We start from the raw sequence: 72,089 nt of genomic DNA, 5'->3' as shown, positions 1-72,089 counted from the left end.
GATCTTTAGTAGCAGTATCTGAATATACCCTACACTACTCTACTGTACACCATTCACTGTTTTTACCGGGATGCCTGCATATTGGCCTTGTTGGGCACCTTCCTTGCCATGGTTTAGGGAAGGGGTACTCAACTCTGACCCTACGAGGTCTGGAGCCTGCAGGTTTTCTGCTATACCTGAAAAGTAATTGCACACACCTGGTGTCCCAGGTCTAAATCAATCCCTGATTAGAAGGGAACAATCGAAAAAATGCAGTGGAACTGGCTTTGAGGTCCAGAGTCGAGTTGGAGGGGTTTAGGGCCTTAATGACAAATATACACTCAGTGGCCAGGTTATTAGGTACACCCAGCTAGTACCAGGTCGGACCCCCCTTTGGATCCAGAACAACCTGAATTCTTGGGGAATGGATTCTACAAGGTGTGGCATTCAAACATTGCTAAGTTGGTATCAAGGGACCTAACATTGTGCCGGGAAAAGATTGCCCACATCCTTACACCACCGACATATGCCTGTACAGTTGACAACTGGCAGGATGAGACCATGGACTCATACTGCTTATGCCAAATCCTGACTCTGCCATCAGCATGACGCAACAGCAACCGGGATTTGTCAGTTTGTGGTCCACCTGTTAGCTCGCATGATTCTTGCCATTCTTCTTCAAGCTCTCTCATCAACGAGCTGTTTTCGCCCACAGGACTGCCACTGACTGGATGTTTTTTGCTTGTCGCAACATTCTTGGTAATCCTTAGACACCGTTGTGCCTGAAATGCCCAGGTGGCCGGCTGTTTCTGAGATAGTGGAACTGGAGCGCCTGGCACTGCCCATCATACCACGCTCAAAGTCACTTAGGTCACTCATGTTGCCCATTCTAACGTTCAATCGAACAGTAACTGAATGCCTCGATGACTGTCTGCCTGCTTTATATAGTAAGCCACAGCGACGTGACTCACTTTCTGTAGGAGTGAACAATGTTTTTGAATGGGGTCGGTGCACCTAATAAACTATGTTAAGGATATAAGACATGGTTCACAAGCATAGTGAGTGGTCCGTCCATTAGCCCCTTAGTGGTCTTGTCAACAACATGCAGATTTTGCAAAGGATGTAGCACCTAAGCGAAGGGCATAGCATCAGGTACGCCCTTTGTATCATTAGTTATAGATACATAATTGTACCCTTGCAGTTTGTACTTTAAAAGAGCCAAAAGATACACATTTGCCTTTTTAGGGTAGTACCACAGTGGAAAAGCTGTCTGATCCTTTTAAGTTGCAAAAATGTACCTATTGTGATGATGTCTCATCAAATTGGACATATAGGTAGGATGAAAACATGCCAACAGGATGTGTATGCGGTCAAAATGACCATCTGCTTCTGTAGTTATTGACAAAGTTGATGGAATTACTGTTAGTCCACATATACTGTCAACTATTGATCTAACATAATACAATCCCAAATTATGAGACACCATCATGGCAAGTAGTAACTAGGCAGGCAAGTTGAGCCATGACTGAAATAATACATATTTAAGTACATCGTTTAAGACAGAAGGCAACTTAGGCTACCTCCTCAGAAAAATACAAAAAGCAATAAAAACTATTCTGTATCATGCATATCCCTCATTTGAAAGATCTTTATCTAAAATGTTTGTCAAATATGGACCATTACAGATAGAAACCTACATAATTAGATAGTGAATATCATAAAGCAGATCAAGTGAGACTGAAAATATTACTTCATCGAGTAAATCATTAAAAAAGAAATCGATATTGCATACAGAAAAATAGAGTTGAGCCGGTCTAGAGTATTAGAACAAATCCTCCCACAAAAAAAACTGAAAGTCGACCAGGACACATTCTCAACAATAGACCTACTAGTATACTGCAATCTATCGAATTTCTATATAATAGGCCTACAAGCACCTGACCTGCCTTTTGCAGACCTTCATTTAGGCCTACAAGCACCTGACCTGCCTTTTTGTAGACCTACATATAGGCCTACGCATGTACATTTTCAAGGACGATGAAGGAACCGGACACAAAAATGAATAGCGGCCCATGGAATGTTATTAATTGTCATCTATAACATAACGGCCAAATAAATTAAAACAATCAATATTTCTCCCTGTGCTGTTATATTCCAGGACTCGAAGGACTCTCCAGGACTCTAAGGACTATATTTCTCTAAACATGAACTACAACTTGGGTGGCTGTTTTAATTGAGGATAGGCTGGATAACATGATATTTAGGAAATCAATAATGACTGAGGTGCACGTTTCAATGGTTCAGTTTCCCATGACTAATAGACTCACCATCGACACAACCCAAGGTTCAGCTTGAACTGTAAAAGTTCAGAATAATCAACTCAATTTTGTTTTGATTAACGGACAGAAATATATCTGTATAATGACCACTACCATTACGACCGAGCAACAAGAGACACTGGCGGCCGTGTCGGATACTTATGACTGTGGTTTAGATTTCAGTCCTGATCATTAACTTAAAGGAATAAAATAGTTTATGGCGGAGGAATTCCACGCAGTTCCAGGCAGTGCTTTGAGTTCTGTTTCAGCTTGAGCACAGTAAATACCCGGGCTCGAATCATTACACACTTTCATCTTCGTTTTATAATGGCAGTCTGTGCAGTCGTTCAACCAACCTGAGTTACTGGATGCGGAGACGAGAGCCAAGGCAAGTAACAAGAGCCTTACCTGAAAACGGTATCGGCCTACATGAGAGCCATTACGCACAGTTTTATGCACCAGCCATTCTGTCGACTCTGAGCTCCAGACATTTATCGTAGACGTAGCCTACATGTTCTCGTTATCAGTTGTATGACTCAAATTCACTTGCTAGAACATCTTGACAATGCGTTACGAAAAGTGCCTAAAACAAAAACTTTACTATAACCAAATATCTATGGTCATGACACAGAAAATACGTTTTGGGTTTGGCAGAATAATAACGGTGTTCTGACGCAACATCTTGGAGAGGGAAAAGCAATTGTTTTCCTATTAATGAAGATAATTCATTTCCAAGTAGACCTACTTTTTATCGTTTTGTGAACTTCAAGAATGTCCATCAATGAAAACGAATACTGCACATAAATTTTCCAGTCGTCATGTTTTCATAATAATTATGTATACTCTACTTTTAATAATACAATAGTATGCTTCTGTTTGCCAAACAGCAGTGGGGCTATATTTATTTGATAGCGCTGGGTTGTTTTGACAATGACTTGGTGGTAGGCAATAACAAAAATAACCAAACATTCAAATCCGAAGCGGTAGTCAAAATGTATGCCAATGTACAGTATATATATATATATATATAACAGGAAACATTTCGGGAACAATGTATTCGATAAATTAAAAACGAGGTGAACGTTTAAGATGACAAGTACACTATTCTTAAGAAACCTCAGTGGTAGCCTAGTGGTTAGAGCATTGCAAGTTCAAACCCCCGAGCTGACAAGATACAAATCTGTCGTTCTGCCCCTGAACAGGCAGTTAACCCACTGTTCCTAGGCCGTCATTGAAAATAAGAATTTGTTCTTAACTGACTTGCCTAGTTAAATAAAGGTAAAAAGGCAACACGCACGGTTATTTTGTCCCTCACAAGAAACAAATGTTTGGGTCAAATTATAGGCCTAAGCTTACTAATAATTTTGAAATGACTATCATTAGTCATGTATTGTAATAACCTGCACACGTGATTGCGTTAATAGAGGCTGTGTGCACTCCTTGTGATGTGTGTGCATCACGCATGTTTTCACCACGATTAGCCTATCCGCACAATATAGGACTCTATAGGACTCACCTGCACTGTAGGTAAGCGTCAAACACAAGGGGGGGGACACCTGTTATTGAATATTTTGACAAGTACACACTCAATCAATTCAAGTTCACTATATTACATAAGGCAGAGGGAAGTAAACCTTTGCGCAAATGCATTAACCTCGATAAAAGATTGAAATATGTACAAATTGAGAATTGCAGTATAGGCTACCTTATCTATACGTTTTTCATGTTTTTCATAGCTGAATAAATACGCACGACCCTTGCAGGAGGAATACAGTGTGACATTCAAAATAATAAGGACTGGAACTGGAAAGTAGTACAAACAGAGTAATGTAAGCAGGTCATTATAGTGCATCTAACTTCAGGCCTAAAAATGTCAATGTTTACATGTTTGTCCCTATGAGCAGCACCTTCATTAGTAACAGTGAAATTGGGTTGACATATCGACTCTTGATGACTGAATAAATACGCACGACCCTTGTATACGCTAAAACGACCTGTCAGAGATGAAGCAAAAATAAAGAAATAAAAATAACAGATGCCAAAGTGTCAGACAAACGGAACCACCGAAGCCTATATTTTAAAATGTTTAACATTTATTTAACTAGGAAAGTCAGTTAAGAACAAATTCTTATTTCAAATTACGGCCTACCCCGGTCAAACCCGGACGACTCTGGGCCAATCGTGGGCCGCCCTATAGGACTCCCAATCACGGCCGGATGTGATGCAGCCTGGATTCAAACCAGGTACTGCAGTGACGCCTTTTGCACTGAGATGCAGTGTCTTAGACCACTGCGGCACGCGGAAACTCTATAACCTATATTGTGTGCGCGTCAAGCTTATATTTGTTTCCCCAACATAAACAGTGACAGTGTTTTTTAAATGTATTTCTTATTTAACCTTTATTTAACTAGGCAAGTCAGTTGAGAATAAATTCTTATTTACAATGACGGTCTACCAAAATACAATAGGCTTCCTGCGGGGACGGGGGCTGGGATTAAAAATGAAATAATTTGGACAAAACACACATCACGACAAGAGAGACAACACAACACTACATTAAAGAGAGTCCTAAGACAACAACATAACATGGCAGCAACACATGACAACACAGCATGGTAGCAACACAACATGGTAGCAGCGCAAAACATGGTGCAAACATTATTGGGCACAGACAACAGCACAAATGGTAAGAAGGTAGAGAAAAGTGTAGGTCCCTCTTGTACTGTACACAGACAACATCTGCTTCGGGCTTGACAAAGAGGCCATGGGCCTTTGCCAAACGTCGTTAAATTAACAAACTCCTGTTTCAGTCAAGGGAGAAGGATTGGCATCGACTCCCACCGATCTCTACAGGGGTGGTTGGTTTATTTCGGTCTCAACAATGAATAAGCGTCGCGTTGAGTCATAATGAAACGCACAGAACAGCTTCAAATGGCATAATGTATCGTTCTCTGGTCCAATATGGCAAACCGAATGTTAACGACACTGCAATATGTAAGAAACATGACATCATCAATACATACCATCATGGGGTTGCTCAACATACACGGACGTTTATTTAATTTTGTTATTCTTGGGTGGTGACGTGCTGGTTGATCCATCACCACTTTAAATTAGACTTGAAAAACATAGGCTGACTTAAATGTTCTAAAACGTTAAATGAACACAACAGGCCTAGCACTTGTGCTAATAGCCATTTTTTTCCAAGACATAAAATTAGCAAATTCATAACTCTAGCATAACTCAATTGATTAGTGAACTGAAAGAATATATGTTGAATCATAACCGCTTGTTCCATAATATCACATTTCGTGAAATAGGCCTACGTACAATATTTAGGCCTACGTTGAGGACAGCAAGGGATGCGGCTACAAATAATTCAATCAAATTATTTTGTAAATTGGCCTAATTATGAAACTAATGCTATTGGAATAAGTTTGGTAGGGGACATGTATAATCTAAATCTTCCATTAAATGGTGCAAAAACAAATCAGCTAAATGACGAATTCCATACAACTTGACAGACAGTCATGCATCTTTGTCACTGATATATATTAACTTCTGCAACAAATGCCGATTATTTCCAAATGTAGGATATGTTTTGATTGTTAAAACTAACGAAAACTGTGGCATAAGCCATTGTGGTTGGAAAACATTCGGAGAAGGAGAACTAGAATGAAAAAAAATCGGAACAAATGAAAACTAGATATTTAATATAGCCATATCTGGCATTGGCAGCAATTCATCTGTGCCTTTGATCCTCTGACCTGAAACTAACATTGACCACAAAGGTCTGCGTTTTATTAATTGAATGATAATTCCTTCAACGAATATCGGCCAGGACCTAATTTCCCAGTGGGTTTGTACCTTAAGCATTATGACGATCGTACCAGATGCATCTTTATTTTTGGTTCAACTTTTTAAGTTTCTCAAACAAGCACGTCGAGAGAACGTTCGATGAGTGCGTCGTTAGACCGTGTAGTTAAATGGAAAGAAAAGCAGCACTGCTCTCGGATCAGCTTTCTCCATTCAAATGATTCCACAATACTGACGACGGATCAGATCTCAGAGAGATATTACTACCTATTGCTGCATTAGGCTAGTGAAGCTTACCAAATAATAATGCACTAAATCACAGATTGGGCACATCATTGCCCGCACGTTGTCTGCCACACACCATGAAACACTTGGCAAAAAATGACAGACAGTAGCCTAGTCGCAAAATAGAACTTAATTGATTGAACATGAACTTGATTTCAATATGATTGAAATAGGCTATAAGCCCCTCGTATCATAATGCTGACAACTTGTGGTTTTTCATTTTTAGAAACATTTTATCCTTCACTTGTTTGTAACAATTCCAAATACTATGGCAACTTTTGTATTTGTAGTCAACTTCGTTCTGAAATGATCTGCAGTCACATACTTTTTCTTTATGGCGCGGAAGAGCACTGTGTGTGCACTTTGGCTGATACCAGTGGTCTGGATCACTCGTAGATGTAAGAAGATTTTTTAAGAGCCACGTACTAACGAAGGCTTTGAGAAACACATCGGCTCCTAAAGATATACACGAGGGTCAACTATCACTGTTTTAACTGGGAACGGAACATTAATATTTCAAGCAAGCTTATCAGTCCTCCCTATTAATTAGCTTATTGCCCCATCCTCTATAGATTTCTATCTATATACTCCTCCATCTAAATGTTCCTCTTCAACTCGGTGACGCAAACACAAGTGGTACTCTGCACCCTCGTTCAATGACAGCCTTCCGAAAGTGGGCAGTTAGTGATCTGATCATAAGGGGGCGCTCAGTGCCTAAACCCACAAACCCTTTCTGCCCCCAAAACATGGGAGGGTATACGCTATGGGTAGCTCAGAGGGTAGGCCTATATTTAGTCAATATACCTTAATAGCAGAATGCATTCATGTGACCTACTGAATTGGATTTAGAGATAGGTCATTGGATTCAGAGATAGGTCATTTCAGCGTAAACTGTTTAATTAATTAATTTGTTAGTCTTTGTATAATACTCGATAGACGTGTGTGGTTAACGTCTACATTGGGGTAGAGAAGAGGGTCCAGATGTCCAGAACATCGATGTTTCCCACATCGAATCACATCCAAGTTCTACATGCATTTGGAAAGTATTTTGTAGACCAATTTTGATTGAATAGCGGCCAAATATGACTCTGGTTATTAGATCAGTCTGAATGTCCAGGATGATTGTCAGTTAATTATATACAATACCAATCCAAAATTTGGACACACCTACTCATTGAAGGACTTCTCTTTCTTTTTTTTCTCTTAAAAAAACAACCATTTTCTACATTGTCGAATAATATTGAAGACATCAAAACTATGAAATAACACATATGGAATCATGTATTCACCAAAATACTGACAAACAAATAAAAATATATTTTATTTTTGAGATTCTTCAAAGGAGCCACCCTTTGCCTTGATGACAGCTTTGTACACTCTTGGCATTTGCTCAACCAGTTTCACCTGTAATGCTTTTCCAACAGTCTTGAAGGAGTTCCCACATATGCTGAGGACTGGTTGGTGTTTTTTTCCTTCACTCTGTGGTCCACCTCATCTCAAACCATCTCAGTTGGGTTGAGGTCAGGTGATTGTGGAGGCCAGGTCATCTGATGCAGCACTCCATCACTCCACTTCTTGGTCAAACAGCCCTTACACAGCATGGAGGTGTGCTGGGTCACTGTCCTGTTGAAAAACAAATGAAAATCCCACTAAGTGCAAACCAGATGGATGGTGTATCGCTGCAGAATTCTGTGGTAGCCATGCTGGTTAAGTGTGCCTTGAATTCTAAATAAATCACAGACAGTGTCACAAGCAAGCACGCTCACACCATCACACCTCCTCCATGCTTCATGGTGGAAACCACACATGCGGACATCATCTGTTCACCTACTCTGCGTCTCACAAAGGCACGGTGGTTGGAACCAAAAATCTCCAATTTGAACTCATCAGACCAAAGGACACATTTTCACCGGTCTAATATCCATTGCTCGTGTTTCTTGGCCCAAGCAAGTATCTTCTTATTATTGGTGTCCTTTAGTAGTGGTTTCTTTGCAGCAATTCGACCATGGCCTGATTCATGCAGTCTCCTCTGAACAGTTGATGTTGAGAAGGTCTGTTCCTTGAACTCGGTGAAGCATTTATTTGGGCTGCAATTTCTGAGGCTGGTAACTCTAATGAATTTATCAAAACAAAATCAAATCATATTTTATGAGTCACATGCACCGAATATAGTGAATTGCTTACTTATGAGCCCCTAACCAACAATGCAGTTTAAAAAAAATACAGATAAGAATAAGAGATAGGAGGGCACCGCAAATAGTATAGGTAGCCATTTGACTAGATGTTCAGGAGTCTTATGGCTTGGGGGTAGAAGTTGTTTAGAAGGCTCTTGGACCTAGACTTGGTGCTCCAGTACCGCTTGCCGTGCGGTAGCAGAGAGAACAGTCTATGACTAGGGTGGCTGGTGTCGTTGAAAATTTTTAGGTCCTTTCTCTGACACTGCCTGATATACATGTCCTGGATGGCAGGAATCTTGGCACCAGTGATGTACTGGACCGTTCACACTACCCTCTGTAGTGCCTTGTGGTCGGAGGCCGAGAAGTTGCCATACCAGGCAGTGATGCTCTCGATGGTGCAGCTGTAGAACCTTTTCAGGATCTGAGGACCCATGCCAAATCTTTTCAGTCTCCTGAGGGGGAATAGGTTTTGTCGTGCCCTCTTCACAACTGTCTTGGTGTGCTTGGACCATGATAGTTTGAAGTTGATGTGGACATCAAGGAACTTGAAGCTCTCAACCTGTACCACTGCAGCCCCGTTGAGGAGAATGGGGGCGTGCTCGGGTCCTCTTTTGCCAGTAGTCCACAATCATCTCCTTTGTCTTGATGACATTGAGGGAGAGGTTGTTGTCCTGGTACCACGCAGCGAAGTCTCTGACCTCCCTATAGGCTGTCTTGTCGTTGTCGGTGAATAGGCCTACCACTGTTGTGTCATCGGCAAATTTAATCATGGTGTTGGAGTCGTGCCAGGCCGTGCAGTCATGAGTGAATAGGGAGTACAGGAGGGGACTGAACATGCAAACCCCTGAGGGGCCCCTGTGTTGAGGATCAGCGTGGCAGATGTGTTGTTACCTACCCTTACCACCTGGGGGCGGCCCGTCAGGAAGTCCAGGATCCAGTTGCAGAGGGAGGTGTTTAGTCCCAGGGACCTTAGCTTATTGATGAGTGCTTTGAGGGCACTATGATGTTGAACACTGAGCTGTAGTCAATGAATAGCATTCTCACATACAGTGGGGGGAACAAGTATTTTATACACTGCTGATTGTGCAGGTTTTCCCACTTACAAAGCATGTAGAGGTCTATAATTTTTATCATAGGTACACTTCAACTGTGAGACACTGAATCTAAAACAAAATCCAGAAAATCACATTGTATGATTTTTAAGTAATTCATTTGCAATTTATTGCATGACATACAGTGCCTTGCGAAAGTATTCAGCCCCCTTGAACTTTGCGACCTTTTGCCACATTTCAGGCTTCAAACATAAAGATATAAAACTGTATTTTTTTGTGAAGAATCAACAACAAGTGGGACACAATCATGAATTGGAACGACATTTATTGGATATTTCAAACTTTTTTAACAACTCAAAAACCGAAAAATGGGCGTGCAAAATTATTATTAGACCTGAACCCAATAGAAAATCTTTGGAGGGAGCTGAAAGTCCGTATTGGCCAGCGACAGCCCCGAAACCTGAAGGATCTGGAGAAGGTCTGTATGGAGGAGTGGGCCAAAATCCCTACTGCAGTGTGTGCAAACCTGGTCAAGAACTACAGGAAACGTATGATCTCTTTAATTACAAACAAATGTTTCTGTACCAAATATTAAGTTCTGCTTTTCTGATGTATCAAATACTTATGCCATGCAATAAAATGCAAATGAATTATTTAAAAATCATACAATGTGATTTTCTGGATTTTTGTTTTAGATTCCGTCTCTCACAGTTGAAGTGTACCTATGAGAAAAATTACAGACCTCTACATGCTTGTAAGTAGGAAAACCTGCAAAATTGGCAGTGTATCAAATACTTGTTCTCCCCACTGTAGGTGTTCCTTTTGTCCTGGTGGGAAAGGGCAGTGTGGAGTGCAATGGAGATTTCATCATCTGTGGATCTGTTGGGGCAAATTGGAGTGGGTCTAGGGTTTCTGGGATGATGGTTTTGATGTGAGCCATGACCAGTGTTTCAAAGCACTTCATGGCTACAGACGTGACTGCTACGGGTCGGTAGTCGCTTAGGCAGGTTACCTTAGTGTTCTTGGGCACAGGGACTATGGTGGTCTGCTTAAAACATGCTGGTGTTACAGACTCGGACAGGGAGAGGTTGAAAATATCAGTGAAGACACTTGCCAGTTGGTCAGCACATGTTTCAGTGTTATTTGCCTCGAAGCGAGCATAAAGGTAGTTTAGCTCGTCTGGTAGGCTCGTGTCACTGGGCAGGTCTCGGCTGTACTTCCGTTTGTCTCCTGTAATGGTTTGCAAGCCCTGCCACATCCGACGAGCATCAGAGCCGGTGTAGTTCGACTCGATATTAGTCCGATATTGACGCTTTGCCTGTTTGACGGTTCGTCAGAGGGCATAGCAGGATTTCTTATAAGCTTCCGGGTTAGAGTCCCGCTCCTTGAAAGTGGCAGCTCTAGTCTGTAATCCATGGCTTCTGGTTGGGGTATGTACGTACACTCACTGTGGGGACGACGTCATCAATGCACTTATTGATGAAGCCAATGATTTATGTGGTGTACTCCTCAATGCCTTCAGTGGAATCATGTAACGTATTCCAGTCTGTGCTAGCAAAACAGTCCTATACCTTAACATCTGCTTCCTCGGACCACTTTTTTATTGATCTAGTTACTGATGCTTCCTGCTTTAATTTTTGCTTGTAAGCAGGAATCAGGAGGATAGAATTATGGTCAGATTTTAAAATGGAGGTCGAAGGTGAGCTCTGTATGTGTCTCTGTGTGTGTGGAGTATAGGTGGTCCAGAGTTCTTCTTCCTCTGGTTGCACATTTACCACGCTGATAGAAATTTGGTAAAAATTGATTTAAGTTGCCCTGCATTAAAGTCCCCGGCTACTAGGAGTGCTGCCTCCGGGGGAGTGTTTTCTCGTTTGCATATGGCGGAATACAGCTCATTCAATGCTGTCTTAGTGGTGGTATGTAAACAGCTTCAAAGAATACAGATGAAAACTCTCTCGGTAGGTAGTGTGGTCTACAGCTTATCATGAGATACTCTACCTCAGGTGAGCAATAGCTTGAGACTTCCTTAGATATCGTAAACCAGCTGCTGTTTACAAAAATATATAGACCGCCGCCCCTTGTTTTACCAGATGCCGCTGTTCCATCCTGCCGGTACATCGTCTAACCAGCCAGCTGTGTGTTGATGTTGTTGTCGTTCAGCCACAACACCGTGAGCAATAAGATGATAGAATTTTTAATGTCCCGTTGGTAGTTTAATCTTCTGCTTACCTCTGCGATTTTATTGTCCAAAGATTGCATGTTTGCTAGCAGAATGGAGGCAAGTGGGGGTTTATTCGATCGCCTACAAAATCTCAGAAGGCAGCCCGACCTTCGCCACCTCTTTCTTCGCCTCCTCTTCACGCAGATCAAGGGGATCGAGCCTGTTCCAGAGGAAGCAGTGTATCCTTCGTGTCGAGCTTGTCAGAGTCGTGAAAGGAAAAATAGGATTCTGCTAGTCTATGGTGAGTAATCGCAGTCCTGATGTCTAGAAGTTATTTTCAGTCATAAGAGACGTTAGCGGCAACATTATGTACAAAATAAGTACAAAAATAAGTTACAAACAACGCAAATAAAAAAACACAATCGGCTGGGGACATGTAAAACGTCTGCCATCCGATCCGGCACCATCTTATCCTCCGCAGCAGAGGTTAACTCTGGGTCTTCCTTTCCTGTGACGGTCCTCATGAGAGCCAGTTTCATCATTGATGGATTTTGCTACTGCACTTGAAGAAACTTGAAAAGTTCTTGACATTTTCCGTATTGACTGACCTTCAAGTCTTAACGTAATGATGGACTGTCATTTCTCTTTGCTTATATGTGCTCCCTAGTGGCACAGTGTTCTAAGGCACTGTATCTTAGTGTTAGAGGTGTCACTACAGACACCCTGGTTCAAATCCAGGCTGTATCACAACCGGCTGGGATTGGGAGTCCCATAGGGCAGAGCACAATTGGCCCAGTGTCGTCTGGGATTGGCCAGTGTAGGCCTTCATTGTAAGTAAGAATTTTTTCTTAACTGACTTCTGTAGTTAAATAAAGGTACAATTTTTATAATAATGGAGCTTTTCTTGCCATAATATGGACTTGTTCTTTTACCAAATAGGGCTATTTTCTGTATACCACCCCTACCTTGTCACAACACAACTGATTGATTGCCTCAAATGCATTAAGGAAATAATTTCTTATAACCTCCCTGGTTAGAGTCCCAATCCTTGAAAGCAAATGAGCTTTTAACAAGGCACACCAGTTAATTGAAATACATTCCAGGTGACTACCTCATGAAGCTGGTTGAGAGAATGCCAAGAGTGTGCAAAGCTGTCATCAAGGCACAGGGTGGCTACTTTTAAGACATTTGCTTAACACTTTTTTGGTTACTACATGATTCCATTTGTGTTGTTTCATAGTTTTGATGTCTTCAATATTATTCTACAATGTAGAAAATAGTACAAATAAAGAAAAATACTTGAATGAGTAGGTGTGCGCAAAATTTTGACTGGTACTGTATATTTTTTTAAGTAAAGAGAGAATGTGCAAACTTCACACTTCACAGATGTTTAATGGCTGATATCAATCATTTCTAATAATCTGTCAAGTAACAGACAGGTCCATATAGCAATATATAGGCGTACCAACATGCTAACCTGTATTCCAAGCTCCATTTGACCTGGTTTGACCCGGTTTCCCCCAGACAGAATACAAGCAGTCAGTCAACGTGGAGCCACTCAGCCATATGATCAAAGTGTCTACGTATAACAATACAAACATCAACTTGGGTGATATCAGTAGCCTAAACCATCCTTCAGCCCCATTTCCGCCGATTAAACCACGTGCATACTCTGTCTCTACATATGGAATAGGAGGATAGACAGGTGGACCACTGCGCACCCAGGTTGCCACCCTCTCCCGATGGTCCCCATTTCCATGACCACTCCGCTGGGGCTATGCAACGTTTATCTGGGCAAGGAAAGGTTTATACGTTGGGGAGCGGGACAAAGAGATGCAGAGGCTCTTCCACCAGTCTTATAGCCTACCCGGAGGCCACACGTTGGAATTTTTATTTTTTTATTTTAAATAAGCCTACCCTACTTGCCGAGCGAACCCGTGACAACAAAACACTTCCTATTCCCAAATCAGACAAAAATGACGTTTCAATTTTAGATAGCCTATCTAGAATGAGGGCGACGCATCGATTCAGCCATCTCTGCAATTCACTTTTCACAATGACAAATCGATGAGAATTAGGCGGCTATGCATCAGATTTAGTTTAGGTCTATGATGAACAAATCTACTCGATAGAATGTATTATCGATCCCCTCAGTGGAGTTAACACTCTTTCATCATCGATGGGATCAGGACTGGATTAAGCATTGTAACATTGTTCTGATGGAACATAATCCAATGATCACATTGACCAGTCAAGTCAGCACCCCATTTACAAGTGCGCACTAGGCGCGACTGTATTGACACATTAGTAAGCACATCAAGTAGAACATTTCCTCTGATTTTAAAGGTACCAACTCGTATTTCAACGGGGGACTCTGATACATTTTGGAACCATATTTCATTTCAAATGTGTTAAATGCGTGTAGCTACGTTAATATTTCTGTTTGACTCTGTAGCCGATCAATAATATGTTTTTGAGCATGTCTCTGTTTCAATAATCATGAACGTCATCATCGCCAAATGTGTTTACATAGGCCTAATTATATCAGTGTATGAGTTGGTGTTTTAAATACTATTTATGCCAAACTATACGTCTAAACTGTATTAAATCGGTCTACAGTGTAGACTCTACACTATCTGAGAAAATTTTAAATGGCCAGTTTTGCACAAATTTACGAACATTAAGGTTCTAATGATTGACTTCCAAAAATACAAACATCAAACGCCACAGAACAATGAGGGTTGGTCTATTTCGACATGGAAGCTTCTGTGACAGTAAGGAAAGGGAGGTCGATCTTAATTCTCCATAACAAAAGTACAAAGACTGGTCGGAGACCAAAGACAATTGAACACCTCCTTCCCTCCTTGCGCCCAGGCGGCGCCTTGGCGGTTAGACCGTGTCTCTCATTAGCAAAAGATGTCTCGACCAGGGAGATATAAACGCTAGAAAGAAGGAGAAAAGGAGGGGGATTCAAACGGGGCGACAAAACAACTAATCCCATCTATGTAAAAGAACTTGGCTCAAATCTGCAGACAGAGCGTCAACAAGGCATGGAAAGAGACACCAATTTTGGATGATACAGTGGCGCACGCATTGGGAATCATTTTAATTTTAGGCGAACATTTTTAAAGGAGTAAACTTTGTTAATTAAACTTGGACACAAATAAACTACAAGAAACGACATTATGCGTAAGTCGCCCTAAAGTATTCTCAAATATAGTCTGTACGTAGCCTTGGCTTCCACGTGCTGTGGAAGCCAACCGATAATGTGATCTTAAGGCTATTATTTTTTAGGCCCGTGCTACTTTAGTAATGTACGCGTAATTACGCATGGACAATACATTGCCAAATAGTATGCTACGGGTGTTATATCTCGACTAGACTGCAACGACCGTGACAGACTTCTGTTTGGTATTCCTTTCGAATAGTAGGCCTATCCTATTGAGAAGTTTGGATCCAACCAGTTTGCAACAGACATCCACTTTAATTTCTAGAATGAAATCAAAACTGTTCTTTTTCATTTAACTTTACGTTCAATGTTTGTCATTTTCAGTTGCAGAGGGCAGAGAAACGTCGGTCGCCACAGTGGTTGATACAAACAGTGGACATGGAGATGAGCCATGCCCGCGCAGCTCAGTCAATTTTATTGACCACAGTCGGCGACACCGTACTGCCTTTACCCGGGAACAACTGTCCCGCCTGGAGCAAGAGTACCTCAAGGAGAGCTACGTTTCTCGCCCGAGGAGATGCGAACTGGCGACAGCACTGAACCTCCCCGAGACCACAATCAAGGTAGCTTACCCTAATGCACACATGGAAATTCTATTTAATTACCTCTCATTCTTGATCATTTTGAGAGTTAAGACTACACTTGGCCCTGACCAACTTAGTCACTTTAATATGCATATAAACGGCTTTACCTTTATCTAAACTATTTGAGGATATTTTATGAATGACGAGGGAATGCAAGGCATGACTTCATAAATGAGGGAGTTTAGCAACAGCTTCTGGCATTCACTTTTTTATAGGTAGGGAGTGTCAGTTCAGGCTCCCGAACTACCAGTTTAACAGTGATGGTCCAACCTTACCTGAATGTAAACAAAGCACATTTGTGATGTATTATAGTGTGGGTCTACAGTAATTTATCATTGAGAAATGTGAAGCAGCCCAGGTGTAGTGGGCATCTCGGTTGGTCACTCCTTCCTTCCTCTCCCCCCAACCCCAGGTATGGTTCCAAAACAGGCGAATGAAGGACAAGAGGCAGCGTCATTCTCTCAGCTGGCCACACCCCCTGGACCCCAACCTGTGTGCCCTGATGGTGAGCCAGGCTGCAGCAGGCTTACCTTACTCCTTTCTCTCTCCCCTCCCCCTGCACCTCTACTCTCACTACGGAGTGGGGGCAGGTGCCCCCTCTGTTCCCAGCCCCTTCGCTGCTCCCCTCAGGCCACTGGATCCCCTGCGCCTATCTCACTCCCCCTACCCCAGACCGGGTGGTATACCCCCAATGGCCCTCTACCCCCATTCCAATGTGATGCACCATCCCGCTACTTGCCCCTGCCCCCTCTGCCTCCACTGGGGATCAGACCAACTGTTCAAAGCCAGAGGGCTGAGCGCTATCGGCCTGAATCGACCATGCAGTCCCAAAACTATGGCTGCCAGTCTGGACAGGAGGGAAGAGGTGCCTTTGCCCAGATGAAGTTTGCTGCAGTAGCTTCCAGGAAATGATGATATGAAGTCAATGGTGGTGACAGTACATTGAGCACAATCACACCTCACGATCAGATAAATTGCCCTCCCTGGAGGAGTGCAATTTGATCTAGCTTTCCATGTTGTTAGAGCTCTAGATTTACATGTGTCTGTCTGTAATAACACAGCTGGGGATGTTAATACTGTTTTATTTATTTGTGTGAAATGCAACGTTCTTTCCAGATCAATGATCTTGAAACATTCCGGCCTTCACACATAAGGTAGCTAATACTGGGGATGACCTTGAGGCAATAAGAAACGTTCCTTTTGTTGTAATTGCGTGTTATTATGTGCAAGAACGAGAAGTTTCATTCTAACTGGTGATTCACTAAAATGCAGAGGAGTTCCATTAGTAGAATGTCCAATTAGATATTGAAGGTAAAACAATATATTTAAAAAACCTAGACATTTTCCAGTCCATAGAAATTCACATATTTCACTGTTTGCTCTGATAATCAAGTATGAATCTCAACACATGAGAAATGGCTTTGCAGAAACTACTGTTGCTCATGTGTTTGTCTGATGTTTGCACTATTCTATTATCTTGTCTAGAATTTAAGAGAATTGCATACAGTGCCAGAATATGTGAAGGCGCAAAGTGTAGATAAGATGTTCCTTTCCATCTTTCGGAATATGCGATTAAATATTTTAGTTAATACATATTTATGAGAAATCTCCGGTTCAATTTTTTAAAGAACAAATTGTGATTGAGTACACTCGTTTGCATCAACAATGACATATATTACTCTGTCAAGCATACTTTTATGAAGTAAATTAAATAAATAAATAAATGCAACACTTCACAAATCAATCTACATTTTCAATGTACTTTTGAATGGTTCAATTGCACACATAGAACCTATATTATAATCATATGACTGTGTCTTATCTGATAACAGTTCCTTGGTCTAGGGCAGTAATACCTTTTAGTGTAAGGACAGAAGCTGGGAGACAAGAAGCAAGTACAGGGAGTGAACATTTAATAAACAACGGACATGAAACAACACGGGCAGCATCTGGACAGGGGAAACAAAAGGACATTAATGCTGACACAGGGATCAAACTGAGGAAAAGACAGATATAGAGGGGGCAATCAACAAAGTGAAGGAGTCTCGGTGAGTCCACTGAAGCGCTGATGCTCGTAATGATGGTGATTGGTGTGCGTAATGATGGGCAGCCTGGTGCCCTCGAGCGCCAGGGAGGGGGAGCGGGCGTGACAGTACCCCCCCTCCAGGGGCGTTACCCGGTGACCCACCTGGACGAGCCTGACGGGCCGGCCGAGGCATGGAAGCCGGCTGAGGCGTGGGAGCCCGACGAGCTGGCTGAGGCGTGGGAGCCCGACGAGCTGGCTGAGGCATGACTTGGGGTGGGAGCCTGCAGAGCCAACCGAGGCAAGGAAACCTCTTGAGCCAGCTAAGCCAGCCAGCTGAGGCATCCCCCGGGTCCTTCGACAGCAGCACACGGACCTGACGTCACCAACCAAAACAAAAAACAATATGGGTGTCAGCATTCTGTAAAGACAGACGCTGGGAGACGAGAAGCAAGTACAGGCAGTGAACAATTAATAAACAAGGGACGTGAAAGAGAACACGGACAGCATCTGGACAGGAGAAACAAAATGACATTAATGCTGACACGGAGATCAAACTGAGGAACAGACAGATATAGAGGGGGTAATCAACAAATTGAAGGAGTACGGGTGAGTCCAATGAAACGTTGATGCGAGTAACGATGGTGACAGGTGTGCGTATTGATGGGCAGCCTGGCGTCCTCGAGCGCCAGAGAGGGGGAGCGGGAGCAGGCGTGACAGACTTGTTTAGATTACTGTAAGTAGTTCTTTGTCTGATTCAGCAGTAATCCCAGACAGACTGTAGACACAGAGGCTATCAATTACATTATTGCTATTTATTGATGTTCAGGTGCGCTGTTATTATAGATTTTATTACACATAGAGAGACTGCATGTTCTTACCAGGCTAAAAATAGAGAAATTATAGTACAGGCCAAAACATCAACAGATAGGAGATGGGAGGTCAAATATGGACAGATTTTTAAAAAAAGGACAGAGCGATGTACATAATCGTTAAAATGACGAATAGAAGCCCTCACGGATGTATGCCATAATCAAAGTAATATTATACTGTAGGTCTGGGAATAAAACAATATCAACATATCCACCTCTCATTGAAGCTGAAAACAAATGAATAGGCTTCTGCTGGACATGGTTGCAGCTGTGTGCCATTATGTGAAACTGCAAAGCACAACAACCCTCCACATCTTGTAAATTGTTCGTAGAGTGGTCATAAAATGTTCTGGACAGAAATCCGCAAAACAATGTTTGTAATGAAGCTCCGTTAACGTCGTAAAACAGAAACATGGATGGAAGAGTTCGCCCTCCTCCGAGACAGACACAAAACCAACCAATTAGAACACAGCTCTGATAATCAGACTGGAAGTCTGGTTTAACAAGTTGACCATCGGGACAAACACACTCTGCTCCAACTCAAACCTGTGCTGTTATCAAGAAGAACAACAGAACATCACACTGCCTTTCTATACTGTAGTCTCAAACACTGAGTGTCCATACAACCGTTTCTTTGCAAGTCTGTCATCTCTTGAGAAGGCGATAAACCGGGCTACTGGAAAACAGAGGATAATTCTACTTCGCAAGTCTTAAAACTTGTCGAGGTCACCCTTCTCAAATGTAGATCAAACACTACTTTAATGATTTTACCTACAGGAGCGGTCTAGAATATATTACAGTATGTGTAACAATGTTTTACTGCACGTCTTTTTGAAAACAAGAACTTTTACAGTGATATGGATACAGTTCACTGAAAAATCAATATGGCACTTAAAGAACAAAAACAAACCAATAACTGCAGCACTATAAGTGCTTGCTACTGTATGGTACATTTTGGGGTGTATTAAGGGGACCGAATGAAGTTCAACGGAAGTTTTCAACCCTATGTTCGTTTCAAATGAAATCAGTCTCGATTGATTGCTTTTATCTAAGCACTCATAATGACTGGGCAGATGATTTCTAAGTGCCAGCAGTGCCTTAGATTACCCTGTGGTCTCCACACCTGCACAGGTGCTTAACAAAGTATAGGGAGAGATTAGTCTGTCTGAACACAGCTTATGTTGGCGGGACACCAAGGGGAAGAGCAGCCATTTTTGAAGGCTCTTCTGTCTAGGGTTCATCTCTAACAGCTCTATTGTGATCATGCGTTTGCCTGACTAAATATGACTGGCTACCGAGACTGTCGAGGACAGGTTATATAAAACAATAGTATCAGCATTGGGAAATAAAAAAATAAAAAAATGTTGTTGCAACCACAACATTGTATTAGAATGGTAAATCATATGTCGTCATGAGTGGTCATCGTGCCCTTGGATGAAATGACAGAATACATTTGTAAGCAGTTTATTGTTGCATAAATTAGTTAGCAATTTACCTTCAATAAAATTGCTTGTGAGAGGCGCAACCTGCTGGATTGGTGTCAGCTTTTATAGGGACCAAAGGGGATGGAGAATTGCAGTCGTATCCAGGTCGGTCACAGTAGCAATGATGGACAAGGTCTCTCAATCACCAGTCTGTCCTCTGCAACGTAGCTGGCGTAAGATACAAGTAAAAACCTGTTGCCTGGGGCAGCAGGGTAGCCTAGTGGTTAGAGCGTTGGAGAAGTGGTTAGAGTGGTTAGAGCGTTGGAGAAGTGGTTAGAGTGGTTAGAGCGTTGGACAAGTTCAAACCCCCGAGCTGACAAGGTACAAATCTGTAGTTCTGCCCCTGAACAGGCAGTTAACCCACTGTTCCTAGGCTGTCATTGAAAATAAGAATTTGTTCTTAACTGACTTGCCTGGTAAAATAAAAAATAAATAAAATCACAATCCCCTACCACTGTCTTGACCAATGCTACTCCAGACAAGCACAATCCCTCAGGATTCAAAGCACAATCTCCAATTCAAAGAACAATCTCAGAGTTCTGAGCTCAAAGAGCTTTTGTCTTTCATATGAACAGTGACTGCTGAATGAAGGAATGAAGCGATAGGGAATGGCCTCTGTAAATGCCATGGAAACACTAGATGGGAACAGACAGAGGGGAATCTCTTTGCCTCTGGAAGTCTGCATAGGTAATAAGATCAGACAGACACTGGAAAGGAAGGCTCTCTAACTAGAGAACTATGGGCAATCCAAGCAGCGAAAGCAGAGCAGACAGTAAAATCTCTGTTTCCCATCCAGCATTTCTGCCTGTGTCTGGGGAACGCCACTGTGTGATATTTACTTTATCCTGCTGCTGGACATGCTAACAACATGCTAACGACATGATAACGTAGACTCTTTCTCTTAATGGCATCAACAGCCACAATGCTCTACAACCAGACTTCAACACTTTTATTTCCACATGCAGCTCATAGTAAGAAATTGTTTACGTTTTGGATTGGTTCACAGACCTTAAACAAGTTCTTGAAATGGCATCAAGTAAATAAGGTATACTTTGTAACCCCCCCAACGATTAATTAATAAGTACTTTCAAATATACTTAATATTGTAAATATGACATTAATGACTACTATGTGACTTGACAGAGATATATTCACAAGAAGCTGCTGAGGTGCTGGATTGTGTTTAACAACTAACCATAACTACGCTCAATGTAATGTTTCCAAATGGAGGCCTAACTTTTTAACCTTCAGCTACCAGACATCTTGTTTTTTAAATGCTTCCCCTTGTGTCTCCCACTAACCCTCACAGCCAGCCAGCCAGCCAGCCAGTCAGTTCCACAAATGGGATATAAATACTGCGGTGGATAACCATCAGTGCTTCAGACAACAGGACAAGTTACAGCCTGAGCATAAGCACCTGCTAGTTCGAGTTGAAATGATATTACCCACCTGAACATTACAAAACAGCGCTCCATAAATCATGAACGAGAAGTAACAGATATCGATTTAGATGTTTAGACATTTTTGTTAATTTGATGAAAAAGTCACAGAGACTAAATTCCTGTGTCTCTCGGTGGAAGTGGTCAGATTGAGGAGTAATGTCTCTTGATGATGCTTGATAGATGAAACAATGTTCCAACCACATTCCCATCTGGGCAAAATCATATTGGCGGAGTTAAAAAAAAGTGTGAGCATGCAATCCACAAGCATACCTGTAGTTATGTTGACCTGTACAACATACAGTCTCAACGAGTCTCAGATCGGCTGGTTTGGCTTGTTCATGGAAGGGACAGCAGTCTTGCCGGTATCTACATCCATAGCTTCTTCTTTCACCAGGTCCCGGGAGTGATGGTGGTCGATGGCCTAATCACAGCGGTTGACCACGGTCTGGTCTGTAGCCTGGTATATCTCCATCACTCCGTACGATGCCACAAAGTGTCCACCGGAGAGCTGCGGCAGCCAGATGTGGGCTGCCGGAGTGAGAGCCTTGTGCTGCATCCACTTTAGATCATGGGCCGAAGACAAAGACAGCTGCTGTGCTTTCCCCAACAGGTGTAGGAAAATCTTATTTCACCCACCTTGTATTACCTATTTGCCCAAAACCTCATGAGAGGTGATATTTGTTACCACAAACAATCTTATATGTCATTAGCTGATTTCCTACCTGCTGTTCTGTGACAGGGCCATGACAGATATAGAGGGGGCAATCAACAAATTGAAGTATTGGCCGCTTGGTCATAGGGGCTAGCTTAGAGATGGTGTAGAGGCCTGGGGAGCGCTGGGTCCTTCACATACCTGAGGGAGGGGCAGCCTGGGGTGGGGCAGCCTCAGGGTGGTAGGGGGAGATCCCTGCATGTGCGTTTCAGCAAAGCTGCTGTTGTTGTTACCCAGCTTACCCAGAGAGGCACTGAGGATGAGTCGTGGGGGAGGGAGGGGAAAGGTTAGGTGAGGAGTATGTATGACAAACGATAGGGATCTCTATCAATGTGGGGCAAGCAGGCATCACAGAAAAAGGAAGAAGTGGAATAGTTAGTAGTTCACTTACTGGGTAAGAGGAAACATTGTTCACTCCGAATCGGTGCACTTCACACCCAATTTGGGCACATGCCCTGGAGAGGCATGGTGGAGACACTGTGGCCCAGCCCCTGGGGGTGCAAGTCTTGATCCCGCCAGGGCCAATAGGGCTAAGACAGAACAGTCCCGGGAGGGTGACACTCAGACAGTACAGAGGGCTCAATTTGTAAGTCGCTCTGGATAAGAGCGTCTGCTAAATGACTTAAATGTATGACTTAAATGTAGGGCTCCTTATCTTTGGTCGCACTTCAGCGGTCACCCTACGACTCCAGCTACACAGACATCATAGTTTAACATCAGCATGTGGTAGAGCAGGGGGGTCAAACTCAATTCCTGGAGGGCCATGTGTTTGCAGGTTTTGGTTGTGTCCTTTCAATGTGTCAAATGAAGACATGAGGGGAGTTCCTAACTAGTCAATGGCCTTAATTAATTAATCAAGTACAAGGTAGCGAAAACTTGCAGACACTCGGCCCTCTATAAATTGAATTTGACACCCCTGTGGTACAGCTCTCAAGCATCCATTCACTTCTCCAATGGGGGTTGAATAAGAATTGATGGCATTGTTTGTCTAGTGGCTAGACATGTCTTTCTCTATGTGTTGCCCATGTGTGTTGCTGTCTATGTTCCTCTCTAAACTTCTAGATTAGTATATCTGGACTAATGATTTAACATTTCTGGGGGCACTCTAAAAGTTATGATTTCTGAGATTGTAAATATGCACCTCTGGGAATATTAATGTGCGTTGAATTACTTTTAAGTGACCAAACGTATGTGTTAGCATTTATGGGCTATTAAAATAGCATGTGTGTTTGGATTTATGGATAAGCCTATATAAGGCGTGGGTCGACCTTTAATAGAAAACATGGTATTTGCACGTTTACAGTAATGGGATGTTTGAAGGAAATGTTGTTGGGCTTTTTATTAAAGAAACATGTTGTTTTACTGTTGTTAAATTGCAGTCTAAAGAATAAAAAGTACTAACCTTTGAACCTGTATAATCTGACATCTTTCAAATAGCTGCTCAGGTATTTATATATGCCTGTCTGTGTACAGCATATACAGTGGGGCAAAAAAGTATTTAGTCAGCCACCAATTGTGCAAATTCTCCCAATTAAAATATGGGAGAGGCCTGTAATTTTCATCATAGGTACACTTCAACTATGACAGACAAAATGAGATTTTTTTTCTCTCCAGAAAATCACATTGTAGGATTTTTAATGAATTTATTTGCAAATTATGGTGGAAAATAAGTATTTGGTCAATAACAAAAGTTTATCTCAATACTTTGTTATATACCCTTTGTTGGCAATGACAGAGGTCAAACGTTTTCTGTAAGTCTTCACAAGGTTTTCACACACTGTTGCTGGTATTTTGGCCCATTCCTCCATGCAGATCTCCTCTAGAGCAGTGATGTTTTGGGGCTGTTGCTGGGCAACACGGACTTTCAACTCCCTCCAAAGATTTTCTATGGGGTTGAGATCTGGAGACTGGCTAGGCCACTCCAGGACCTTGGAATGCTTCTTACGAAGCCACTCCTTCGTTGCCCGGGTGGTGTGTTTGGGATCATTGTCATGCTGAAAGACCCAGCCACGTTTCATCTTCAATGCCCTTGCTGATGGAAGGAGGTTTTCACTCAAAATCTCACGATACATGGCCCCATTTATTCTTTCCTTTACACGGATCAGTCGTCCTGGTCCCTTTGCAGAAAACAGCCCCAAAGCATGATGTTTCCACCCCATGCTTCACAGTAGGTATGGTGTTCTTTGGATGCAACTCAGCATTCTTTGTCCTCCAAACACGACAAGTTGAGTTTTTACCAAAAATGTATATTTTGGTTTCATCTGACCATATGACATTCTCCCAATCTTCTTCTGGATCATCCAAATGCTCTCTAGCAAACTTCAGACGGGCCTGGACATGTACTGGCTTAAGCGGGGGGACACGTCTGGCACTGCAGGATTTGAGTCCCTGGCGGTGTAGTGTGTTACTGATGGTAGGCTTTGTTACTTTGGTCCCAGCTCTCTGCAGGTCGTTCACTAGGTCCCCCAGTGTGGTTCTGGGATTTTTTGCTCACCGTTCTTGTGATCATTTTGACCCCATGGGGTGAGATCTTGCGTGGAGCCCCAGATCGAGGGAGATTATCAGTGGTCTTGTATGTCTTCCATTTCCTAATAATTGCTCCCACAGTTGATTTCTTCAAACCAAGCTGCTTACCTATTGCAGATTCAGTCTTCCCAGCCTGGTGCACGTCTACAATTTTGTTTCTGGGTGTCCTTTGACAGCTCTTTGGCCTTGGCCATAGTAGAGTTTGGAGTGTGACTGTTTGAGATTGTGGACAGGTGTCTTTTATACTGATAACAAATTCAAACAGGTGCCATTAATACAGGTAACGAGTGGAGGACAGAGGAGCCTCTTAAAGAAGCCCCCCCAGCAAAAACACAGAGAGAAGCTCCTCCAACCCTTAAGTCACAGGGGGGTCAAATACAGACTTATTTTAGTTTTAATTGGAATGCCATCAGAGGATGGACTGTTTAAAGTAAGACCAGAATGGAGCCCAAGCCTCATTAAACAGTTTGGGGTTACCCACGTGAATTGAATTAGATTTTTTCTAGTTTCAGAGAGCACAACACATCTCTCACCCAATATTTATAAGATGGGGGAGCTGCCATCTTCCAGTTCTGCAGTATTAACCGTCTAGGTAAAAGAGTTGTATAAGCAACAGTGTCCGACTGGATTCTTGACAGGGGGGTACCTATGGGCAGAACTCCAAAAAGGGCTGTAAGGGGAGACGGATCTATAACAGTGTCATATATATTAGAGAAACATTTAAATATTAATTCCCAGAAACATGACAGTTTATGACAGCCCCAAAACATATGCAACAGTGTGGCTGGTTCCACTTTACATCTGACACAGGTAGGATCAAAATCAGAGAATATTCTTCCAAGTTTGGCCCCCGACCAGTGGATACGGTGAACCACCTTGAATTGAATGAGGCTGTGTCTAGTGCTAAAAGAGGATGAGTGCACCCTGTGCAGCACAGATTCCCAGGCGTCTTCCCCAAGTTCCTCCCCCAAATCCTTTTCCCATCGAGTCTTTAAAGGCACCAAAGAAGGGTTCTGTAAGTCATGAATGATTGCTTAATGATCTAGGCTTCTGTAAATGTTTTCTACCAATCTGTGGTACCTTCCCATCCCAAATAAAATGCATGAATGTTTGATCCAGTGAAATAAAAAAATAATTTTGGAATAAAAATGTGTAAACATTGAAATAAATATAAAAATTTGGGCAACACATTCATTTTAATGACATGAATCCTTCTGATAACAGAAAGGGGTAGCGAATTCCAAAAATTTAAAGATTGTTTCAAACTGTCTGCTAGAGCAACAAAGTTTTCCTGAAACAAATTTGAATATTGCCTTGTCACTTTAACTCCCAAGTAGGTGAATTGATCCCGGACAATCCTAAACTGAGAACTTGTAGAAGAGCACTTTAAAGCAGCCTTGTTTACCGGACAAAGCTCACTCTTGCCTAGATTCAGCTTGCACCCTGAGATTGATCCAAAATTTTTAAGAACAGATAGGGCACGTGGCAATGAGGTATCAGGGTTGGAGATAAACAAAAGGAGGTCGTCAGCATATAGCGAGACTTTCTGCTCCAAGCCCGCCCTGATTATATCTTGAATGGCATCATAAGAGCGTAGTGCAATGCCAAAGCAAACAACAAGGGGGAGATCTCTCATCTTTTTAAGTGGGAGAACTTGCACAATTGGTGGCTGACTAAATACTCTTTTTGCCCTACTGTATGCATAGTACCGTACACAGTTGACTACTGATAAGTGCACTTCAGATAAGCGTACGTTTGGAAAAGTGCTCACCTTGGCAGCCATGTTGCTTATGTATTGCCGTGAGTCAGTCTTGACAACAAGTGGCACTGTGACGTCTTTATAGAAGGGCATTCCCTTGAGGAGCTGGTACACCTGGTCTATGATGCCCAGGTCTCTGGGCAGGCTGGCTCTCAGCTGCAGCCCCCTGAGACGAGGAGGCAATGCAATGTTATTCATCAGGTAACAGAAACATTGTTTTTTGGGGGGAGGGGATTGAGGTGACCATAGGACACAGCAGCAGGCAGAAGACAGTACTCACATCGAGATGGACGGGGCAGAAGGGCACTTTGTGGATCCAGGAAACATGCACACATTATGTACGGCACTGAGGTTGGTACTGACGTGTGGGTGATGTGTGTGTGTCTACCTGGTGCACCTCTCTCTGGCCTTGGTGGCAGCAGTCTGTTGGAAGAGCTGCTGTGTTTGAGGTACTTGTCTTACTCCTCCCCTCCCGGGCAGGGGAAGATCCTGCGGAAGCCGCCCAGGTAGTTCAGGGCTATGAGGACCAGCTGCTACTGGCTCTGCTCCTTGCTCCTGGAGCACAGAGGACATTGGAATGGGCTTGGTAAAATGAGATTTTCTTTGTGCTCCCTTTTCATTTTATGTTTGGATAATTGCATATGACTCAGCGCAGACTCTATTATGAGTCCGTGCAGATTGGACCATAAAACTCATAACAGCAGACTTGACTAAATCAAGGCAGACTATTATGACTCAAGAGCAGCAGACTCTTATGACTAAGTCAAGGCAGACTATTATGACTCAAGAGCAGCAGATTATGATTCAGAGCAGCAGACTATTATAACTCAAGAGTAGCAGACTATTGACTCAGAGCAGCAGACTTTCATGACTCGAGCAGCAGCCTATTATGACTCAAGAGCAGCTGACTCAATAGCAGCAGACTATTATGACTCAGAGCAGCAGACTCTATTATGACTAAGTCAAGGCAGACTATTATGACTCAGAGCAGCAGACTATCATGACTCAAGAGCTACAGACAATTATGACTAAGTCAAGGTAGACTATTATGACTCAGAGCAGCAGACTATTATGACTCAAGAACAGCAGACTATTATGACTCAGAGCAGCAGACTCTATTATGACTAAGTCAAGGCAGACTATTATGACTCAGAGCAGCAGACTATCATGACTCAAGAGCTACAGACAATTATGACTAAGTCAAGGTAGACTATTATGACTCAGAGCAGCAGACTATTATGACTCAAGAACAGCAGACTATTATGACTCAGTGCAGCAGACTATTATGACTTGAGCAGCAGACTATTATGACTCAGAGCAGAAGACTATTATGACTCAAGAGCAGCAGATTATGATTCAGAGCAGCAGACTATTATAACTCAAGAGTAGCAGACTATTGACTCAGAGCAGCAGACTTTCATGACTCAAGAGCAGCTGACTCAATAGCAGCAGACTATTATGACTCAGAGCAGCAGACTCTATTATGACTAAGTCAAGGCAGACTATTATGACTCAGAGCAGCAGACTATTATGACTCAAGAGCTACAGACAATTATGACTAAGTCAAGGTAGACTATTATGACTCAGAGCAGCAGACTATTATGACTCAAGAGCAGCAGACTATTATGACTCAGTGCAGCAGACTATTATGACTTGAGCAGCAGACTATTATGACTCAGAGCAGAAGACTATTATGACTCAAGAGCAGCAGACTATTATGACTCAAGAGCAGCTGACTCAATAGCAGCAGACTATTATGACTCAGAGCAGCAGACTTTCATGACTCGAGCAGCAGACTATTATGACTCAAGAGCTACAGACAATTATGACTAAGTCAAGGTAGACTATTATGACTCAGAGCAGCAGACTATTATGACTCAAGAGCAGCAGACTATTATGACTGGAGCAGCAGACTATTATGACTCAGAGCTACAGTTTTTTAACTCAAGAGCAGCAGACTATTATGAGTCAGAGCAGCAGACTATTATGACTGGAGCAGCAGACTATTATGACTCAAGAGCAGCAGACACTTATGACTCAGATCTACATTTTTTTTTGACTGAAGAGCAGCAGACTTATGACTCAAGAGCAGCAGACTCTATTATGACTAAGTCAAGGCAGACTATTATGACTCAAGAGCAGCAGACTTATGAATCAGAGCAGCAGACTATTATGACTCGAGCAGCAGACTATTATGACTCAAGAGCAGCTGACTCAATAGCAGCAGACTATTATGAGTCAAGAGCTATAGACAATTATGACTAAGTCAATGTAGACTATTATGACTCAGAGCAGCAGACTATTATGGCTTGAGCAGCAGACTATTATGACTCAGAGCAGCAGACTATTATGACTCAACAGCAGCAGACTATTATGACTCAGAGCAGCAGACTTTCATGACTCGAGCAGCAGACTAGTGTGACTCAAGAGCTACAGACAATTATAACTACGTCAAGGTAGACTATTATGACTCAAGAGCAGCAGACTATTATGACTCAAGAGCAGCAAACTATTATGACTCAGAGCCCCAGATTATTATGACTTGAGCAGCAGACTATTATGACTCAGAGCAGCTGACTCAATAGTAGCAGACTATTATGACTCAGAGCAGCAGACTTTCATGACTCGAGCAGCAGACTATTATGACTCAAGAGCTACAGACAATTATGACTAAGTCAAGGTAGACTATTATGACTCAGAGCAGCAGACTATTATGACTCAGAGCAGCAGACTATTATGACTTGAGCAGCAGACTATTATGACTCAGAGCAGCAGACTATTATGACTCAAGAGCAGCAGACTATTATGACTCAAGAGCAGCAGACTTTCATGACTCGAGCAGCAGACTATTATGACTCAAGAGCTACAGACAATTATGACTAAGTCAAGGTAGACTATTATGACTCAGAGCAGCAGACTATTATGACTCAAGAGCAGCAGACTATTATGACTGGAGCAGCAGACTATTATGACTCAGAGCTACAGTTTTTTAACTCAAGAGCAGCAGACTATTATGAGTCAGAGCAGCAGACTATTATGACTGGAGCAGCAGACTATTATGACTCAAGAGCAGCAGACACTTATGACTCAGATCTACATTTTTTTTTGACTGAAGAGCAGCAGACTTATGACTCAAGAGCAGCAGACTCTATTATGACTAAGTCAAGGCAGACTATTATGACTCAAGAGCAGCAGACTTATGAATCAGAGCAGCAGACTATTATGACTCGAGCAGCAGACTATTATGACTCAAGAGCAGCTGACTCAATAGCAGCAGACTATTATGAGTCAAGAGCTATAGACAATTATGACTAAGTCAATGTAGACTATTATGACTCAGAGCAGCAGACTATTATGGCTTGAGCTCAGAGCTAGCAGACTGCACTCAATAGCAGCAGACTATTATGACTCAGAGCAGCAGACTATTATGACTCAACAGCAGCAGACTATTATGACTCAGAGCAGCAGACTTTCATGACTCGAGCAGCAGACTAGTGTGACTCAAGAGCTACAGACAATTATAACTACGTCAAGGTAGACTATTATGACTCAAGAGCAGCAGACTATTATGACTCAAGAGCAGCAAACTATTATGACTCAGAGCCCCAGATTATTATGACTTGAGCAGCAGACTATTATGACTCAGAGCAGCTGACTCAATAGTAGCAGACTATTATGACTCAAGAGCTACAGACAATTATGACTAAGTCAAGGTAGACTATTATGACTCAGAGCAGCAGACTATTATGACTCAGAGCAGCAGACTATTATGACTTGAGCAGCAGACTATTATGACTCAGAGCAGCAGACTATTATGACTCAAGAGCAGCAGACTATTATGACTCAAGAGCAGCTGACTCAATAGCAGCAGACTATTATGACTCAGAGCAGCAGACTTTCATGACTCGAGCAGCAGACTATTATGACTCAAGAGCTACAGACAATTATGACTAAGTCAAGGTAGACTATTATGACTCAGAGCAGCAGACTATTATGACTGGAGCAGCAGACTATTATGACTCAGAGCTACAGTTTTTAACTCAAGAGCAGCAGACTATTATGAGTCAGAGCAGCAGACTATTATGACTGGAGCAGCAGACTATTATGACTCAAGAGCAGCAGACACTTATGACTCAGATCTACATTTTTTTTGACTGAAGAGCAGCAGACTCTATTATGACTAAGTCAAGGCAGACTATTATGACTCAAGAGCAGCTGACTCAATAGCAGCAGACTATTATGAGTCAAGAGCTATAGACAATTATGACTAAGTCAATGTAGACTATTATGACTCAGAGCAGCAGACTATTATGGCTTGAGCAGCAGACTATTATGACTCAGAGCAGCAGACTATTATGACTCAACAGCAGCAGACTATTATGACTCAGAGCAGCAGACTTTCATGACTCGAGCAGCAGACTAGTGTGACTCAAGAGCTACAGACAATTATAACTACGTTAAGGTAGACTATTATGACTCAGAGCAGCAGACTATTATGACTCAAGAGCAGCAAACTATTATGACTCAGAGCCCCAGATTATTATGACTTGAGCAGCAGACTATTATGACTCAAGAGCAGCAGACTATTATGACTCAGAGCAGCAGACTATTATGACTTGAGCAGCGGACTATTATGACTCAGAGCAGCAGACTATTATGACTCAAGAGCAGCAGACTATTATGACTCAAGAGCAGCTGACTCAATAGCAGCAGACTATTATGACTCAGAGCAGCAGACTATTATGACTCAAGAGCTACAGACAATTATGACTAAGTCAAGGTAGACTATTATGACTCAGAGCAGCAGACTATTATGACTCAAGAGCAGCAGACTATTTTGACTCAAGAGCAGCAGACTATTTTGACTCAGAGCAGCAGACTATTTTTGACTGAGCGCAGACTATTATGATTCAGAGCAGCAGACTATTATGACTCAAGAGCAGCAGACTATTATGACTCAAGAGCAGCTGACTCAATAGCAGCAGACTATTATGACTCGAGCAGCAGACTATTATGACTCAAGAGCTACAGACAATTATGACTAAGTCAAGGTAGACTATTATGACTCAGAGCAGCAGACTATTATGACTCAGAGCTGCAGACTATTATGACTTGAGCAGCAGACTATTATGACTCAAGAGCAGCAGACTATTATGAGTCAAGAGCAGCTGACTATTATGAGTCAAGAGCAGCTGACTCAGTAGCAGCAGACTATTATGACTCAAGAGCTATAGACAATTATGACTAAGTCAATGTAGACTATTATGACTCAAGAGCAGCAGACTATTATAACTCAAGAGCAGCTGACTCAATAGCAGCAGACTATTATGACTCAGAGCAGCAGACTATTATAACTCAAGAGCAGCAGACTATTATAACTCAGAGCTACAGATATTTTGACTATTCACTCAAGAGCAGCAGACTTATGACTCAAGAGCAGCAGACTCTATTATGACTGGAGCAGCAGACTATTATGACTCAAGAGCAGCAGACTCTTATGACTCGAGCAGCAGACTATTATAACTCAGAGCTACAGTTGTTTTAACTCAACAGCAGCAGACTATTATGAGTCAGAGCAGCAGACTATTATGACTGGAGCAGCAGACTATTATGACTCAAGAGCAGCAGACTCTTATGACTCGAGCAGCAGACTATTATAACTCAGAGCTACAGTTTTTTAACTCAAGAGCAGCAGACTATTATGAGTCAGAGCAGCAGACTATTATGACTGGAGCAGCAGACTATTATGACTCAAGAGCAACAGACTCTTATGACTCGAGCAGCAGACTATTATAACTCAGAGCTACAGTTTTTTAACTCAAGAGCAGCAGACTTATGACTCAAGAGCAGCAGACTATTATGACTAAGTCAAGGCAGACTATTATGACTCAAGAGCAGCAGACTATTATGAGTCAGAGCAGCAGACTTATGACTGGAGCAGCAGACTATTATGACTCAAGAGCAGCAGACTCTTATGACTCGAGCAGCAGACTATTATAACTCAGAGCTACAGTTTTTTAACTCAAGTGCAGCAGACTATTATGAGTCAGAGCAGCAGACTATTATGACTGGAGCAGCAGACTATTATGACTCAAGAGCAGCAGACTCTTATGACTCAGATCTACAGATTTTTTTGACTCAAGAGCAGCAGACTTTATTATGACTAAGTCAAGGCAGACTATTATGACTCAAGAGCAGCAGACTATTATGAATCAGAGCAGCAGACTATTATTACTCGAGCAGCAGACTATTATGACTCAAGAGCAGCTGACTCAATAGCAGCAGACTATTATGACTCAAGAGCTATAGACAATTATGACTAAGTCAATGTAGACTATTATGACTCAGAGCAGCAGACTATTATGACTCAAGAGCAGCAGACTATTATAACTCAAGAGCAGCTGACTCAATAGCAGCAGACTATTATGACTCAGAGCAGCAGACTTTCATGACTCGAGCTGCAGACTATTATGACTCAAGAGCTATAGACAATTATAACTACGTCAAGGTAGACTATTATGACTCAGAGCAGCAGACTATTATGACTCAGAGCAGCAGACTATTATGACTCAAGAGCAGCAGACTCTATTATGACTAAGTCAAGGCAGACTATTATGACTCAAGAGCAGCAGACTATTATGAGTCAGAGCAGCAGACTATTATGACTGGAGGAGCAGACTATTATGACTCAAGAGCAGCAGACGCTTATGACTCGAGCAGCAGACTATTATAACTCAGAGCTACAGTTGTTTTAACTCAAGAGCAGCAGACTATTATGAGTCAGAGCAGCAGACTATTATGACTGGAGCAGCAGACTATTATGACTCAAGAGCAGCAGACTCTTATGACTCGAGCAGCAGACTATTATAACTCAGAGCTACAGTTTTTTAACTCAAGAGCAGCAGACTATTATGAGTCAGAGCAGCAGACTATTATGACTGGAGCAGCAGACTATTATGACTGGAGCAGCAGACTATTATGACTCAAGAGCAGCAGACTCTTATGACTCGAGCAGCAGACTATTATAACTCAGAGCTACAGTTTTTTTAACTCAAGAGCAGCAGACTTATGACTCAAGAGCAGCAGACTCTATTATGACTAAGTCAAGGCAGACTATTATGACTCAAGAGCAGCAGTCTATTATGAGTCAGAGCAGCAGTCTATTATGACTGGAGCAGCAGACTATTATGACTCAAGAGCAGCAGACTCTTATGACTCGAGCAGCAGACTATTATAACTCAGAGCTACAGTTTTTTAACTCAAGAGCAGCAGACTATTATGAGTCAGAGCAGCAGACTATTATGACTGGAGCAGCAGACTATTATGACTGGAGCAGCAGACTATTATGACTCAAGAGCTGCAGACTATTATGACTCAAGAGCAGCAGACTCTTATGACTCAAGAGCAGCAGACTCTTATGACTCGAGCAGCAGACTATTATAACTCAGAGCTACAGTTTTTTTAACTCAAGAGCAGCAGACTTATGACTCAAGAGCAGCAGACTCTATTATGACTAAGTCAAGGCAGACTATTATGACTCAAGAGCAGCAGTCTATTATGAGTCAGAGCAGCAGACTATTATGACTGGAGCAGCAGACTATTATGACTCAAGAGCAGCAGACTCTTATGACTCGAGCAGCAGACTATTATAACTCCGAGCTACAGTTTTTTTTAACTCAAGAGCAGCAGACTATTATGAGTCAGAGCAGCAGACTATTATGACTGGAGCAGCAGACTATTATGACTGGAGCAGCAGACTATTATGACTCAAGAGCTGCAGACTATTATGACTCAAGAGCAGCAGACTATTATAACTCAGAGCTACAGTTTTTTAACTCAAGAGCAGCAGACTTATGACTCAAGAGCAGCAGACTCAATCATGACTAAGTCAATGTAGACTATTATGACTCAGAGCAGCAGACTATTATGACTCAAGAGCAGCAGACTATTATGACTTGAGCAGCAGACTCAGAGCAGCAGACTATTATGACTCAGAGCAGCTGACTTTCATGACTCGAGCAGCAGACTATTATGACTCAAGAGCTACAGACAATTATGACTAAGTCAAGGTAGACTATTATGACTCAGAGCAGCAGACTATTATGACTCAAGAGCAGCAGACTATTTTGACTCAGAGCAGCAGACTATTATGACTCAGAGCAGCAGACTATTATGACTCAGAGCAGCAGACTATTATGACTCAGAGCAGCAGACTATTATGACTCAAGAGCAGCAGACTATAATGACTCAAGAGCAGCTGACTCAATAGCAGCAGACTATTATGACTCAGAGCAGCAGACTTTCATGACTCGAGCAGCAGACTATTATGACTCAAGAGCTACAGACAATTATGACTAAGTCAAGGTAGACTATTATGACTCAGAGCAGCAGACTATTATGACTCAGAGCTGCAGACTATTACGACTTGAGCAGCAGACTATTATGACTCAGAGCAGCAGACTATTATGACCCAAGAGCAGTTGACTCAATAGCAGCAGTCTATTATGACTCAAGAGCAGCAGACTATTATGACTCAAGAGCAGCAGATTATGATTCAGAGCAGCAGACTATTATAACTCAGAGCAGCAGACTATTATGACCCAAGAGCAACAGACTATTATGACTCAAAAACGACTAAAACAGGCTTACATTGGCCAGTTTCATCATGATTTTCAAAACAATTGTTTGTGATACGATGTAAAATGCATATCAAACATCCTTCCTCCCAATTAGGTTTCTATGTGAGAATTGCCCAAACAATCTGAGATATTTCCGTGCCTTCCTAGCGTGGAATCACCCTATTATGTCTCAGTGCTATGACTCCATAACATCCATGTGCTGTGACTGTCATGACTCAGTGAAGTGACTACAATGATTGTGCTGTGACTGTATTGTGACTGAAGTTTTGCAGGGTCGTCACCACACCGTGTCTCCTTGGAGCGGACGTGCTGCAGCCAGTCTCTGATCCTGCGCCTCTTCCTCTGTGGCTTTGCGTCGGTCACAGGCCCCCAGATTATACATACAGCAGCCTGTCCTTCACCTCTCTGTCCAGCCTGGGGACTGTGGTGAAGCTAATGGAGTGGTTGATCTCCACACGCAAATACACAAGTACATCACACTGTACAAATACATCAGCAAGTGAGCGTGTGTGGTCTCACCTCTATCAGCCAGGGCTTGAGGCGGTGGTTGATGAGCACGTCGAAGCCCAGGATCTCGAAGTAGGCCCCCGGTGGCATTGTTGGAGGTGGCGTGGTGCAGGAAGCAGATGTGGTAGCTGTGGCGGAGCACTGAGTGGGCTGAGACCAGAGCCTTGATCGCCACATCCTCAATGTCGGCCCACAGCTTCAACGTGTCACCGTCTCCAGGAGACAGGTCAGAGTCGACAACTTCCTGTAGGGAGGGGGAGAGAGACAGACAGAGGGGAGAGACAGAGAAAGACAGACAGCGAGCGAGACAGCAAGAGAAAGACCATTCAAACAGTCAGACAGGAATGTCGTCACATACAGTATTGGTTGTGCATCGTGTCATAGACCTGTTCCAATGCCCTTCCCTCGTCTTGCGAACACTTTTAACCATCACAATGTTGTCTGTGTGTACACTGTAGACACACGTTCATTTTCACTTGATCCCCACTGTTAAGGTTCTAGAAGTTAGTTTTGTTTGGGAGGCTATAATAAGCTCAACATACCAAGGCAGTGATGAAATATGAGTGGCAGTATATCAGCCTCCTGAGTTGTGACACATGCTGCAAATAAGATTGGCTGCTTGGCCTGCTGACAAGCCTGGCTGTGGCTCTTGAATACTGATACAAGTATGGCGCGGGGGACCTGGGCTGGAGATGGCCATAAGTCTCAGAGTGAGACATGACTGACAGCTCTGAGTCGTTGCTTTTAGACTGACATAAATTGATCCAGCAGCTTCATTCTGACACAGGTCGCGTAAGCATGCTCTCAGTTGTGTGACAGACAGGGTTTTCTCAAGTGGATTGAGCTGTTATCCTAATGAGAGGGAAACATATATAATTTATACCTAAAAGAATAGAAGTTGTGCTTGCCTTTCCCTTCCTGGAACCAAGCACTAGTACATGTCCACGCTAGAGGAAAGTGTCAAATACAGCATCAGAGAGAAAGCCCAGGAAGACCCGTGTCAATAGAACACCTTTCGATGCCAGCGTTCTCATCCCAAAGTTCTCACTTTGTTTGTTAATGGCGTAGGTGGTCAGGTGCATGAAAGAGGCCAGTGTGTAAAATAGAGACTGTGTCGAAGAGGAACTTAGAAACCAGGAGTACTTTCACAGTGCTTGCATGTTGGGCATTTTTGCTAAGTCTTTTATGACAGAGCTAGTAAAACGTTAGCTTGAGTCATCAATGGGGCCATATCACTGGTAAAAAAAAAATACTGTTTGAGAGGCGCAAGATTGATCACACCCATTGTAGGTCTGAGTTCAAGGACAGATGTCTATCTTATTTAAGTCCGTCTGCCTGCGTGTCTGTGTTTGATTGTGTTCCTGTCTGTCTCTGTCCCCTTGAACACGCTTACAACAGACGGACGATATACAACATGTCAATACCGACAGAAATCAAATGTTACCATTGTCTATGGTCCCTAACAGAACTACACAGCATGAACACGAAAGACCAATGACATTGTGTACATCTCATGTTTATTTCAATGCTAAACATGTTGCCCTCTCATTCCCCATTCTGTGGTTGTGCCCATTGTGCCGTGCACCCGCTCCTTATACAGGAAGATATGGAGGGGATCGAAGACGTCACCAGCACGTAGATGCGTAGGTCAAACTTGAAGCCGTCAATAACCAATTGCTGTTTGTGGTGGCAGAGGGACAAGAACAACAAATAAGAATGGCTAAAACAAAGTAGCATATCTGGAAATTATGACAAGACAGGTTGAGAAAATTGCTGTTCTGCTTTACCCTGACAACTCAGTTAATGGATATGATAGATTATACTCAGTAATATTGAATACAATGGGAACAGGATCAACATACATCTCAACGGTTCCCAAACTTTTCCGTTCCGGGGACCACCAAATCAGTCAAGACCACCATTCGTGGAGTTGCAGTATTTAAAATAAATACCATTTAGAGTCAATTTTATCAATGAATGTGACAGTATAAAGGCCAATTATTATTATTATTATAATGATAAACAATCTGCATTGTGAAATGTTATGTAAAATTGCTTATTATACCATTAATAATCCCAGCTGCATCTTTTTCTTCACATCTTCTTGTAAGTGTAGTACAATAAAAACATTTTTTTAAGGTCAACAGCCAAAGTTCATCCTGCTCCTATTCTACTTTCATATATGATTTAGATCATGCAGTCATGAGTGAACAGGGAGTACAGGAGGAGACTGAGCACACATCCCTGAGGGGCCCCTGTGTTGAGGACAAGCGTGGCAGATGTGTTGTTACCTACCCTTACCAAGGCTGGGCCGGCAGCCTTGCGATTGTCAACACGTTTAAATGTTTTACTCATGTTGGCCACGGAGAAGGAGAGCCCACAGGCTTTGGTAGCAGGTCATGTCAGTGGCACTGTATTGTACTCAAAGCTAGCAAAGAAGTTGTTTAATTTGTCTGGGAGCAAGACGATGTTTGTGCGTGGCTGGTTTTCTTTTTGTAATCTATGATTGACTGTAGACCGTGCCACATACGTCTCGTGTTTGAGCCGTTGAATTGCGACTCTACTTTGTCTCTGTACTGACGCTTTGCTTGTTTGATTGCCTTGCGGAGGAAATAGCTGCACTGTTTGTATTTGGTTATGTTTCCGGTCGCCTTGATTAAAAGCAGTGGTTCGCGCGTCCAGTTTTGCGAATGCTGCCATTAATCCACGGTTTCTGGTTAGGGAAGGTTTTAAAAGTCCCAGCGGGTACGACATCTCTGATGCACTTGCTAATAAACTCACTCACCGAGTCAGCTATACATCAATGTTGCTGTCTGATGCTATCCAGAACATATCTCAGTCCACTTTATTGAAGCAATCTTGAAGCGTGGAGTCCGATTGGTCAGACCAGAGTTGTATTGACCTGAGCACGGGCATTTCCTGTTTTAGTTTCTGTCTTTAGGCATGGAGCAACAAAATTGATTCGTGGTCAGATTTTCTGAAGGCAGGGCGCGGGAGGGCTTTGTATGCATCGCAGAAGTTCAAGTAGCAATGATCCAGAATTCTGCCAGCTCGTAGTTCGTCCACTTATTATCCAGCGATTGTATGTTGGCCCATAGTACCGATGGCAAAGGTAGATTAGTCATTTGTCACCTAATCTTTACAAGGCACCCCGATCTCCTTCAGCGATATCTGTCTCTTTCTCCTGCGAATGACGGGTATGAGGGCCTTGTCGGGTGTCTGGAGTAAATCCCTCTCGTCCGACTCATTAAAGAAACATTCTTTGTCTAGTTCAAGGTATGTAATCTCTGTTCTGATATCCAGAAGCTCTTTTTGGTCATAAGAGATGGTAGCAGCAACATTATGTACAAAATCAGTTACAGCGCCATTTTACAGCTTGTTTCTAGCCTAAAGGATTGCAGATATTTTAGTTACTTTAGATCTGTATAAACAATCGAGAACTGTGAATTGTTTTATAGTTTTTTAAAATCAAAGGTCCCACATCCCCCCACGAAACGGTAGCATCCCATATGGGGGGCGAGCCCCCTAGGTTGGGAACCCTTGACTTAGATAACAAATAGACAGCCGTATCAAATTTCAACGTCCACTGCAGGGTACAGGACCAATTGTGTCTGTCTCCCCTCTAAGAATGAGTTTGGGATTTCCAATCACAGACATCATGCAATTAAAAGGATAAGGGTATATTATCTAATGTAAAAGGTGTATAAATCTAGCCTGGTTAAACCAGATTGAATGGTGAGCAGGGCATAAAATGAACACCGGCCACCTGCCAAATGCAGGTAGATTTTGGCATTGTTGGGTTAGATGTCGATTTCACCAGCCAAGTGTGCAGTTGGTCAGGACTCCACAGTGCAAGAATTTCATTTGTGAATAAAAATAGTCAATCAATTATGATCACATTTATAGTAAAATAAATGCTGCAGCAGCTGTTTTGAAAGTTTTTGCGCCATTTTGTTTCATAGCTGATAAATGAATCGCAAAGAGTCAAAGAAATACAAATCCTATATAGCCCACTCCACTTCGTACTGCAACACTGCCTGGTTGGGAGCTATGCACACGTGAAAAGCTGAGTGAAAGATACCTTTTTTTTGGAAGAGCTGCGCACAGGCATAAAAATAGGTCTAATTTACTTGAAAGGAAAGTCTACTGAATTGAGACTTTGTCATTGTGCTATTTGCTAATTAACATTGTTTTGTTCACAAGCTAAGTTGTTTTTCTATGTTTGAAATGATAGGGAAGCTGAAGACCACTTCCACTAATCAGACTTAATCTCACAGGCACAAACATGACTTGAATCTCGCTACCACAGTCACAGTAACACAGTAACGCTCTTTGCATCTATGATATTTTGGTTAAGACTCAGGTCACAAAAATTATTATTTTAGCAATAAAGCCCGAGGGGGTGTGGTATATGGGTGGCAGGTGGTTAGAGTGTTGAACTAGTAACCGAAAGGTTGCAGATCAAATCCCCATGCTAAAAGGTATGAATCTGTTGTTCTGCCCCTGAAAAAGGCAGTTAACCCACTGTTCCTAGGCTGTCATTGAAAATAACTGAATTGCCTAGTTCAATAAAGGTATAAATAAAATATGGCCAATATACCACAGCGAAGGGTGGTTCTTGTGTACGACGCAATGCAGAGTGCCTGGACACAGCCCTTTGCCGTGGTATATTGACCATATATCACAAACCCCAGAGGTGCCTTATTGCTATTACAAACTGGTTACCAACATAAGTAGAGCAGTTAAAATAAATGCTTTGTCATACCCGCGGTATACGGTCTGACATACAGAATTCAGGGCTCAAACCACCCAGTTGCTAGATTTTTTAATCTACTGGCCACAGTGGCTAGGGGACTAAAAAGTACATTTTATGCCCCGATGGTGAGCGCAACATTCAGTTTGGTTTAACTAGGCTAGTGCCAATTGACTAATGGGAGCATCATGACTCCACCGAGAGGCACCAGGTGCGGGGGAAGATGTTGTACTCCTTGGGGAAACTCTTCAGCATGCAGTTCATGTTGTGAGCCAGCATGTACTTCCTGCTCAGCTCCATCATACAAGGGAAGTGTCTTCTGTCTTCACATCTTCTGTCAGGCCCACAAGAAAAAATACTATAGTTTACTGTTGTTTAAATTCTGTAGTATTACTATGGTTAAAAGAGCATTGTGTTTATGCAGACTGTAGTATACTGTAGGATTTATTACTGTTTTTGCAAATATTAAAGAAGTATGCTATAGTATTTACAGTTTACTATAGTATAAATAGAACAGCTGCCTCCAGTAAGAAAAGGGGTGGCGGTCTGTGTCTATTTGTAAAAACAGCTGTTGCACGCTATCTAATATTAGATATTAAGGAAGGTTTTGCTCACCTGAGGTAGAGTACCTCATGATAAGCAGTAGGTTACACTATTTACCTACAGAGTTTTCATCTATATTTTTCGTAGCAGTCCATTTACAACCACAAACCAATGCTGGCACTAAGACCGCACTGAATGAGCTGTCCACGGCCATAATCAAACAAGAAAATGCTCACCTAGAGGTGGCGCTCCTAGTGGCCGGGGACTTAATGCAGGGAAACTTACATCCTTTGTACCTAATTTCTACCAGCATGCTACATATGCAACCAGAGGGGAAAAAAACTTTAGACCACCTTTACTCCACACACAGAGACGCATACAAAGCTCTCCCTCGCCCTCAATTTGGCAAATCTAACCATAACTCTATCCTCCTGATTCCTGCTGACAAGCAAAAAATAAATCAGGAAGCACCAGTGACTCGCTCAATGAGGAAGTGGTCAGATGAAGCAGATGCTAAGCTACAGGACTGTTTTGCTAGCACAGACTGGAATATGTTCCAGGATTCTTCCGATGGCATTGAGGAGTACACCACATCAGTCACTGGCTTCACCAATAAGTGCATTGATGACGTTGTCACCACAGTGACCGTGTGTACATACCCCAACCAGAAGCCATGGATTACAGGCAACATCAACACTGAGCTAAAGGGTAGAGCTCCCGCTTTCAAGAAACGGGACTCTAACCCGGACGCTTATAAGAAATCCCGCTATGCCCTCCGATGAACCACCAAACAGGAAAAGCATCAATACAGGACTAAGATTGAATTGTACTACAACCGACTCTGACACTCATCAGATGCCGCAGGGCTTGCAAACTATTACGTACTATAAAAGGGAAGCACAGCCGTGAGCTGCTCAGTGACATGAGCGAACTAGACAAGCTAAGTAAATTCTATGCTTGCTTCAAGGCAAGCAACACTGAAGCATGCATGAGAGGATAAGCTGTTCAGGACAAGTGTGTGATCACGAACTCCGTAGCCAATGTGAGCAAGACCTTTATCAGGTCAACATTCACAAGGCCGCAGTGCCAGACAGATTACCAGGACGTGTACTCGTGTACTGCGCTGACCAACGGGAAAGTGTCTTCACTGACATTTTTAACCTGTCCCTGACCGAGTCTGTAATACCAATTGTTACGTTTCCCAGTTTCTGTGTTCTGGGTTTGTATGTGTTTGAATGTGTGTATTTCAGGAAATGGCATCCTGAAATCCAAAGCAGCTGATTGGTCGGCCCCATTGCAGATTGGAGCTCTGACCCCGCCCTCTCTTCAGGAGATACAGCTACTGCAATTACCAACTTCTTCTGCAGCTTGAAAAGCCAGTGTTCCTTTGAGCAGAGAGACTTTCTTTGATGTCCTGTGTTGGTTGTTGCCCAGACAGTTTTTGTAAAGTATTTTGTAGCTGGTCCTGCTGAGGTATGTTTATGTCAAAAGGACTGTGTTTTTGATTGAAATTGTTCACTTTACTTTAGTAATTATTGTTTTCGTTCCCAGGAGGGGAATGGGGAACGCACCTTGGGAGTGCTTAGGCAAGAGGCCTGCGGGCTTATCCATACCAGTAGTATGTACTCTGTCTATGCAGACTAGGTAAGAGCTGGGCGGCCACCCCCTGTATTTTGGTTAGCGCGCCAGGTGGCGTTAAGAATAGGTAACCAGTGGGTAGGTAGGTAAGGCAGGAGAGGCTACTCTTTAACGTTTACATTCTTTGCTTTGGTTCCGTCCAGCTCCTTTTCCCCACATTACCGTGTTAAGGATGAATTAATTCCCAGTAAATGGTAATATTCTCTGCCTCTGTCATCCTTAAAGGCACCTACAATCACATACAACTTTCACTACACGGGGAGTTGAGTGTCGCAGGGTGTTGCGTTCCCTCCTCCAAGAGGCGTGCGTAACATCAACATGTTTCAAGCAGACCACCATAGTCCCTGTGCCAAAGAACACCAAGGTAACCTGCCTAAATGACTAACACACCTTAGCACTCACGTCTGTAGCCATGAAGTGCTTTGAAAGGCTGGTGATGGCTCACATCAACACCATCATCCCAGAAACACTAGACTCATGCCAATTTGCATACTGCCCCAACAGATCCAAATATGATGCAATCTCTATTACACTCCACACTGCCCTTTTCTACCTGGACAAAAAGGAACACCTACGTGAGAATGCTATTCATTGACTACAGCTCAGCATTCAACACCATAGTGTCATCAAAGTTCACCACTAAGATAAGGACCATGGGACGAAACACCTCCCTCTGCAACTGGATCCTGGACTTCCTGACAGGCCAACCACAGGTGGTAAAGGTAGGTAACAACACATCTGCCACGATAATCCTCAACACTGGAGCCCCTCAGGAGTGCATGCTCAGTCCCCTCATGTACTCCATGTTCACCCATGACTGCATGGCCAAGCACGACTCCAACACCATAATTAAGTTTGCTGACGACACAACATTGGTTGGCATGATTACCGACAACGATGAGACAGCCTATAAGGAGGGGGCCAGTGTGGTGCCAGGATAACAACCTCTCCCTCAATGTGATCATCTCGGCTTAGGGCACGAACACTGCCCACTCCCCTGGCCGGTCCTGGCAATAGGACTGCAGAAGCCTGCCCACATCCTGGTTAACTCTCTCTACCTGCCTGTTACTCTCAGGTTGAAAACCTGAGAGCAGAGGGAAGATACGACAGGACTTAGAAAAAACAATCCACAACGACCAGGATCATGGTGTTTCCCTCTGAGGGAGGAGGATCTGTTAGGAAATCCACTGACAGATGTGACCAAAGTTGTTGTGGAACGGGTAAGGGATGTAACTTACCTCTGGGCAGGTGTCTCGGAGCCTTACACTGGGCACACACCGAGCAGGAGGAGACATAAACCCTCACATCCTTAGCCAAAGTGGGCCACCAGTACTTCCCAGTCAGACAGAGCACCGTCCGACCGATCCCCAGATGACCAGAGGAGGGAGACATGTGGGCCCAATAGATCAACTGATCATGGACAGCAGACGGAACGTACATCTGTACGCAACGCCTGCATCCAGATCCCACACGACCGGCGCTACCAGGCAGGAGGCCGGAGGTATGGGAGTCTGATCCATGGGCCTCTCATACAGCCAGGACAGTGCGTCTGCCTTCTTATTCTGGGAACCTGGTCTGTAGGATAGGGTAAACACAAAACAAGTAAAGAACACCTCTATAGTCAATGCAAGGGCGCAGACCTCCATCGTTCTTCACAAAAAAGAAACTTGAGGAGGCCGGTGAAGTAGAGGGCCGAATGTACCCCTGACGCAGGGAATCAGAGACATATGTATCCATAGCCACCGTCTCCGCATGCGACAGGGTACATGTGACTCCTGGGAAGCGCAGCGTCTGCCAGGAGATTTATCGCACAATCCCCCCATCGATGAGGTGGTAATTGAGTAACCTTCATTTTACAGAATTGAGTCGCTTTCTTTTAATTAATTGAGTCCCCTTCTTTTTACCTGGTCTGGACTTTCCACCATGGTAGCACCAACGGAAACCCCTACACACGTCCCTGAGCACTCTCGCAACCAGAGAGCCCTCTGTTGCCAGGAAATAGTGGGGTTATGCAGAGCCAACCAGGGAAGGCTTAGTACCACAGGAAACGCAGGAGAGTCAATGAGAAAGAGACTGATTCACTCCTCATGATCCCCCCGCATAACCATGGCCAAGGAGATGGTGGCCTCCCTGATTAGCCCGGACCCAAATGGTCGACTATCTAGAGCGTGTACCGGGAAGGGTCTAACTATAGGAAAAATGGGGATCCCTAACCTAATGGCTAATGCTCTGTCGATAAAATTCCCAGCTGCGCCTGAATTGACGAGCGCCTTATGCTGGGAATGTGGGGAAAACGCAGGGAAACAAACAGGCACAAACAGTTGCTCAACAGAGGACTCTGGATGAGTGTGGTGCAAACTCACCTGGGGTGACGCCAGAGTGCCCTGCCTGTTGCTTCGACTCCCAGAGGTACCAACACGGCACCGACTGGCAGTGTGTCCTCTGCAGCCACAGATGGCGCACGTGATGGCTCCTCCTCCAATCTCCCTACGAGCAGCCCCTCCTAACTCCATGGGCACCGGAACGGGGGTGCTGGACGATGGAACCAACAGTGCCCACTCTGGACATCCGCGGGTGACCAGCAGGTTATCCAGCCGGATGGACAAATCCACCAGTTGGTCAAAGGAAATGGTGGCATCCCTACAGGCCAGCTCACGTCCTCTCGTAGGCTGCAACGATAGTGGTCGATGAGGGCCCTGTCATTCCAGCCTGCTCCGGTGGCCAAGGTCCGGAATTCCAGTGCGAAATTCTTGGCGCTCCTCTTCCCCTGCCTCAAACGGAAGAGCCTTTCCCCCGCCACTCTGCCTTCAGCTGGATGGTTGAAGACGGCCTGGAAGCGACGGGTGAACTCCTCGAAGTGGTCTGGCGCCGTCTCCTTCTCTCCACATGGCATTTTCCCACTCCAGCGGTCTTCCTGTGAGGCAGGAGACGAGGGCGGCCACTCTCTCCCCTCACGAGGGAGCTGGGTGCACAGTGGCCAGGTAGAGGTCCAGTTGTAACAAGAATCCCTGGCACTGTGCTGCCGTTCCATCATACTCCCTGGGAATGGAGAGACGCATCCCACTGGAATTCTCTCAAGATGGAACGGGTGGAGACAATCCCGGTTGTGCTGGTCGAGGCACTGGAGAGACTTCCTGTCTTGTATTTTAGTTCCAAAAAACAAGAGCACTACATAAATCAAACGCTCTCAAAACACGGAACATAAAAGTAAAGCGCGTAATAAAACACCACAATAACATGAAACAATTACACACAAAACATGATGGGAAACAGAGGGATAAATACAAGTAGATTGATTGGGGAAATGAAAACCAGGTGTGTATGGAACAAGACAAGACAAATGGATATATGAAAAAATGGAGCGGCGATGGCTAGAAACTGTAGTGTTTTTGCGGATGGTAGTACATTATACTGTAGTATTTAGTATAGTGTTCTACAGTACACTACAAAATGCTATAGTAAGTACTAGACATGATATAATACTACAGTACTTACTATAGAATTATGTAGTAAACTGTAGAATCTCTCAATCATAAACTGTAGCATTTTTTTATGGAGGGGAGAGGCTAAATCCTATAAAGTCATATGCAAGGAAAACCTATGCATTTAAAATGAAACTTGAAGAATGTCATTGTGAGCTTGTCGTAATGAGTAGGGCCCAAAGATTTTTCCTGGTCAGGATGTTAGGAAAAACTTCGGACCCAAAACCTATGAACAAGGGTTTTAGGGGACATCTTCAAACATGGTAGGCTATGTAGCGTAAATCTTTAGAAATTGATAATGGTGATACCTGGAAGCATTTCAATGCCATGCCGAGGTCCAGAGAGACTGATGTCAGTCCAGAAGACTGACCAGTCCTCCCGCTCTAGTGCCTCCTTCAGGCCAAACCTGCGCATTGCACTGGCACCACAAAAGAAAAACAGAGTGCCTTCAGAAAGTATTTACACCCCTTGACTTTTTCCACATTTTGTTCTATTACAGCATGAATTTTAAATGTATAAGATTTAGATTTTGTGTCACTGATGTACATACAAAATCCCATGATGTCAAAGAGGAATTATGTTTTTAGAAATGTTTACAAATTAATAAAAAATAAAAAGTTGACATTTCTTGAGTCAATAAGTATTGAACCCTTTTGTTATGGCCTAAATCATTTTAGTAGTAAAAATGTGCTTAACAAGTCACATAAGTTGCATGGACTGACTCTGTGTGCAATAATAGTGTTTAATCATGATTTTTAAATGACTAACCCATCTCTGTACCTCAAACATACAATTATATGTAAGGTCCCTCAGTCAAGCAGTGAATTTCAAACAGATTCAAGCACCAAGACCAGGGAGATTTTCCAATGCCTCGCAAAGAAGGACTCCTATTGGTAAACAGCTAAAAACAAAAGCAGACATTGAATATCCCTTTGAGCATGGTGAAGTTATGAATTACACTTTGGATGGTGTATAAATACACTCAGTCACTTCAAAGATACAGGCGCACTTCCAAACTCAATTGCCGGAGAGGAAGGAAACTGCTCAGGGATTTCATCATGAGGCCAAAGGTGATTTTAAAACAGTTACAGAGTTTAATGGCTGTGATGATTGAGAATGGATCAACAACATTGTAGATACTCCACAATACTATCATAAATGACAGTGTGAAAACAGAATAAAACGTATTCAAAACATGCATCCTGTTTGCAATAAGGCACTAAAGTAATACTGCCAAAAATGTGCCAAAGAAAGGAACCTTTTGTCCTGAATACAAAGCGTTATGACTACCACTCTTCATAAATTCCAGCACGATGGTGGCTACATTATGTTTTCGTCAAGGACTAGGTGTCACACCCTGGCCTTAGTTATCTTTGTTTTCTTTATTATTTTGGTTAGGTCAGGGTGTGACATGAGGGATTTATGTGTTTTGTCTGGTCTAGGGTTTTTTGTATGTTTATGGGGCTGTTTCCTTTCTAGGTAGTCTGTATGTCTATGGTTACCTAGATTGGTTCTCAATTAGAGGCAGCTGTCTATCGTTGTCTCTGATTGGGAACCATATTTAGGCAGCCATATTCTGTGGGTACTTTGTGGGTGGTTGTCTTCTGTCATTGCACCAGATAGGACTGTTTCGGTTTTCACATTTGTTATTTTGTATTGTTCTCGTGTATGGTCTTGACTAAACATGTTGAACTCTAACCACGCTGCATTTTGGTCCTCCTCTCCTTCAACGGAAGAAAACCGTTACACTAGGATAGCGTTTCCCAAACTCGGTCCTGGGGACCCCAAGGGGTGCACATTTTGGTTTTTGCCCTAGCACTACACAGCTGATTCAAATAATCAACTAATCATCAAGCTTTTATTATTTGAATCAACTGTGTAGTGCTGAGGCAAAAAAAATAAACGTCCACCACTTGGGGTCCCCAGGACTGAGTTTGGGAAACGCTGGACTAGGGCAGTTTTTTTAGGATAAAAATGAATTAAATAGAGCAACGCACAAGCAAAATCCGAGAGGAAAACTTGGTTCAGTCTGCTTTCCAACAAAAACTGGGAGACAAATTCACCTTTCAGCAGGACAATTACCTAAAGCACAAGGGCAGAGATGCTTACCAAGACGACATTGAATGTTCCTGAGCGGTCTAGCTACAGTTTTGACTTAAATCGGCTTAAATCTATGGTAAGACTTTAAAATGGCTGTCTAGCAATGATCAACAACCAACTTGACAGAGCTTGAAGAATTAAAAAAAAGAATGGACAAATATTGTACAATCCAGGTTTGCAAAGCTCTTAGAGAATTACTCAGAAAGACTCACAGCTGTAATCACTGCTTAAGGTGATTCTAACATGTATTGACTCAGTTGGTTCAATACTTATCTAAACAAGATGCACTATCCAGTGGATTTGAAAAATATTCAGACCTCTTCATTTTTCCCACATGTTGTTATGTTACAGCCTTATTCTAAAAATGGATTAAATATTTTTTTCCACTCAATCACAATACCCCATAATAACAAAGTGAAACCAGATTTGTAGAAACTTTAGCACATTTTCTTTTTAAATAAATAAAAATAAAATATTTACATAACTATATGAGACTCGAAATTGAGCTCAGGTGCATCCTGTTTCCACGGATCATCCTTGAGATGTTTCTACAACTTGATTGGAGTGAAGCTGTGGAAATTAGATGGATTGGACATGATTTGGAAAGGCACAAACCTGTCTATATAAGGTCCCACAGTAAACAGCACATGTCAGAGCAAAAATCAAGCCACGAGGTCAAAGGAATTGTCCGTAGAGCCCCAAGACAGGATTGTATCGAGGCACAGATCTGGGGAAGGGTACTAAAGAATATCTGCGGCATTGAAGGTCCCCAAGAATACAGTGGCCTCCATCATTCTTAAATTAAAGAAATTTGGAACCACCAAGACCACCGCTGGGACAAACTGAGCAATCGGGGGAGAAGGGCCTTGGTCAGGGAGGTGACCAAGAACCCAATGGTCACTAACAGAGCTCCAGAGTTCCTCTGTGGAGACGGGAGAACCTTCCAGAAGGACAACCATCTCTGCAGCACTCCACCAATCAGGCCTTTATGGTAGAGTAGCCAGACGGAAGCCAGTAAAAAGGCACACAACAGCCCACTTGGGACTCTCAGACCATGAGAATATATGATCTTGTCTGTTGAAACTTAGATTACACTCTTTGGCCTGAATGCCAAGCGTCTTGTCTGGAGGAAACGTAGCACCATCCCTAAGGTGAAGCATGGTGGTGGCACCATCATGCTGTGGGGATATTTTTCAGTGGCAGGGCCTGAGAGACTAGTCAGGATCGAGGGAAAGATGAACGGAGCAAAGTACACAGAGATCCTTGATGAAAACCTGCTCCAGAGCGCTCAGGACCTCAGACTGGGGGCGAAGGTTCACGTTCCAACAGGACAATGACCAAGACAATGGCCGGACGAGAAGAGGGATTCGGAACGGTCTTCTGGTCAGACTTAGGAGGCGCGCACACCACCCACCGCTTCCGAGTATATTACTCGCTAATGTTCAGTCCCTGGATAACGAAGTTGACAGGATCAGGGCAATGGTTTCTTTCCAGAGAGACATCAGGGATTGTAACATACTCTGTTTCACAGAAACATGGCTCACTCAGGATATACTGTCAGAATCGGTCCAGCCATCTGGATTCTCAGTTCATTGCGCCAACAGGAATAAACATCTCTCCGGGAAGAAAGGCGGGGGTGTATGTTTTATGTTTAATGACTCATGGTGTAATTGTAATAACACACAGGAACTCAAGTCATTTTGCTTACCCAACCTAGAATTCCTCAATCAAATGCCGACCATATTATCTTCCAAGAGTATTATCTTCCAAGAGAATTCTCTTTGATTATTGTCACAGCCGTGTCTATCCCCCCCTCAAGCCGATACCACGACTGCCCTCAAGTAACTTCACTGGACTTTATGCAAACTGGAAACCATATATCCTGAGGCTGCATTTATTGTAGCTGTGGACTTTAACACAGCAAATCTGGGGAAAATGCTACCTGAAATCTATCAGCACATAGACTGTAGTACTCTTGCTGGAAGAACTACTGAATATAAGATCAGCGTCAACTCACCATCAGTACGACCAAGAATATGTTTTCCCGCGACGCGGATCCTGTGTTCTGCCTTACAAACAGGACAACGGAATGGATCGCATGCAGCGACCCAAGGAAACGACTCCGAAAAAGAGGGAAACGCGGCGGTGTTCTGGTCAGACTCCGGAAAAGGGCACATCGCGCACCACTTCCCAGTATTCTTCTTGCCAATGTCCAGTCTCTCGACAACAAGGTTGATGAAATCCGAGCAAGGGTGGCATTCCAGAGGGACATCAGAGTCTGCAACGTTCTCTGCTTTACGGAGACATGGCTTACTGGGAAAACGCTATCCAGGGCGGTGCAGCCAACGGGTTTCTCCACGCATCGCGCCGACAGAAACAAACATCTCTCTGGTAAGAAGAGTGGAGGGGCGTATGCCTCATGACTAACGGGACATGGTGTGATGAAGAAAACATACAGGAACTCAAATCCTTCTGTTCACCTGATTTAGAATTCCTCACAATCAAATGTAGACCGCATTATCTTCCAAGAGAATTCTCTTCGATTATAATCACAGCCGTATATATCCCCCCCAAGCAGACACATCGATGGCTCTGAACGAACTTTATTTAACTCTTTGCAAACTGGAAAACATTTATCCGGAGGCTGCATTCATTGTAGCTGGGGATTTTAACAAAGCCAATCTGAAAACAAGACTCCCTAAATTTTATCAGCATATCGATTGCGCAACCAGGGGTGGTAAAACCTTGGATCATTGTTACTCTAACTTCCGCGACGCATATAAGGCCCTGCCCCGCCCCCTTTCGGAAAAGCTGACCACGACTCCATTTTGCTGATCCCTGCCTACAGACAGAAATTAAAACAAGAGGCTCCCACGCTGAGGTCTGTCCAACGCTGGTCAGAACAAGCTGACTCTACACTCCAAGACTGCTTCCATCACGTGGACTGGGACATGTTTCGTATTGCGTCAGATGGGAATATTGACGAATACGCTGATTCGGTGTGCGAGTTCATTAGAACGTGCGTCGAAGATGTCGTTCCCATAGCAACGATAAAAACATTCCCTAACCAGAAACCGTGGATTGATGGCAGCATTCGCGTGAAACTGAAAGCGCGAACCACTGCTTTTAATCAGGGCAAGGTGTCTGGCAACATGACTGAATACAAACAGTGCAGCTATTCACTCCGTAAGGCTATCAAACAAGCTAAGCGTCAGTACAGAGACAAAGTGGAATCTCAATTCAATGGCTCAGACACAAGAGGCATGTGGCAGGGTCTACAGTCAATCACGGACTACAAGATGAAATCCAGCCCAGTCACGGACCAGGATGTCTTGCTCCCAGGCAGACTAAATCACTTTTTGCCCGCTTTGAGGACAATACAGTGCCACTGACACGGCCTGCAACGGAAACATGCAGTCTCTCCTTCACTGCAGCTGAGGTGAGTAAGACATTTAAACGTGTTAACCCTCGCAAGGCTGCAGGCCCAGACGGCATCCCCAGCCGCGCCCTCCGAGCATGCGCAGACCAGCTGGCCGGTGTGTTTACGGACATATTCAATCAATCCCTATACCAGTCTGCTGTTCCCACATGCTTCAAGAGGGCCACCATTGTTCCTGTTCCCAAGAAAGCTAAGGTAACTGAGCTAAACGACTACCGCCCGTAGCACTCACTTCCGTCATCATGAAGTGCTTTGAGAGACTAGTCAAGGACCATATCACCTCCACCCTACCTGACACCCTAGACCCACTCCAATTTGCTTACCGCCCAAATAGGTCCACAGACGATGCAATCTCAACCACACTGCACACTGCCCTAACCCACCTGGACAAGAGGAATACCTATGTGAGAATGCTGTTCATCGACTACAGCTCGGCATTCAACACCATAGTACCCTCCAAGCTCGTCATCAAGCTCGAGACCCTGGGTCTCGACCCCGCCCTGTGCAACTGGGTACTGGACTTCCTGACGGGCCGCCCCCAGGTGGTGAGGGTAGGCAACAACATCTCCTCCCCGCTGATCCTCAACACGGGGCCCCACAAGGGTGCGTTCTGAGCCCTCTCCTGTACTCCCTGTTCACCCACGACTGCGTGGCCACGCACGCCTCCAACTCAATCATCAAGTTTGCGGACGACACAACAGTGGTAGGCTTGATTACCAACAACGACGAGACGGCCTACAGGGAGGAGGTGAGGGCCCTTGGAGTGTGGTGTCAGGAAAATAACCTCACACTCAACGTCAACAAAACTAAGGAGATGATTGTGGACTTCAGGAAACAGCAGAGGGAACACCCCCTATCCACATCGATGGAACAGTAGTGGAGAGGGTAGCTAGTTTTAAGTTCCTCGGCATACACATCACAGACAAACTGAATTGGTCCACTCACACTGACAGCGTCGTGAAGAAGGCGCAGCAGCGCCTATTCAACCTCAGGAGGCTGAAAAATTCGGCTTGTCACCAAAAGCACTCACAAACTTCTACAGATGCACAATCGAGAGCATCCTGGCGGGCTGTATCACCGCCTGGTACGGCAACTGCTCCGCCCTCAACCGTAAGGCTCTCCAGAGGGTAGTGAGGACTGCACAACGCATCACCGGGGGCAAACTACCTGCCCTCCAGGACACCTACACCACCCGTTGTTACAGGAAGGCCATAAAGATCATCAAGGACATCAACCACCCGAACCACTGCCTGTTCACCCCGCTATCATCCAGAAGGCGAGGTCAGTACAGGTGCATCAAAGCTGGGACCGAGAGACTGAAAACAGCTTCTATCTCAAGGCCATCAGACTGTTAAATAGCCACCACTAACATTGAGTGGCTGCTGCCAACACACTGTCATTGACACTGACCCAACTCCAGCCATTTTAATAATGGGAATTGATGGAAATTATGTAAATATATCACTAGCCACTTTAAACAATGCTACCTTATATAATGTTACTTACCCTACATTATTCATCTCATATGCATATGTATATACTGTACTCTACAACATCGACTGCATCCTTATGTAACACATGTATCACTAGCCACTTTAACTATGCCACTTTGTTTACTTTGTCTACACACTCATCTCATATGTATATACTGTACTCGATACCATCTACTGTATGCTGCTCTGTACCATCACTCATTCATATATCCTTATGTACATGTTCCTTATCCCCTTACACTGTGTATAAGACAGTAGTTTTTTTTGGAATTGTTAGTTAGATTACTTGTTGGTTATCACTGCATTGTCGGAACTAGAAGCACAAGCATTTCGCTACACTCGCATTAACATCTGCTAACCATGTGTATGTGACAAATAAAATTTGATTTGATTTGATTTGATTTGAACCATTGTTATTCCAACTTCCGGTATGCATACAAGGCCCTCCCTCGCCCTCCTTTGGGCAAATCTGACCACGACTCCATTGCTCCTCCCTTCCTATAGGCAGAAACTCAAACAGGAAGTACCCGTGCTAAGGACTATTCAACACTGGTCTGACCAATCGGAATCCACGCTTCAAGATTGTTTTGATCATGCGGACTGGGATATGCTTCGGGTAGCTTCAGAGAATAATGTCGATGTAAATACCGAGACGGTTACTGAGTTTATCAAGAAGTGTATATGAGATGTTGTACCCATTGTGACTATTAAAACCTACCCTAACCAGAAACCGTGGATGGCAGCATTCGTGCAAAACTGAAAGAGTGAACCACCGCATTTAACCATGGCAAGGTGACTGGGAATATGGCAGAATACAAACGGAGTAGTCATTCGTCCGCAAGGCAATCAAACAGACACAACGTCAGTATTGAGACAAAGTGGAGTCGCAATTCAACGGTTCAGACACGAGACGTATGTGGCAGGGTCTACAGACAATCGCAGACTACATAAGGAAAACCAGCCACGTTGCGGACATTGACGTCTTGCTTCCGGACAAGCTAAACACATTCTTTGCCCACTTTGAAGATAACGCAGTGCCACCGACGCGGCCAGATACCAAGGCCTGTGGGCTCTCCTTCTCCGTGGCCGACGTGAGTAAGACATTTAAACATGTTAACCCTCGCAAGGCTGCCAGCCCAGACGGCATCCCTAGCCGCGTCCTCAGAGCATACGCAGACCAGCTGGCTGGTGTGTTTACGGACATATTCAATCTCTCCTTATCCCATTCAGCTGTCCCCACATGCTTCAAGATGGCCACCATTGTTCCTGTACCCAAGAATGCAAAGGTAACGGAACTAAATGACAATCGCCCCGTAGCACTCACTTCTGTCATCATGAAGTGTTTTGAGAGACGAGTCAAGGATAATTTCCCCTCCACCTGTCACCCTAGAACCACTTCAATTTGCCTACCGCCCCCATAGGTCCACAGATGACGCAATCACCATCACACTGCCCTATCCCATCTGGACAAGAGGAATACCTATGTAAGAATTCTGTTCAGCATTCAACACCATAGTACCCTCCAAGCTCATCATTAAGCTTGAGGCCCTGGGTCTGAACCCCGCCCTGTGCAATTGGGTCCTGGACTTCCTGACAGGCCGCCCCCAGGTGGTGAAGATAGTAAACAACACCTCCACTTTGCTGATCCTCAACACTGGGGCCCCAGATGGGTATGTGCTCAGCCCCCTCCTGTTCACCCATGACTACGTGGCCATGCACGCCTCCAACTCAATCATCAAGTCTGTAGTGGAAACAACAGTAGTAGGCTTGATTACCAACAATGACGAGACAGCCTACAGGGAGGAGGTGAGGGCCCTGGTAGTGTGGTGTCAGAAAAATAAACTCTCACTCAACATCAACATCATCACTTCATGAAACAGCAGAGGGAGCACCCCCCTATCCACATCGACGGGACAGCAGTGGAGAAGGTGGAAAGTTTTAGGTTCCTCGGCTTACATATCACTGACAAACTAAAGTGGTCCACCAGTGTGGTGAAGAAGGTGCAACTTCAACTTCAAGGCTGAAGAAATTTGCCTTGTCACCTAAAACCCTCACAAACCTTTTCAGATGCACTATTGAGAGCATCCTGTTGGGCTCCATCACCGCCTGGTACGGCAACTGCACCATCCACAACCGCAGGGCTCTCCAGATGGTGGTGCGATCTGCACCAGTCACTTTAATAATGTCACTTTAATAATGTTTGCATATCTTGCATTACTAATCTCATACGTATATATGTATATATTGTATTCTATACTATATCTTCGTCTATGCTGCGCTGACATTGTTCGTCCATATATATATATATATAATATTCTTAAACTCCATTCCTTTACTTATATTTGTGTGTATTAGGTATTTGTTGTGAAATGGTTAGATATTACTTATTAGATATTGCTGCACTGTCGGAACTGGAAGCACAAGCATTTCGCTACACCCGCAATAACATCTGCTAGACACATGTGACCAATAAAATTTGATTTGATCTGTTACCATGACAAACTGTCCATATGCTGTCCAACGATTTCAGAAATGAACAGATTTCAAACAACACAGATTACCCTCAGCTCCAGCTAAATTAGAAACATCATATTTTCTTGCCGTTCAGAATATTTTAGCATGAAGATACTGAACATTTCATAATTTATGGAAATAATCATCTAAATCTGATACTCAACTAGAGAAAGGATCTAAGGATCTGTATTTACCATTGGCAGGAAGTGAAGGAAATGTGTAGTTTGGTTTATGATGTGTATGAATGGACACTGTTCTTGGTTGCGTATAGCAAGTGTTAATTTGGTGTTGAATTGTGTTCCGTAGTGTAGTTCTGGGTTTGTGGATAACATAATCAAAGGTTGCGGTAATGGATAGGACTTGTGTAGTTGTGTGGGTTTTGTGATTATGTAGATCTGTGGCTGTGTACTTGACTATATGATTGTATTTAGTTCTGTGGTTGCGGATCGGATATGGTCGCAACGCTTACTGCTTAGTTCTGTGGTTGTGTACATGGTTGCTCATGTTCTCCCTCTCTTTGTGTGTGTGTAGGTGTGTTTGCATGTGCGTGAATGTTGTGCATTTTACACACATATAGTATGTTGTTTGAACCCAGAGACACAGTGTGGGAAATCCCTATTCGAAGGGAAAGGAGGCAGAGCACAGCTGCCCTCTCATCACATGCCCTGAATGTAGAGCAGTCTGAATGCCGTCTGGCTCTGCCAACAAAGCATGCCACAATTTTATGGGCTTGTATATACGCGTGGTTCACCCATGATCCTAAAGCCGGTCTCTTAACATCTCTTCCACACCCCAGACAGTCCTTTCCCTTTTCTCTATCTTTGTCTGTCTCTCTCTCCCGCAGAGAGTCCTACAGCACTTACTAAACACACCATGTCATAATGTAGGAGGCTGAGCTTCTCTTCAACTCAAAGATATTGCTTTTGACATTTAAATTAGGCCAATATGAATAGTTGGCTAGGCCGAGACCGTTTTGGAAGAGTCTGTAAATACTTGGTGTGTTCAGGATAATTCCTTTACTTTCAATCTGACCAGACAGAACCATTCGGTCTTTCCAATTTCTAACGGTTGTGTATTATTGAAACTGTACGATGGGTCAAATAGTCTGTCATTACACTGGTGTACTAACATTTGACTTTGAAAGTACTAAACCAATTTGACACTTAATTCTACTGCCGATCAGGATAACAATATTACACTAGATCAGCATTTGATAAATATTGCAATACAGAATATGAGAAAAAAAATCACGTTTTGCTTCTTACTAAAAACCTGATGCTCAAGGCCACGCAAGTGCTGAGCCAAATAGGTCTAGGTTAATGAGCTCAATTGATGATATTTTAATGACGCTCAATCAATGGCAATACATCAAGGAGACAATGGTGTTGATTGATCAGCTCTTTAGAGATTAAGCACCATCCATTATCATTAGTCATTACTGCATTCAGTCATTCAGTGTGTACATCTCTTTGCTAATCATCAGGTTTGATCGTTAGGAGGACGGGGATAGAGGTACTCACCGCTCTCAAACTTGCAGTTGGTCAGGTTGATCCACAGTCATCTGAAAGAGAAGAAACAGACAGACCGAGGGGCAGATAGGTGCATTCTGACCGGCCTCGACGAAACACTGACCGTCCCCGACGAAACACTGACCGTCCCCGACGAAACACTGACCGTCCCCGACGAAACACTGACCGTCCCCGACGAAACACTGACCGTCCCCGACGAAACACTGACCGTCCCCGACGAAACACTGACCGTCCCCGACGAAACACTGACCGTCCCCGACTAAACACTGACCGTCTCCGACGAAACACTGACCGTCCCCGACGAAACACTGACCGTCTCCGACTAAACACTGACCGTCCCCGACGAAACACTGACCGTCCCGACTAAACAATGACCGTCTCCGACTAAACACTGACCGTCTCCGACTAAACACTGACCGTCCCCGACTAAACACTGACCGTCCCCGACTAAACACTGACCGTCCCGACTAAACACTGACCGTCTCCCACTAAACACTGACCGTCTCCCACTAAACACTGACCGTCTCCCACTAAACACTGACCGTCTCCCACTAAACACTGACCGTCTCCCACTAAACACTGACCGTCTCCCACTAAACACTGACCGTCTCCCACTAAACACTGACCGTCTCCGACTAAACACTGACCGTCCCCGACTAAACACTGACCGTCTCTGACTAAACACTGACCGTCTCCGACTAAACACTGACCGTCTCCGATTAAACACTGACCGTCTCCGACTAAACACTGACCGTCTCCGACTAAACACTGACCGTCCCCGACTAAAGACTGACCGTATGGTTCCATCAAACATATGGTTTCATTGGGACGGCTTTCTACATTGATTGTAAATTGTGCTTCAAGTCAAACACATTGCTAGCCAAGCTTTTACAATAAGATCCAGCTATACTGAGCTGCTCAGTGTCAGCAGCATGTCATTTCTGTAAAGGCCTGAGTTCCCCAGTGCCTACTAACAGGAAGCACAGTGCACCAAAGGCCCCTCCTTCCATTTCTCCCCCTCTCCCTTCCCCTGGTTACCTAGCCAAGATCCTAGACATACACATCATTGGCCAATACAGGAGTCTGATTCATACTAGTGTTACTACCACCACCTACTGGCTACTGGTCTACGGAGCACCATGCTCACCCACACTGCCAAAGCTCACACCTCATAGCAAGCAGTGCTAGCTTGAGGCTGCTAAACCGCAAAGCCACATTCATGTTTTCAACGTGCCCAAAAGTCAACCTCATATGCATATACATAAACAAAAACATAAATAAACAAACAAATACATAAATGACAACGTAAATAAATAAAGAAATGTACTGAACCAACCGCTCTCTTTTAATAAGAGTCAAGATAAAATGGGTGGGTGTATCGCATTGTGACTGGTCCTCATAAAAAATCATGCACCCTGACAATAATTAAGAGCAGGGCAATTTGACTTCCCGCCGTTGGAAAAGACAGACTCTTAAAAGGTACTGGTCTTGTAAACAGCATCTGAGAGCTCATTTTAAGGACCTGTATAGTTCACATGGTGCTTATTACTAGTTTCTGAACTGTTAAGCCTTCTCCTATCCCAGTAAAAAAAAAAAAAGGGGGTGTGCCAAACTGTGCAGTAAAGAAATCCGCCATAAACTGTCCTTCGCTCTGCTCTCTCAGAGTCCTTCATCGGCTCCTGAATGTCATACGGTATGCAAGATATTTTAACGAGGAGATCAACTGGGTGGTGTGCCGTGGTGGGTACAAGGTTGACAACCAGGGTCTGGGTAAAAAAAACACATTGCCTGCTTATACATGATATAATTTTAACTACCAATACTGTTTCTATCATTATATTTATCATCAATGTACATAGAAATACTAAACGATTATAACAGTATTTGGTATACAGTAATAACATAAACCAATAAATGTGATGGTCCTTGCATTCTGGTCGTTGCTTTTAGGAGCCCAGCTCACTCTGGTGTGTCTCCATTTGCCACCACCACCTGACATCCCTACTCAACCACCTGTACTACCCAGCAGCACCCAATCCTATTTGGATCTCTGACCCTCAATGTTGGGCAGCAGACATCAAAAAGATCCTCTTGTTTACCCCTTGTTTGTGGGGTTGTGGCCCCATAGCCGCAGCTTTCGTCGCCTGTGCGGTTTGTGGGCGTGCCGAGGGACCTTGGGGGGCCTCTGGAGGGGAAAGAGTAGGACGAGAGGCCTGGTTTTATGGACAGGTACTGTAACCGGAGAGCTGTGCTCCTGGCTGCTGCAGCGTCGCCCACTGTCTTTACAGACAGGCAGCTGCTCATAACCAGCCCGACGCTGCCTCCAGGCCCCACCCCCCTGTGCCACCTCCCTCCCTTCCAACCCCCTAATACATTTCTCCCAGCATCCCCCTCAGACAAGGCTCAGGCTGCCCCTTGGGATCCAAATGGGCTGCCAGCACTGCCACATTTATGACATAAGTAATGTGTGTGTGTGTGTGTGTGTGTGTGTGTGTGTGTGTGTGTGTGTGTGTGTGTGTGTGTGTGTGTGTGTGTGTGTGTGTGTGTGTGTGTGTGTGTGTGTGTGTGTGTGTGTGTGTGTGTGTGTGTGTGTGTGTGTGTCCAATCACAAAAGGATTATGAAGAAAATGGAGCCTTGAGGTACCTCTTCTTCCTCTTTTTCTTCTACCTGATGAGTGCCACTCATGGAGGGACATTTGGAGTGTTGGGCTCTTGTCCCTGCTGACCTCCATGTGCCTTGTTGGTCCCAGGGGATTCACACGATGATGATGGAGACGTCTTCTCATCTAGGACATCCTCAGGAGGCCTCATCCTATTGAATGCAAGAGGAACGAAAACATTATTTAATTATCAATCTATAGGCATATATACAGTACCAGTCAAAAGTTTGGACACACCTACTCATTCCAGGGTTTTTCTTTATTTTTACTATTTTCTGCATTGTATAATAATAGTGAAGACATCAAAACTATGAAATAACACATATGGGGTCATGTAGTAACCAAAAAAGTGTTAAACAAATTGGTATTTTACCAAATAGGGCTATCTTCTGTATCCCACCCCTACCTTGTCACAACACAACTGATTGGCTAAAACGCATTAAGGAAAGAAATTCCACAAATTAACTTTTAACAAGGCACACCTGTTAATTGAAATGCATTCCAGGTGACTACTTCGCGAAGCTGGTTGAGAGAATGCCAAGAGTGTGCAAACCTGTCATCAAGGGAATACTTTGAAGAATCTAAAATATTAAATATGTTTTGATTTGTTTAACACTTTTTTGGTTACTACATGATTCCATGTGTTATTTCATAGTTTTGATGTCTTCACTATTATTCTACAATGTAGAAAATAGCAAAAATAAAGAAAAACCCTGGATTGAGTAGGTGTGTCCAAACTTTTGTCTGGTATGTATGTATGTATGTATGTATGTATGTATGTATGTATGTATGTATGTATGTATGTATGTATGTATGTATGTATGTATGTATGTATGTATGTATGTATGTATGTATATATATATATATATATATATATATATATATATTCGGCATTTGTTCAAAAATATTTACATTCAAGACCAATATAAAATCTTAGTTGGTCCCCATTTGAGAAAGTAGGAAATTGTATGTGCTTTGAATTAAAAGCATTGCGGGTGTTCTGGGAATTAATCATTAACAAACTACCAGAATAAACACTGAACAACCACATCTCTGCTACCAGTGTTAACTGCTGTGTCAGTGTCAACTGGCTCCAGACACAGAGTCCGCTTCTGGGCAACATGTCAGCATAGCAGTAGTAAACACGTTCACGTTCACCTCCAGGAAGAGAATAGTAGAGATGATGTATTCTACTAACCAACACCCCTGTGAATGTAAACAGTGAGGAGTACCCACATGGCTAACCACAGGGACACCTGAGCTAAGTAGGGCAGACAGTAAATAGCTCAGATTACGAGTGTGGGCTCATCAAAGCACTGAGGTTAACCAAGAGGGTTACTATAAAAGTCCCAGGTAGGTAACTGGCCACCATGCAGGTGGATGGGAGCTGAGACACCCAACCTGGCTGGATACCATAGCAACAAAACCACCTTGTCTGGTCGTTATTCATCTGGTTCCACGGATGGACTGTTTGAACCCAGGTAAGGTGACAACAGCCCTCTAACTAAAAGCACAAGCTGTGGTGTGGAAACGGGTGTCTGTAACTGATAGCCTACCTGGCATTCCTTTACAGCACTGCTCAAATATGACCACACTGGTCTGGTACTGTTCTCTTACCACACTTCCGCTCTCACAGTGGAACAGCTATGGGGCAAAACGGAATTATAACGCAGCTGTGTACTTTATATGTGTCAAGTGTATGCCTACTTTTTCCCAAAAAACACAAAATGATTCTGTTAGATTGTCAGATCCATAGCCTACACATATCAGTAAGCTACTCTACAACCATAAAATGCATGACATAGCTAGCTCGTCTTTGACATTCTGTGCAAGTTACAGACAAACTGGCATGGGGGAAATGGAGGGAAACGTGAGGGCACAACTCTGTAATGTTAGCTACCCTACAGTAGACAGTAACGTTAGCTAGCATACTTAAAACATTTATCATTTCAACATGCACATCAAACTGTGCCACTGTGGACCAACTTCAACCCATTCTAGCTAGCCATTATTGACTGTCTGTCGTTAGCGTTAAATATGATTTTTAAAAATAAGTATACCAATACCGAATGATTCTTCGCCACAGGTCAACAGGCATGATGCTCCAGACCGTCTTTTGTCTAGCACAGAGACTTTTCAATCATCCTTAAAAATTTCTTCTAAACATGAAAATGTCTGTGTCCAGTTACAGGTGGTGCGTTTGAATTCGAAGTAATGAAGTAATCCAACAATAATCCTGTCTCTCATTGATCGAGACAGGTGAGTGTCTCGATCTGCGGCACTTTGGGGTGGACACCTGTCTTAATCAATGAGAGAAGATTTGAAATAGACAAGAAGGAGGTGTACACATTGTTGGATTACTTCATGGACCATTTTCTAAATTCAAACACACCACATGTGTAGATAATACTTTGATAACCATACATATGCTTGAAGGCCGTGACAGGCCTCTATACCTAATGCTTCAGACCTTAGTAACAAAGGGCATAAACAAACGGAGATTACTAATATGTTTGCTATAATGTTGCTGTAAACTGTTTTGGGTGCGCCTCTGCAAATGTTTCCACACATAGTCACGAAAACAGGAAGAGGGCCAAACCACAAGACTGGAGAAGTTGCATCTCGTGAGGACATAACTGCTGATGACAGGAACACACACACACACACCCAGCATTAAGCCTCAAGGGATCTTTTAGAACCACACACCCAGCATTAAGCCTCAAGGGATCTTTTAGAACCACACACCCAGCATTAAGCCTCAAGGGATCTTTTAGAACCACACACCCAGCATTAAGCCTCAAGGGATCTTTTAGAACCACACACCCAGCATTAAGCCTCAAGGGATCATGGGCGTATCTGCTTTTGACATATGTACGCTAGTTGCGCAACGCAAAACAGACATTAAGCGGGAACATTTTGAAACAATGTCAACAACAACCTTGGACCAATAAGGAGAGACAAGGCCCGGGTTTGGACCAATCCGAGGACCAGACCTTCCAGAATCAACCTACTTTCTGTACTGTATAAAACATGTATGCTGTCTAAATTAGGGGCTCTCTTTTTCTGACTCCCTCTGAGTTCGAGGAACAGAGCCCGTATACGCTGTACACAATACTTTTACTCTGAATAAACTGCAGGTTGTTAAACTTTAGCTCCTCGTCTGAACTGATCCTTGACCGACTCGCTCACCTAAGTATCTCACCTTTTATCAACACATGCAACTGGACACTGATATTTTGAAGGATACATGTTTGACTGAATCGAGAACAAAGATAATATCAGCAAGTTAAGGTTGGTCTAAAATTCTCTGTGCAACCAGTACCTAACCTATAACTCCCAGTAATAAATACCAAACATCTTTTTGGTTAAATTACATTATTAGGTGTCACAATCTGTAGCTAAGCTGTAGCCTAATGCATCAGCTCAATTTCTATATTCTCTATGAGTCTATCTATTCAACTGGTCACGGAAAGCTATAGGCCTACTGGGTGTGCAAGCTTTTGTTCCACACCTGATTCATCATTCTAACTGTTGACCAGAGGGCTGGGGTCAATTTGAATTGAATGCAGTGAATTCAGGAAGCCATTTTAATTAAAAATTCTGAAATGAAAAAAACATTTGAAATAAATCACTTCTACTTCTCAGTTTATTGAGAAGTCATTGAAAATAGATGCCTTTTTATTTTGAATTGTTATTCAAGTTTACTTCCTGAATTGACTGCCTTCAATTTGAATTGGTAGGCCGCCCTGGTTGACCAGACTGAAGACCATGAGTGACCCAAAAATCAAGATAAACACTATCATTCAGTTCACCGTGCACATTATGCTCCCTGGATCAGTCTTACCTTTTCCTCCCTAAGACCTAGTAAGCCTATTTACTCTATGTGGATGTGTGTTGTGACATTTGATCTCAGAATAGGGGCGGATGGGCACTGTCCTGCTATATCCCCATAGAGCACTGGTAGTTTAGACATAATCTTGTTTTCACCCAGAACGTTTGGAGATACACTTTTGGACACAACAGCTAGCAGTGAGTGGACTTTTTCATGGTAGGCCGTCATTGTAAATGAGAATTTGTTTTTAACTGACTTGCCTAGTTAAATAAAGGTTAAATAAAATAAATGCAATAAATGTTCAGTATCATAGTAACACATTAACACTCCAAGGGGGCAGGTGGTGTGAGTGTAGCCTACACCAGCTGTTTCTTCTGTCAGTTGGCCATGGCCCCAGTTGGAACCATTGGATGGTGGGTGGTGGCTGCTCAATAGGTCGGCCTGCTATGGATGGACTGCTTTGCGTCAGTGCTGTTTCAGCCACACATATGCTATTTGAGTGACTGACTGCTTGGTTGGGTTTACAGCACACCCATTGTCTGAACTATGGGGATGGCTTCTATATCTGCCTACATGACATAGCCACTACAGTCTACTTCCTCCCCCCATCAGTACTCTCCTCTGACTGATCCTGTCAGATATCTAGCTGTTGGGTGGCCATTTTCCTTCCTCGCCCTGAACAGGGCCTATAAATCAGGTGGTCCCCTCCTCCACCTCCTCCCCCTACCCTTTCACGCATTCAATTAATCCAAATGATTTCTACAGGAAATCTGATGAACCAATCAATTCACCTGCACATTTCAATACCCCTGCAGATCCATCGAGTGCCTCTGTGGCTGTAACTGCATGGCTCCATCGCTCTTGTAAAAACATTATTAATTGCCACGCGAGCTAGGCCATCCATCTTTCTCCGTCCGTCCGTCCGTCCGTCCTCCCGACGCGGCCCCGACAGGCAGCACAGGAAAAAGGCTGAATGTGTAATAATGTGCTCTGGCGACAGGCCGCGCCTACTACTACGTCCCTTTTAATCCTATTAAAACAGCTAGCAGCTAAAGGGCCGCTCCTCTCCTCTCTCTCGCCATGCAGGGCCCAGTGTGATGCTACTGACACTGGGAGACAATGGTGTGGGCAGGAGGTGGGGTAATTTCAAAAGACTCGTCGGCCTCTAGACTCTGCACCTATCGATCGCTCTGATGGTGGTCATTGTTTCCGTGTTATTGTTGGAAGGAATGCTGAGGATGTGTGCAGTGTGTGTGTGTGTGTGGGGGGGGGGGGGTTTGTTGTAGCTACGGTAACCTACCACCACCCCCCCATGCCTCACTGTAACCCATGTGCCTGCCATTGTCTGCTAGAAGCTTCCCTCCTTCCCTCTGCTGAATAAATGGAGTAACAAACTGCTCCAGTTGTTTTGTGGTAGTTCAGTGCTTGTCTTTGGAAAGTTATGTACTGTGTATCTGGTGAATATTATAACTTAATGACTGTGTTTGTCAGAGACAGCTGTGGCACCACCTTTCTTCCATTTTACACGTCTAAAGCCACATCACCAGCAGATGGTCAGTGGGGAAGAGAGAACCCTGGACCTCTACCCTCCCCCTCATCCACACACCAACCTCCACGTATCCCACCTCACAAAGCTGGTCAGTGACCATCAAGGTCTGGACAAGCACCGCTCACTATAAAGCCATTGCATGAAAACACTAGCAATCATGGATATATCTGAAAGTCTATATGTTGAATGTGTGACACTTTGTGACAGTGTTTAGAAACTTGATCTAAAATCTCTAGATCTACAACCTTCCCTATAAAGGCCTGATGAAGCAGACTCGTGCTCTTTGGTATAGTGTAGAACAGCCTAGAGAATTGGTTCTAATATCATTTCCTCACTCAGCCAGCTAATTAAACCAGCGGCGCATCAGCAGTTAGCACTTAGTCATAATGACAATCATAACCCTTCTGTAGTATCGGCAGAGTAGTCTACATGGTTTTTCATTCACAGTGAATGGGCACAATAAGCATCCATTCATTCACCCAGTGGATGAACGAGGGATCAGGGTCCCTGTTCTGTGTTTGTGTGGTTCTACAAACACAAATCCAATGGTCAGCGGGCCAGTCGGACACATTGCGTTTTAATATCAGCCTGCTGAGAGATTGCCCTGTTTCAGAGCGCTAATCAATTAGCATGCTCTCGTTTGTCACAGCCCGTGCCCAGAGAAATAAGCTTCAGTCGCCTGTTAAGAGTATATTGATTTTACACTTGCCACAGTCAAGGCATATTGTTGATGGTGCGTGACGTAGGAGTGGTGAGGGGAGGGAGGGAGCTTGTTGTGGTCTTTAAAGAGCTTGCATGTGATTCAGAACACTGCCCACTCCCCTACTCCCTCCCGTCTTGCAATTTATTAGCGACTTCAGCCCTAACCCAGAAGATCTTTTGACACAAGCAACTGAAAACTATTTCACAGCCAGGCCCACTTTTTCCAATACCTCAGGTCACATTGTGCTGCTACGGCTGTGGTTATAGGCCTCGGAGAACCTGTAGTGTTTACTGAGGATCTTCACAGATTCTCTGTCAGTTCCTGGATGGTTAAGGGGTTCAAATGGAGTAGTAGGGGTATGGGAGGAAACAACATACAGTGGCAGTTGAATTGGCTTCCCTTCAATATAATTATGAGAAACAAATCCCTTTTGGGGAAGTTATGCTGAACAAAAATAAAAACGCAATGTGCGACATTTTCAACTATTTTACTGAGTTACAGTTCATATAAGGAAATCAGTCAATTGAAATAAAGGCCATAATCTAATCATTAGGCCCTAATCTATGGACTTCATATGACTCCCACCCACTGGGTAGCCAGGCCCAGCCAATCAGAATTAAAAAAGGGGCTTTTCACAGACAGAAATACCCCCCCCCCCAGTTTTATCAGCTGTCCAGGTGGCTGGTCTCACACGATCCCGTAGCTGAAGAAGCCAGATGTGGAGGTCCTTACCTAGCGTACACATGTTGTGAGGCTGGTTGGACGTACAGCCAAATTCTCCAAAACGACATTGGAGGCGGCTTATGGTAGAGAAATGAACATTAGATTCTCTGGCAACAGCTCTGGTGGACATTCCTGCAGTCACAGCATGCCAATTGCACGCTCCCTCAAATCTTGAGACATCTGTGGCAATGTGTTGTGTGACAAAACTGCACATTGTAGAGTGGTCTGTTATTGTCCCCTGCACAAGGTGCAAATGTATAATGATCATGCTGTTTAATCAGCTTCTTGATATTCCATAACTGTCAGGTGGATGGATTATCTTGGCAAAGGAGAAATGCTCACTCACAGGGATGTAAATAAATTTGTGCACAACATGTTAGAGAAATAAGCTTTTTGTGCGTATCAAACATTTCTGGGATCTTTTTTTTCAGCTCATGAAACATGGGACCAACACTTTACATGTTGCATTTATATTTTTGCTCAGTATAGTCCCATCACCGACAAAATCCCAACCGTAGTTCTACATTGCTTATGACACTTTGAGATGGTTATTCTGTTGAGAGGGAATAAAAAGGATTCATGTACACATGATCAAATTGCCTGGCACTACTTCTATATATTGCGATATGGATAAGTGTAATCATTATTTTCTGTGATATATGAAAACTCTTTTATATTTTTTGCTTCAGAGGATAAAAAAAACTAGATGGCTTCATAAGTTGACACCCACTGCCATTGGTTACAACATAAATGCAACCCATACCATATGCTCCGCCTATCAACATCCTCTGTTGTCTCCATCTGCTCTGTGGGCTCAGGTGCCAGGCTTCAAACACAGCTGCCCTTTGACCTCATCGACGGATTACCTCACCACCCAACTGTTTTGCTTAGGAGGGTCAGTGTTATGTCGTTTTTCATCCTCCGTTCACTGCATTGTCATGGAAATCATGTCTACATGGTCGCAGCAGCAGCGTGATCACAGTGAACGAGCCTCAATTTCTGGCCAAAATTGGATACATCTCACAACCGTATTGCCGCATGATTTCTGCTTAATGTACAGCCGTCATGTGGGCTCATGAGGGATGGGCTGTAATATATTGTTAATTAAAACAGCCGTAGTGGGCATCATGGAAGGCCCAGTGGAGGTTTCCATTTTAACCAATGGAGGCTTCCGTTTCAACCAGAACCAATGAAGGCTTCCATTCCAACCCAATAGGCTAATAATTAAAATATGTATGGTTCTGTCGCGTGTCATCTCATAATTGAAGGTTGCGCCTATATTGGCAATGACAGGTAATCACTATTTTTCTCTCCCCTTTTTTTAATCACACACACACACGGATGTCAGCTGTCTGGTATTTCACTCTTGCAGCTTGGCTTAGCCTTTGTGTGTGTGTATAGGACCAGTAGGAAACACAGGGGTTTTGCCTCCCAGCCTCTGGTCTCAGTCCGTCCTGCCCATGTGTGTGGCGACCAGGGTGGGCCTGATGGAAACTTGACACCCTGGCCCCATGTGAGACCCATCTCCCCCTTTCCGATTATAGGAAAAGTCAACCCTAGCTGCAGCTGTCTCAGCCCCCCACCTCCAACACATGTACCCACACACACACACACCCATAGTCCACAACACAACACAACACTACACCTCACCACATGACCATATAAAGACACCAAAACACAAACAACAAAACCACCTCTTTACTACTCCTCCCAGCCATCATGAAGAACAGAATCTGACCCCCCCCACCACCACCATATCTCATCCACCATCAACCACTCCAACTCTCTCTCTTTCACACACATGCACATGCATGCACGCACGTCCACAGACACACAAAAACACACAAACACACACTAAGCTGGTTAGGAAACTCTACACATCTGAGTGTGGGTTTATCGGCATCCGTGTGGACAACAGCCGTCAGCCCATAAAACCCTCTCAGAGCCTCCAACTGCCCCACAATGGAGACCTATTAGACTTTTTTATCACGTCTATGCCGGTGGTTTTGAGGAAGAGGGGAATCTCACAACCCCCAAAATGGCTGCCCAACGACCAATAGTGCCCACTGTTGTGACAACATGATTGGTGTGGCTTTTCTATGTTTTTTTTAAAAACATTCATTGAATTGTGTTTCTAATTTACAATAACTCGCATGAAGCTGCGTAGTGAGTAGCGACACCATGCAGTGGTTGTTGTGTGGTGCGCTAACTTTGTCTTTAGCGTGTAGTTCTCACCCTTTGGCGTCAAGCTGGCACCGTGGAGAGCTGTGCGATAGCCTACATACCCACAGAAGCCAAAGCTGCTGGATTGAAGTTTGGACACTGGTTCAGCCCCATGCTGATCTGACTGCAGCCACTAAATTAAGAGCTCCCCCCTCGAGCCGTCAGAAGGGGAAAGGATCAGCTCTGGAGGATTTGGATGGCAAGAAATAGCTGGAAGTTGGATTCCATCAACATCTCCTCGTGCAAGTAGCCTTTAGTGGCCATGATATATCTGTAGTTGTAAAGGATTGCAAATTTGAAGCTGTAAAGTTGCTTGAATACAGTGTGTCCGGTCAAGTCACAATTCAAGAATTTGACATAGTCATATTCAACACATCAAGGTGTATTTTTCAAACGTTTAAATTGTCATTGGCACCTTGAGAGAGTCTCATTTCCCCCCCTCGAGTGAGCAGGTTCATCATTCACAAGCTACAGGAAAGTATATTCAGAACCCACTTCCCTCACAACCCCATGTGACCAGGAGAATTTGCGATATTCATAGAAATCTAACTGAACTTGTTTTGAAGATCTCAAATCTGGAAGATCGTGACTGCTCAATTCTCTGCGTCCAGTGCATTATCTGTATGATTGAATCACACATTACATATGGATATACAGCTATTGTCAGTGCGGTAGACTAACTGGTAGCCCACTCTGTGTGAGAATGTCTGGGTGAATATGTTGGATTATTGATGAGCAATGAATATGAAACATCCTAATGATGAGCTATGAGGGATGAACTGCCACCTGGCTTTTCCCGTTAACGCATAGTTTATAGCTGGGTATTTCGAAATAGATTGAGGCTGAGCATTTTTTTTCATTCAGATTCAGTTATAAACGATGGGGTTTCATAACTCAGTAGACTGAAAGTGAAAGTGAAAAAAGCCATTTAGAATTCATTTTTTCAAAACCAGACCGGACCACTGAGAAGATAGTGCCACCTGATGGTCTGAATTAGCACATTGCACCCCTTCAGAATTAAAACGCTTGAAATGCAATGGAGCCAATCTCAATAACTACCGGAATAGTATAAACGTGAGATGAAATGTGGATTCGATTGGATATTACGGCAGCCTGACTTCTAGTGAATTATTAGGGATTCTCGTGGATTATTTCCACATCTCTATCATATAAATGCAATCCCCCGCCCTTTGTATGTCGCTCCTCTTCCCCCCCAACAGCATGCAGACGGACTCTGTGCTTCTCTCACTGCAGCTTGTAAAAGGCGCCATAATTTATTGCTCTTGTCATCTGTAAAACATATCAAATCTACCTCCTGGTGAAGTGATGCAGCTTCGCATAAGAATAGGATTTGTCTCGCTGTATCAGGGCAGAACGAACCCATGCCCCCTCCCCTACTTCATACCCCGCAAATGATGAAAACAACCCAAAAAACAAGGGAAGACAGAAAATGTGTCGGTCTCAATATATGCCTACGTTTTTATGATATTCTGTATAATTAGGAATATATTATGGATGATCTACTCTTGCATCCTCTTACGGGGGGGTTATGACTGCATTGAATGAGAAGCTGGCCATGTCCATATCTAGATGCTTTGAATGTTCATAGTTCATGGTGAATGTTGAAAAGGTCAGTTCCTTTGTTCTTATCTGCCGTAAATGTTGTCTCAATAAAATTGTTGCATTAATTAGTTCTACATCTTGCTGCACTACATCTTTCTGCACTGGATCGTGCTGTATTACATCTTTCTGCACTGCATCGTGCTGTATTACATCTTGCTGCACTACATCTTTCTGCATGGTGAACTGTATCTAACAGTTTCAAGGTACATCCAGATTCCTGACATCTGTAAATAGTAATGGAGTAACTTTATAGCGACAATGTTGGCATTTGACCAAATCTTTTCTCTTAGAAGTTTCAGATTTGATATTCACGGCTGTCAATGCCACTTTTGGCTACAGCAGTGCTACAGTTGTTACACATTATTTGGTTATTGTCCAATGGCAGTAAGGGTTATTAGAGCATGACCAACCACAGAGGAGCAGCAGAGAGGTTGATTAATTACAAGACCCTCGCTTGTGGTGAATCAACATGGCGTCATTGAGTGATAGATGATTGGACACACGCATCTCAATAGACTTAAGTGTTCTCCCTTCGTCTCCTCTTCTTCATCTGCACTGATCTGAAACTCCAGGATACTGTAGGTGAAAGCAATATAGCGGTTGAAAGAGGCATCCTGGTTTAAAGTGAAGGTGGAGGGTGCAGAAGGGTGGTGGTGGTGAAGTGGGGTAGGAAGGAGAAGGAGAGAGATTTTAGGGCTGATTTATACTCTCGCTATAATCCAGCGAGGCCCATGTTCAGAGCGGCAGTTAAAATGATATAGACGTCTTGACATGGAGAGAAGAAAAGGTCTGACAGCTCCGGTCATCAGGGAGAAGAGATTCAGAGTTCACCATCAGGGCTGAAAGTATGCAGGTATATTGCATTCCCGCTCATAATAACCTTTCACTCGAACAGGCTCCAGTTCAGCATAGGAAGGGTGAATTATGAGGACACATACACATGGACACACACCACCAGTGGCTCAAATTGATAGTAGTGTACAGGCAGATTGTCACCAACAGGTGGAGACAAAGCTCTTATCAATTAATGGAGTGGATGGAGCCAACATTTCTGGGATAATTTAGTTTCTAACTGGAACTACTTGTTGATGAAATAATATATGGGACAGGAGTGAAGTGACTTATTGGCAAAAGCCATGAAATCGAAGGGTTGCATCATGTTTACTGACAATGTTGGCGGAGCTACACTGAAAATCTAGTTTACCAAGCCACCAATTACTTCACACTGGAAGAAGATACGCTACACTAAAGCTACCCTTAAGAAAAATATAGTTTACTTAACTAAAGCTATTTTGAAAAGGTAACAAGATGACTAGCATGACTTTGTAATTACATTGTTTGTATACCAACCAGGACCAATGTTGATGACTATTCACTACTGAATACAGGCTTACATTAGGAGTAAAATAAAACATCATACTGGATGTCAATCTGAAATGTCATAGACTATACATTGCATATGTTAACAATGTGTAATTAAGCCTATTAAACACAAACAATGTTTCAAGTGAGAATTAGGCATGTCTGACGCAAAAGAAGATCATGGAAATGATTGCCTACTTCACCCATATTATTATTTTTTCAAAACGAGTAGGCCTAGTGGGTAGTTCCAGTAGTTAACTACACCAATATATGGCAAAAAAGTAACACTACCTAGACTTTAATTTAGTTCAACTACCACCAAGCTATTGTAAAGTGTAGTTGAACTACACTACCGTTC

At 43.5% G+C, this 72,089-nt stretch overlaps 1 protein-coding gene, 2 long non-coding RNA genes and 1 pseudogene across 4 annotated transcripts; 1 reads left to right on the top strand and 3 right to left on the bottom strand.

The window, feature by feature from the left end:
* Positions 1 to 14,731: 14,731 nt before the first annotated feature.
* LOC124000912 (homeobox protein XHOX-3-like) lies at positions 14,732 to 17,285 on the top strand. The gene is made up of 3 exons (XM_046307604.1): positions 14,732 to 14,977; positions 15,342 to 15,580; positions 16,014 to 17,285. Exons 1-3 carry the CDS (start codon positions 14,974 to 14,976, stop codon positions 16,482 to 16,484), a joined length of 714 nt encoding a protein of 237 aa, XP_046163560.1. The 5' UTR covers positions 14,732 to 14,973; the 3' UTR covers positions 16,485 to 17,285.
* A 4,455-nt stretch (positions 17,286 to 21,740) lies between these two features.
* Positions 21,741 to 26,892, bottom strand: LOC123998625. The gene is made up of 4 exons (XR_006832298.1): positions 26,808 to 26,892; positions 26,432 to 26,585; positions 22,526 to 22,664; positions 21,741 to 22,387 (listed from the first exon to the last, which is right to left on the bottom strand). It is a non-coding gene; the product is annotated as an uncharacterized LOC123998625 (long non-coding RNA).
* Positions 26,893 to 26,952: 60 nt separating this feature from the next.
* Positions 26,953 to 40,618, bottom strand: LOC123999740 (annotated as a pseudogene).
* Positions 40,619 to 58,266: 17,648 nt separating this feature from the next.
* LOC123998624 lies at positions 58,267 to 61,914 on the bottom strand. 2 transcript variants are annotated; one of them, XR_006832296.1, is made up of 4 exons: positions 61,783 to 61,914; positions 61,273 to 61,360; positions 59,701 to 59,868; positions 58,267 to 59,241 (listed from the first exon to the last, which is right to left on the bottom strand). It is a non-coding gene; the product is annotated as an uncharacterized LOC123998624 (long non-coding RNA). The 2 variants fall into 2 exon arrangements; XR_006832297.1 differs by lacking the exon at positions 61,273 to 61,360 and having other exon boundaries at positions 61,783 to 61,901.
* Between the last annotated feature and the right edge of the window lie 10,175 nt (positions 61,915 to 72,089).

Source organism: Oncorhynchus gorbuscha, linkage group LG16 (genome assembly GCF_021184085.1).
Source record: "Oncorhynchus gorbuscha isolate QuinsamMale2020 ecotype Even-year linkage group LG16, OgorEven_v1.0, whole genome shotgun sequence".
NCBI lineage: Eukaryota > Metazoa > Chordata > Actinopteri > Salmoniformes > Salmonidae > Oncorhynchus > Oncorhynchus gorbuscha.
Note: the sequence above shows the minus strand (reverse complement) of the source record. Positions and strands in the feature narration are given on the sequence as shown.

Bases quoted from the DNA above. Each gene is read 5' to 3' on its own strand.
- LOC124000912 (XM_046307604.1), top strand. The intron at 15,581-16,013 runs GTAGCTTACCCT...CCCCAACCCCAG, and splicing joins TCCCCGAGACCACAATCAAG to GTATGGTTCCAAAACAGGCG.